Genomic DNA, 72,089 nt, shown 5'->3' with positions numbered 1-72,089 from the left:
TTGCCACAAGCAAGTATTTTCTCTGCCCAGTTGCCTGGGGAAGTTGCCCAACAAGATCCATGCCCCATTGGGCAAACGGCCAAGGGCTGGATACTGGGTTCAGGTCAACAGCTGGCTGATGTATCAAAGGTGCAAACCTTTGGCATTGTTCACACTTCTTTACGTAGGCTTCAGCATCCTTTTGCATGTAGGGCCACCAATACCCCTGGGTAATGGCCCTGTGGGCTAATGATCTGCCCCCAGCATGGCTTCCACAAATTCCTTCATGAATTTCATATAGGAAATCTTCAACCTGCAAAGGGTGTATGCACCTTAAAAGGGGTCCAGTGAAGGACCTTCTGTAAAGACGTTCATCTTCTGTCAGACTGAATCTTGCAGATTTCAATCTAATTTTGTGTGCCTCCTTACGATCTTCTGGCAGCTTTCCTTCTTTCAGGAATGCAACAATTACATCCATCCAGCTTGGCCCCATGTCCACACACATTGCTTGCTGCTCTGTGGTCTCTGGTTCTATGCTCGGGCCCGACATATAGTCGATCATAATTGTTCTTGTTTTTCCAATCTGCATTGAACTTGCCAAGTTAGCCAACGCGTCGGCGTGGGTGTTGTCATCTCGGCTGACTTGCAGTAGTCGGCAGTTCTGAAATAGGGCTGCCAATCTGATGACCTCTTTTGCATATGCCGACATCCGTTCGTCCCTGGCTGCAAATTCACCAGTTGACTGGTTAACAATAAGTTGAGAATCACAAAAAACTATTACCTCATCTGCTTCTGCTGCTGCTGCCAATTTTAGCCCTACAATTAATGCTTCGTATTCCGCTTCATTGTTTGAGGCCTTGAACCCCAAACGGATGGACTGCTCTATTATTTCTCCATCTAGAGATATCAGCAGTACTCCTGCCCCCACTCCTTGTCGGTTCGAACTTCCATCGACGAACAGTTTGAATGAATCGCCGATGTAGATGCTGCAGGGTTTGAGTTTTTCCTTCATTTGTTCTTTTGCCTTTGGCTGGGATTCTCCTTGCTTGCTGGGACAATGCTCATCCTGGCTCAACGGAGCTTGATGTTCGATGGTTTCGGGCGTGAATTCTGCCACGAAGTCGGCCAAAACTTGGCCTTTAATTGTTGTTCTCGGCCTGAACTCCAGGTCATACTGGCCCAGGGTTACTGCCCATCTTGCTATCCTTCTTGTTAAGTCTCCTTGTTGCAATAAGGACTTCAGTGGGTGCTCTGTTAGGACCACAATCTTGTGTGCCTGAAAGTAATGGTTCAACTTCTTTGAAGCCATTACTAAGGCTAGCATTAATTTCTCCAGTGGTAGATACTTTGTTTCTGCATCGGCCAAGGTTTTGCTTATATAATAAACAGCCTTTTGCTTCCCTTTTTCTTCTCGGATTAGTACTGCACTGACTGCGTATTCTGAAACTGCCAAGTACAAAAACAGTTCTTCCCCTGGTTCTGGATTGGAAAGAACCGGAGTTGTGGTCAAGTACTTCTTTAGGTCGGTTAATGTGGCTTCGCATTCTTCTGTCCACAGAAAATCTGTGGCTTTTTTCACCAAGTTGAAGAAGGGTCTGCATTTATCTGAGCTTCTGCTGATGAATCTGTTTAGGGCTGCGGCCCTTCCAGTAAGCATCTGAACCTGTTTTGCCGACGTTGGGCTTTTCAGCTCTAGGATGGCCTTGATTTGGTCTGGGCTGGCCTCAATGCCCTTTCTTGTTACCAGATACCCTAAAAACTTACCTGATCCAACTCCAAACGTGCACTTTGATGCGTTGAGTCGGAACCGGTATGTTTTAAGTATATCAAAGACTTTTTTTAGGTCGGAAAGATGGCCCTTAGATTCCTTGGTCTTCACGACCATGTCATCGATGTAGACTTCTACCGTTTTGCCAATCAGGTACTTGAACATCTTTGTTACTAACCTTTGGTAAGTTGCTCCTGTGTTTTTCAACCCAAAAGGCATTACCTTGTAACAGTACAAGCCTTTAGGGGTGATGAACGCGGTCTTCTCCTCGTCTGGTGGGTACATGGCAATCTGGTGGTACCCCCTGTATGCATCCAAAAAACTCATCCTTTCGTGCCCTAAAGTTACATCTACTAGCTGATCAATCTTGGGCAGAGGAAAGCTGTCTTTGGGGCAGACTTTGTTGAGGCTGGTAAAGTCTACACAGACCCTCCATTTGCCGTTCTTCTTTTTCACTACTACTGTGTTGGACAGCCATGTCGGGTAGTGAACTTCTCGGATGGCCTTGGCCACCAGAAGTTTGTCTACTTCTTCTTCTACTGCTTCGACGTGCATCAATGTCGGTCTTCTGGCTCGTTGAATCACAGGTTTTGCCGACTTGTCGACATTTAGTCTGTGGCAAGTGACCTCGGGGTCAATGCCAGGCATTTCGTAAGGTGTCTAGGCGAACACCTCAATGTTGGCTCTCAAAAAATCTTCCAGTTCTCTTTCCTCTTCTTCGGCTAAGCCTGAACCGAGAAGAAAGAAGCGTTCTTCGTCGCCCTCTTGGACAAGGATTTTCTTTAGTGTCTCTTCACTCTTTTCGGTTGGCTCCTTGCCGACATCATCTAGGACCTTCATGTCCTCGTCTTCAATCTCTGCCTTTTTTGGTTCTCGAATGCTGCAAGTAGACTTCGTTGCTGCCATGGAGCAACTTTTTGCCTGCAGTTGATCTCCTCTGACCTCTTCAATCCCATGCTCTGTGGGGAACCGTAGTAGTTGATGCAATGTTGATGGAACTGCCCCCATTACATGCAACCATGGTCTTCCCAAGATGATGTTATATGGTGAGGGTGTGTCAATCACCATAAATTCTGTCTTGATCTTCTTAGTACCAGCTTGTACTTCCATGCTTGCTGCGCCCAGCGGCCATGTCGGCATTCCATTGAAGCCGACCATAGGGTTGCTGGATTGTTCCAGGTCGTCAGGATGAAGGCCCAGCTCCTTGTAACATCTGACGTACATGATGTCACAAGAGTTGCCTTGATCTATTAGGATGCGTTTTACTTGGCATTTCCCAACCTGGAGGGATACTACCAAGGCATCATTATGCGGATGCTGGACCATCTCTAGGTCGGCTTCAGTGAAGGTTATCATTGGTCCTTGGCTTTCTTCAGGCTGAGGTCTTTTGTGTCCGACCTGGTTCACGTGCTGTAGGTGTTTTACTCTTTGGGTTTCTCCCCGAATGTCGCTTTTGTTCACCTTTGAGTGAATTACATTAACCACCCGTGGTCCTCCTGCCTGTGGTTGTTGTGTTGGGGGAGGCGGAGCTGCAGGTGCTTGAGGCAATCTTGCCTGTTCTTCTCTTGTCTTGGCCTCATCAATAAGGTCCCTCAGATGGCCTTGCCTTACCAAGTCTTCTAAGTGTGCTTTTAGGGCTCTACAACCCTGAGTTGGGTGCCCTTCTTCATTGTGGTAAGCACAACGCCTACCAACGTTTCTTCCCATGAATTTCCCTGGTGCTCTTGCTGGAGTTCTGAAATAGGGTTGGTTTCGTATTTGATCCAAGACTTTATGGATAGGGATTCGGAACACCGTGGTCACTGCTTGTTTACCCTTCAATTCTGTTTCTTGTTTGGTCGGTCCGTTGTTACCTCGGCCTCGTTTCGGTGAGCCGTTTCCTTTCTCCTGCTTTATCTCTTTGTTTCCCGATGTATCTTCCTCGGCTCTGGCGTACTTCTCGATTCTTGCCATGAGTTTTTCCATCCTTTTTGGCAGTGTTTTTGCCAAAGACTTCCGTAGTGGGCAGTCGTCTTTCAGGCCGTTCTTGAAAGACACGACCGCCACTTATTGGTTACATTCGGGTATTCGATTGAACACCTCGTAGTACCTCTTCGCGTAGGCCCTAAGGCCTTCTTCCTTGGTGATTCTTAAAGCCATCAATGCGTCGACCCTCAAGGGCTGTAGTTTGTTCGTCACAAACCTGGCCACAAACATCTCGGCCAGGCCTTCCCACGTCTTTACGCTTCCCTTTGGTAGCTTATGGAACCAATTGGATGCAATTTCCCCAAAGGATGAGGGGAATACTTTGCAGAGCAACGGCTCGTTCCCACTGTATAGTGCCATTAAGTTCAAGTATAGTCCAACATGAAAGTTGGGGTCTGACTTACCATCATAAATTTGGAATCTCGGCATACTGAATCTCTTTGGTGCTTCAAATTTGTCCAGTTCCACCGAGAATGGTGTTCTCGGCTTAACTGGGGAAGTTACCTCGGCTTCAACACTCCTTTTGAAGTAATCTCTCAAGTCTTCCTTACTCCTACCCGGAGCTCGGCTATCTCTGGACTTCAATCTTTTTGGCACACTACTTTCGACCTTGTGATGGGCCCGTTTCGATCTTTCTTCATGGGTTGTGTCAAAGCAGAGTGCTTGCCCTTGAACATGCCGATGATCTTTGGGCCCTGTATCCTTCATGCGATGTGTCCTTTGGGACTCTTCTTGCCTTGGCTCCTCTCGTCCGACTTCCCTGGAAGGTTGGTGAGAGTGGCTTCCATTCCTGGTGTACTGAGGGGCTTCGGGGATTGCTTTTCTTCCTCCCTTTTGGGTATTAATTGCTGGCCTTGGCGTATCTTGCAGCGGGTATGGTGGCTGCATAACATTGTTTTGCATCATGAAGTTGACCACTGACTGTAGGTCTGCCAGCTTGTTTGCCAAGTCTTTTACTTCCTCATCCCTTCGTAGGCACCTATCCCTCCAAACCTGAAGGTTATCTTCGTTATAGTACTTGCTTTGGTTTGTCCTCTTTGAAGCGTCGCCCTCCTGGCCGACGTCTTTTTCTCCGTGGCCCTGGTCATGATTTTTTGTACTGTGGTTGTCTCCTTCAACGTCAAGGTCAATTGGTCTGCCACTCCCAGCAGGAGTGTCGCCCCCAATGTTTTCCCTCTATCCATCACTGGCCATCTATTCTTCTAAGCTTCCCACAGACGGCGCCAAATTGTGTGGGTGATTTTCTGACCACACTGCCCGCCTAGTAATCAGCTGGAGAGCACCGGCAGAATAGATGGCTTCAGCAAACCTGCAACAGAAAGAAAAGGCTCCGGCGGTGGCTCTTCCACCCGGGGGCACTCCGACGATCAAGTCAATATATCTCTCAAAGATAATCAAGTGCTAAACTCACAAGCTTGAGTATAAAACTGCGTACCTTAGACCCACGGGGGTGCCTCACTTTTATAGTTTACTCAATCCAAGTCCTACTAGAAGCCTAACTTCTATGGACTCCAATTTAGTACTTACTTTGGATTCCTCAAGAGATAAAGATAAACTCCCTAAGAGCTTTATCCTTATCTTAGCAAAGTCTTCTCGTTTCTCTAGGACTCTTGTCCCTTATCCGTTTATCTCGGATTCCGATATCTTCGGAGATAACCTCGGCCTAGCCAAGATAACCTCGACACAACTACCACGACACGTGGCACGTCGGCTGACACGTCAGCGTCATCATGCCACGTGTTGGTACTCAGAAAATATATCCCCAGAATAAGTTTTTTTTTAAGACTAGAACTTTAATAGTATACTTACTAGTGGCCTTTGCCATTTTACCTTTTGGATATAAATAACCATTAAATCATGGTTGCTGACTTCCACAATTGTGTTGTACTTGTTAGAATCAAGGTTACTTTTGGCAAATGATCACTTTGAACTCCAGCAGCTAGCTAAAGAAATTGAGATTCATTTCTTTCAGTGATCATTAGAGAGGGTTCTAATGTATTATATACATGTGATACAATGCTTTAACCATAACCACTAACTTCCTAACCTAACCACAGCTACTTATAGTTAACTATAGTTCTAATAGACTAACAACTTGATCTGAGGAGGCTTCATACTGCCCTTAGTTTTCAATAAGGTGAACTCAGTTATTAAGAGATCATTTCAATTTATTTTATTTTATTTTAAATTTGTATCTTCGATGCTTTTGATTGTGATTGTTATTAGGAATTAAAATGTTACAAGTCATGTGTGTGGCAGTGGCCACTAGTGAGAGTGCCCCAATGTCTGTCACTCTGCCTAGAGACAATTGAATTTAGCAGATTTACAGGGTGTAAGGTGGAAATGAAGTTGGTAAGGTATCTCTTGGGGAATGCCATGGTTTTGAAGAAGCTGAAAATTATGTCTTGGACTAGGAATAAAACAATAAAGACAAATGTTCTGAAGTTTCCAAAAGGCTCAAGCACATGTTAAATTGAATTGTGCTTCAGCGCCTCTTTCTTGCACCACTTAGTGGAGTGGCTTTGATATTTGGCAGGATACAACATGTACTGATCACTCTTTCGAGATAGCATTTTGGTCTTAGAATTGGTTGTCACCAAGATGGTAGAATGAACAATCTGAGCCTGTTTGGACAGTGTCATAACAATAGATTGGATTAGAACCAAAGAGAGTTCAATCTCTTTCCTCTAGAATGTAGATTAACTTCCTCAAGTCTTTAACTCATCATATTACTAATAGCGACTTAAAAGTGTGTTGTATGACTTAGAAAGGAAGTGATTGCAGTCCTTTTTTGTTCCTCTGAACTTTATTTGCTAGTCATAATTCATATGGTTTCTTATCTTTTGTTTGCTTTTATCTCAATTTATGTTTCTAATCTTGCTTATCTATACCGTATGTTCTATGACATTCTAAAATATTAACTTATCTAGGTGATTAGTGGCCATTTGGGATGGGTAAGATCTATTGCATTTGATCCAAGTAATACATGGTTCTGTACTAGCTCTACAGATCGCACAATCAAGGTATCTTCTCATTTGAATTTCCTTTCTGCAAGTGACCATTGGGTTGTTTTACTTTGCTGCTGCTGTTTTGGGCTTGATTCAGTGCCTATTTAAACTCTATTTTGGGCTCAAAAGAAACATCGAAGTAGAATAAATTGTTATAAATAATTTATAAGATAATGATCAATTTTATTCTTCCAAATGATCCAAATCATAATCAATTTTATTCTAAAACTATTCATTTCATGTGTTCAAAGGAACTGTACGTGTAGAGAAAATACTAGTATAACGCCAACCATCACAAATCAGATTAACATATTTAGTATGACAAGTGGTAACCAAAGTTCAAAGAACCAAACAGCTGAACGAAGGGCACCAACGAGTCAAATAAGATACATTTTTCATTATCACTTGGCCACCTGCTATATGTGAAAAGTATATATTGTAGAAGTGATAGAGAAATAAAGATGTTCTCTTCTCTGCAAGTTCCTCATAGACAAGCCAATGATCCCTAGCATACACTGTAAACAATTTGCAAGTGCACTGCATTCCTTCTCAGGGCTGATAAACCAGCATACAAGCATCTTTCAAATAAGGAGGTTACAGAATCATGATCTCTAGGACTACCAAAAACCACAAACGTCAGCTCAAACAACTTAGTCCTACCAATACAGCATTGAGAAGCATACATAAACATTGAGACTAACCTCTCCAAAATTATAAGAGTAGTTTATGCTGCTACAATTACCCTTTAAAATGATAGTTTTTCCAGCCCAACCGAAAAAATTCAGGCCACTTAAGGTAGCAAAAAGAACCTTATTCTTTTGCAGGCCTGGCAGCTATGCTACTGAGTGGAAGGCTTGTATCACCTAACATTACACTCAATGTGCTGCCAGCAGTAGCAAGCAGTCAGCAGTATGCATCAGCAAGTATGCAGTAGCAGCAAGTAGCCTGCTAACCTTCAAGTATCCTACAAACAGTATGCATCAACAAGCATGGTGCAGAGTTGTTTTGCTGCTGTTGCTGCAGAGTTGTTTTTGCTACTGCTGCAAGTTGCTTCCTATTTGAGAGGAAAACCACCTAAGTGAGTTGGGCTACACCTTATCATTCCACTCCCAAATTGACACAGTTATGTAGTTAGGATTAATTACAGTTAGGTTGAGTTGGTTATAGAGTAGTTAGAATTGTAGTTCAGTTAGATGGTTATGCAATATATGTATGTATGTATGTTCATGTACTCTGTATAGAACTCATTCAAGAGATATACTTCTTCATTCCATGAATTGCTTTATGGTTTCAAAGCAATTCTTCTTCTTCGAATTGGCACTACAGATTGGGGCATCTCCCATCTCAGAAGCAACATCACCTTGCTAAGAATGAAGAAACTTTCTTTTAATAAACATTGTAAAAGTATGTGTACTCACTGCTGTGTGTTTAAGAGTGAGTCACAGACTCTCTTTAGCTTGTCTAATTCTACTTACAATAAATCTCTTTCCCTCATTGACACAAATGTTTAGGGTCCTTTATCACCTTTTATGACAGGTTACAAGTACCATGTCATTTTATTGATGAAATTAGTAAGTTCACTTTGTTGTTTCCTCTTCACTACAAGAGTGAAGTGTTTACTAAATTTCTTGAATTCAAAGTATTTGTTGAGAACCAATTTTCTACTAATCTTGAAATTCTTAGAAGTGACAATAGGGGTGAACAGGGGACACAACCTACCAATAGACCCAAGACATCAGGATGTAACCCCAAAACTGCATCAGTTTAACACACCTAATTAAAAAAATAGCCCAAAATACAGTAATTCTATAATAGTCCAACATTTAACAAATAGTCCAAATACCATGTAGATGTTTATATTAAATTCAAACATAAATGGATAATAATGCACTTCAAATAAGGACTTGTTTCGGTTTGTTAATGCTTTTGCTGCTGCTGCTGCTGCACTTAGTTGTTGTTACTGCTGCACTTAGTTGTTGCTCCTTTTGGATGTGAAACATTCAACATAAATGCAACTAAGCACTTAGTTGCTGCTCCTCTTGGATGTGAAACAATCAACATAAATGATAGTATTGAATAATTAATGCCTAGATTGTTTAGACTTTGTGGAATTATTATTTTTTTCCTTTTTTTGAATTTGCAATTATTCATAGATCAGATAAATTATTTGTTATAAGATCCCTTTTTATTATTATTATTATTTATTTTTGTTGCTAGTTTGCTTGAGGCATTTAATATTCTATCAAAGAAATTGTGCCTTCTCAATGACATTTCTTTGAGGTTATCAACTGTGTAGCCTCTAGTTTATTGTTTTATATTCTAATTTCTTTGTTGATATAAGTATTCAAAAATACATTTAAAATAGAAAAATCTTGGATGTTTAAGGATAGAAGATCAAAAGACTATGAGAATGGAGTTGAACAATTTCTTAATTTTGCTATGATTCATACAATTGATCTTTAATCCATTCGTTGTCCTTGTAGAGTTTGTGGAAACTCGAGAAGCTAACCTATTCGAGTGATTAGAAATCATTTCTTTTTCAATGGTATTGACCAAAGTTATACCACATGGATATGGCATGGAGAAACAGTCACCAATGGGGCATTACCATGTTTAAATAAACAAGATATTTCCCAACAACAATTTGACACGTCTCCTATAGACAATGTAGCTGAAACAATAGAAATGGTTCAAGATGCATATGATCATTGCACGGATGATCCTGAAGTGTTTAAGAAATTACTTGAAGATGTAGAAAATCCATTGTATCCGGGTTGCACAAAGTTTACCAAGTTATTTACTTTGGTTAAACTGTATAACTTCAAAACTACAAATGGCCTATCTCACACTGGTTTTCAGATCTATTGACGTTGTTGGGTGATATGCTGCCAATGAACAATGAAATACCATCATCCATGTATGAGGCTGGGAAGGCGTTTGCTGCATTGGGAATGGGATATGAGAAAATACATGCATGTCCATATGATTGCATACTCTATAGAAAGGAGTACAAAGATGCAACTTCATGTCCTACATGTGGTACATCGAGATAGAAATTGAAGAAGAATTCCACTAAAATAAGAAAGGATGTGCTTGCAAAAGTTTTATGGTATTTTCTACCTATCCCAAGGTTTCAAAGGATGTTCCAATCAACAAAAGTAGCGAAGGATTTGACATGGCATGCTCACGAAAGAGATTCTGATGCAACAATGTGTCACTCTGCGGATTCTCCATCATGGAAGTTAGTAGACCACAAGTGGCCAGATTTCGCTGTAGAGCCAAGAAACCTTCGATTAGCTATTTCTGCAGATAGAATAAATCCACACTATTCCCTTAGCAGTAGGTATAGTTGTTGGCCAGTTATAATGATTACCTATAATCTTCCACCATGGTTATGTATGAAGAGGAAATTTATGATGTTGTCATTGTTAATATCAAGTCCACAACAACCTGATAATGACATTGATGTTTACTTGGCACCACTAATTGATGATTTGAAAATGTTGCGGGAGGTAGGTGTTGAAGCTTATAACGCTTATAAAGAAGAACACTTCAGGCTAAAGGCTATATTGTTGTAGACAATTAATGACTTTCCAGCATTAGGTATTTGAGCGGTTGTACTGTAAAGGGATATTATGTATGTCCAATTTGTAGTGAAGGAATATGTTCTCACAGATTAAAATATGGTAAGAAGAACACATATGTTGGCCACATAAAATTTCTTCCACAGTACCATCCATATCGGAGGCAAAAAAAGGCTTTTAATGGTGAGTAAGAGTTTGAATTAGCTCCAATACCATTAAGTGGGGAGGAGATATCAAATAAGGTTGAAGGGCTTGTAACCAAATAGGGAAAGAGAAATTAAAAAGTATTAGATGTTGGTGGTACAAAATGTTGGAAGAAAAAATCATTATTCTTTGATCTTGAATATTGGAAGTACTTACATGTTCGACATAATTTGGATGTTATGCATATTGAGAAGAACGTGTGTGAAAGCCTCATTGGTACGTTACTTAATATTCTTAAGAAAGACCTCATTTTAGATCAAAGCATCCTAAGAAAACAAAATATGAGATAAATTCTAACTTTTATTACTATATATTATATTCATGATACTTGTACATCTTTTTCATTATCTAATTGTTTCTAAATAACCTCTTGCAATTTAATGGAAAAAAAGACTTACACGGAAACAGAACTTGATGAAGTGCGAGTTGAATGGATTAATTTCGTCCTAAAGAATATGAGTTGAAATACAACATGTAAGTATGATACAACTTCCGTTCTTTAAATTGCTAATAAACAATTTCTTTAGTTGGTGAGGAATGCATAATCACTTCAAGATTTTATTTTGGATTTGTTGATTCTATGTATATTTGGTTTTATGACTTTAAAATATCTGGCCATGTATTTAAGATTTTCATTTTGGATTTATTGATTCTATATATATGTCATATCTATATGGTAATCCAAACATTTATACTAGTAACAATCAAAGTCATTATTCCTTTTCTATTGATGTAGGAGATTAATAGTCAATATGATGAGAAAAGGTCCGACTTTATCTTTTGTAAGACTAGAACAATCTCTACAAATAGTTAGTTTATTCATATGCTTCTAGCGGTTTCTGAATTAATTTGTGTTTTCATTTTTCAGGTCAGAAATTTCTTGGAGAGATGCAAAATATGGTCAAAGAATTCAAGAATTTAGTTTTTCAAGTTTTTTCATTTTTTAATATATGTAAGCATAGTTAAATTTTTTTTATTTAATTCATTTGTATATACTTTTGAACATTTAACTTTCATTTATGAAATATATGACGTTATTCCATGCAATATGTGGTTGTGATTCAAAGTATAGTATATAGTGTGTATTACATTTTTCAAATCCGCGTATAAAAATAACACTGATTATTCTTCAAATATAGCGAACCTTTTTTTTATCACAAGTTTTATTAGATATTAATCACACTTAAAATATGTGATCTAAATGTTGTTAATCACACTTAAAAGGTGTGATCTAAATGTTTATTATCACTAGTTTTATTAGTTATTAATTACACTTAAAAGATATGTGTAGACACCCCATTTTTGACCGACCTTAAGACTCAGACGTCACCGATTGAGCGCTCGGTGATAGTGCATGTTGTGCTCATTTCGAGGTTTCGAAGTTCTTGGCTGAGAGCTTCGCCTTCGGACTTCGAGACCCTTTGTACTTTGACTCGGTCCGCGGACCAAGTTTTGTTTTTTCTTCCCAGAGGGAGGGAGAGGTCTTGTAGACCATCTCTCAATGGTCGTAGACTACTTTTCGTGGTCATAGGCCACTGTTCCCGTTTAGAGACTAGTTTTCGATTTTCGGAGCCGTCGGCCGTGCGCCTCAGTTCGGGACCACTTAACATTCTCCTTTTGGCACGTTTTTTGGAACACACCTTGTTTCCTCTGTCTAGAGGGACACTGCGATCCGAGAGACCACTTTTGCAGTCATACGCCACTTTTTGCGCTTAACAGCCAGTTTTCGAGGCCCCAGGCCGCGCGTCTTGTCCCCCGAACTCTCGTTTTGCATCCGTGTTGGTTCGTTCTTGGCACGAACCTTGTTTTCCTTGTTTGGAAGTGGTACAAAGGTGGGAAACCATATTTTTTCCTTGGAGACCAATTTTCTCCCGCCAGCCGATTTTCTGGTCAGGAAACTGGTTTTCTTGGTCTTTGGGCCATATTTTCTGGTTTCCCACCCCACCATTGGCATGCTTTCAGTGTGGAGACCATCATTACCCTTGGCCGACCACTTTTTATCTGGGATACAACTTGCCCTGGTCGGCCAACCACCTTTTCTGGTCGGCTGGTTTCCTCCTATTTTGTCAGATTGTGTGGATGGCAGCTGTGCCAACTGGAAGGCACAGATTGTATCCTCTATACATATGTATGGAGGATTTGCATCCAAGCTTTTAGCTTCTTGAGGAAGCTTTAGCTTCAAACCTCTATAAGAGAGGCCCTCTCTCTCCTTTGCACAGGTTCAGAAAAATTTCCTAAGGCAAGCATATATCTCCTTCTATATTTCTATATTTTGGGCCTTAAAGAGTGTTTTGCTTTACACTTGTGCACATAAATCTTAACCACAAACCCCACCATTGAACTAAGGCTCTTAGAGGACCTTCTTGGAGGTTGAAAAGTTGGTTTTTGGCTGAGAAACCTACTGGTTTTGCTGAGCTTCAAGGGTAATCTCTTTTCTTCTCTTTTAAGCTTTGTCTTGATCATTCTCTTAGCCATACTTGCATGCTTATTTGAGCTTTGTTTTCAACTAGAAAAAGCTTCATTTTTGAGCACTTAACATGTTTGTTTAAGGCCCTTTTGGTGTTGAGGGTCTTCTACCCTCTTGCATGCCTCATTTGGCCTTGTTTTGTGCTATGCCATAGGGCCTTTGAGCTAGTCCTTGCTTGGCCTTTTAGCCACAAGAATCTAGCGGATTTTCAGTGATTGGCATGTAGTTTTGAGGTCCTAAATCAGAGAGGGGTGACCCTCTCTCTTTTTGGTCATGTTTGCTTGCATTTTTGGCCTATCAAAGGAGCATACATCTTCACACTTTCAAGGCTTGGTTCAGGCACCTTTTGGTGACTTTTAGGGGCTGCCTAGACTCTGTCCATGGTTGGTTTGGTCACCCTTGGCATGCTTCTCATATGTGTAGTGTAATCCCATTTGTGGCTCATCAAAGTAGAATGTCAATCTAGCATGTATTAGCTCCATTTCAGTGGATTTTTGGTCATCATTTGGCATGTCATGATTCTATTTTTGATTGATTTGGTAGTCCTTTGCATGCTCCATGTACTTGTAGAACATACTAGTCTTGTGTGCATGATGTTTTGGCCCATCATTCTAGCATGTTTTGACTCCACTCCAGCACATTTTTGGCTTTGATTTAACATGCTTGAGGTCTCATTTAATTGGTTTTGGTCATGCATGTTTGGTTTTGCATAGCTATAGTGCATTTGGCTTTGCTAGCCTTGCACTATGGGACCCCTAGCATGTCATATTTGAGCCTCTTGCATGGCATGGCATCATTTGGTAGGTAATTTCAGACCATAAACTTCTACCATGCTCTCATGTTTATCACTCTTTCATTGTGTTTAAGAGTTATACCCTCATGTCTTGTTTGTGGGCTAATTCAGGAGTCTATCTTTCTTGCCATCTTTGTTGCGAGCCTAGCATGTTTTTGCTACCATATTGACCTGCATTAGGTCTTTTTTGAGTGCTTTAGGTCATTTGAGCATTGCTCGGTATGGTTGTAGTGTAAAGCCCTTGACTTGCTTTGTATTTCAAGTCTCTTGGCATGTTTTATTTGAGCTATTTGCATGATATGACTTCACTTTGCATGTAATTTCAGAGCATATAGACTTGCCATGCTCCCACTTTTGTCACCCCTTGAGTGCCCCTAAGGGTTGTGTTCTTGTTGCCTAGCTTGTAGACCAATATGTGTGCATGTGTGTCTTGCCTTTTGGTGCCTTAGTCCTGGTATTGGCCACTGATTTAGGTGTGGCTGAGGCCCATCCATTTCAGTTTAAGTCCATTTTGCATTGAGTATGCCATTGTAGTTCATAGCATTGAGTATGCCATGTTGTCGCATGATTGATCATTGCATTGTGCATGCCTTGTTCATCTCATTGTGTATGTTAGTTTCTATGTGCATTGTGTATGCTAAGTGTCATATGCATTGAGTATGCCATTGTTAGTTCATAGCATTGTGCATGCTAGTTGCATGTTTGCATGTTATCCCTTGCATGTTTGCATGACTTAGTTGCATTGCATTGAGATTACATGCTAGAGTCGCATTGGTGCATGCCATGTTATGTGTTGCATTGTGTTTGGAATAGGAGTTAGTCTGAACACGGGAAACGAGGGACGTTTCATACTTCAAATGATGAAACGTGCATCGATTCCCGATCGCCGACACTCTTGACTACCCATGACGGAGTTGTTGGCTTTAGGTGCTTGTATGCGCATTCATTTCATATTGAGTCGTGCAATTCAGCTCCCCGACCATCATGCATTGAAATACGTGATTGGTGGCCCGAGGGTCGAGGACTACACTCCCTTGAGCTTATGCAATGATGGGGAGAGTGGTCGTGCACACATGTGTTGCAAATACTTTGCCGTGCATCTCTCTTTCCCTTTGTTGCAGAAAACCAGAAACCAAGAGAGGAAACTGGTCGGCCGACCACTTTTTTGGTTTCCACCACAAAAGGTGGTCGGTAGTTGGTCTCCCATGCCTATAAGCTGGTCGGAAGCCTTCCCATAGATTCCCAGGGTGGAGTTTCATCTCTCTGGAGCTTTGTGCAAGTTTCTGAGATCAATTACAAACAAAGGCGAGTTGGGGCGTCACGAGGGATTTCCGAACAAGGCAATTCAAGCATGCATGCGTCCTTTGTCATTTAAAATAGAGTTAAGGCAGCCCACATTCATTTAGTTTGTATTCTCATTTAGATTGCTTACTTACTTGATGTTGTGTATAATTAGCTGTAGCTTATTATTCATTTCGTTGTGTAATAACTAGTTTAGCTTAGGTTAGCTAGTTGGTTTTGTATTATTTATTCGGACCCTCCGTCGAAAGGGTGGTGAATTTTGTAATAAGTGTGCGTGTGTGTGCCGCATGTCTTTCAACCCCACGTCTTTCTCCCTTTTATTTACCGGCTTACGATGGTTAGTTTTAGGGCATGTTTCAATTAGCATCCTTATACTTCGCATGTTTGCATTCATTCATTTGTCTTGCATGAACCGGGCTCGGCGCATCATACTAACTGCATTCTATTTCAATTCCAAGTTGAATACATGTTATCTGTAGCATCTCATATGCCATCTCAGAATACCCGAGCCTATTTTAGTTGCATTTTGCATGTGTTGCATTAGCCATCTTAACATGAACTAGGATCATGCATTGATTACTAACTAGTTTCTGTTTTGGCTTGGAGTACTCGGTAAGTGTTTACGCTTTAGCATCCTTGCATGTGTGTGAGTGACTGCCATGATAGCATGCTTGCCATGAGCCTAACTGCTTATGTGATATGCCTGCCTGAATGCCTGTGGGTGAAGGTTGGATTATTTAAATTGAAACAATTCATCGATTGCGAGTTTTAAGCCCACTTAAGAGTGGCAAATCACCATGTTTTCTAAGCCCACTTGAGGGTGGCAAAATTCGCATTTTAGCCTACTTGCGAGTAGCAAACCGCTTTCAAAAATAAACATGAGATGTTTTGTTCTAACATAGACGATCCAGTCTATACTTGTATGTTGTGCGCATCACGTAGCAATTCTAAGCTAATAAACCGGAATAAGAGCACATATGTTTTCAAAAACAAGATATCGTGTTTAGTAGTGGCCGATCTTTGATCGGGTGAGCGGGGGTGCTCATTAAATGACCTTCCCCAATCGTACCCAAGTTCCTGAGCCGAGGCAACTTTAGTGATGACGGACACGTGGCCTTAGGCACGAGTCAGGGTTTCTTAAATTCTCCAAAATAAAATATTTATGTGGTAATTTATTGTTTATTGTTCGTTTTGTTAACAACTAAATATTGTGTGTTTTTTTTTTATTGTTTTATTTTAAATCATACACTCTAAAATAATTTAATTTTTTAATTCAAATTTAGATAGTTGAACTACCACAGCCACATCATTGCAGATAGATACATGACTTGATACAATTCGTGTATCTGAAACATTATCTGATTATGTGTCTATTTAATAATATTTTTCAAGTTATATTTAAATGAATTGTCCCGAGGGAGGGGGTTATTTTGGGCTTAGCTTGACACCCATCTCGATATCGAGATGTGAACATTTGAGTAGATTAGTTATATTAAAAAAATTAAATTAATGGGATAAATAAATGTGGATCATTTTTAAATTGGTATTGGCTCATTTTTAATCGTGAATCATTTAAATTGATCGGATACATTTGAGATTAGGTATAAATATTGTGGATTATTTTTTTTAAAAGACAAATGTGATTTAACTATATAATTATAATATAATCTAATTTGTTGCATAAATAATATACTCATAAGGCTCTTAAATGTGAACAATTCAGACAGCTGAGAAAGGTTTCATGGTGCGCCCAAAACAAGCCAACAACACACTTTAGAAGACTGGATAATTACTTGCGGAGATCAAACACCCAATCTCCGTACTACAACATATAAGAGTTTTAGAGACTAAATTTTTTGTTCTTAAAAAGTGAAAATTTTGTCGCAAAAGACATTTAAGGACCAATTTCTATCGTCGTGAGGATAGTCGTTAAAAAGTCGTCCAGAAAAATAAAAAATAAGACTTTACCGACAATTTTAAAAATGTTACTAATAAATACACTTTTATGGACAAAATAATTTGGCCTCAAAATGATTTATTTTTTTAGACAAAAAATTTGGTCCGAAAAAAATAATAATTCGTCATTGATGTCTAATTTTTGTTGCTAAAAATATAATAACGACACTTTTTGCAACAAAAATATTTGGTTCCTAAAAAATAATTTTGTCTCTAAATTTTAGTTTCTAAAATCTTAATTTTTTGTAGTGCCTCTACTGAAGAATGGAGCAAAATAATTTTAAATAATTACAAATCAATCCAATCTAGATTAAATCACACCGTTTCATTAGATTTTCTTAATCTGTGGTTCAGTCTTAATTCTTAAAATAAGCGAATCACACTTTATGGTTTGGTCCGTGATGTTATAGTTAATTATGATCCATTGGGAACTGAACCGGATCCTTTAATATATATATATATATACATAATTTGTTACTTATTGTAAACACTCAAATATCTTAAACAATCATTTTAAAACAATTTTAAGTTGTGAATAATATTTTGTGACCATATTATGAATGATGACAACATTCATAAAAATTGTAGTTCCGAACCAAATTGAACAACATTTTAATAGTTCAATGTGGTTTAGTTCTTTTTTTTTTTGTGATTTAATTTAATTTTAAATTTTATAAAATCATAAATAATGATTTAATCATTAACTTATTTGTAAAGAGTAGTGCTATTTATCCTTACCTTTTTTCTTATGACCTCCCATATTTTTTATTTTTTTTTTATTCTAATTTTGTCCAAACATAAAATTCTATTTTTAGTCCCATCCCTAACTTTCTAACCCTAATTTCCCAAACCCTAACTCTAATCCCGCCAACTATCCCCATCACCCGAACACTGGCCGCCACCCCTCATTTTGGCCAGTAACCTCTACTAACATCACTAACATCACTAACATCACCTTTAGCCACTAACACCTCCACCTTTACTCACCAACCATTAGCACCACCCACACCATTTTAAGACTCTCTTTCTTTATTTCTTATTTGTTAATTTCTCGCCAGATTACAATTGCAATTACAAAAGATCAGTGATAGTGGCAAATCTACCCTCCTTGCATGGTTATCACAACTGTAGTACTACTTGCGATCTCTCCAGATTCCGTTCCGTAGTTCAGGGCCAAACCATCACCATTTGTTCAATGGTCTATAATTGAACTACCACTGTTTGTTCAGTGGTTGACATTCGAACTTCCACCATTTGTTTGGTACTAGTTTTTCAAACCAGGCAAGATGATTTAAAAAATAAAGAAAAATTGAACACGAGCTTGTAGGAGAGGGCTCTAAGTAGTTATATGGGTGGCAGTAATGGCAGATGATTGAAATTAGTGGAATGGGAGATATGGGTGAAACAAACAATATGGAAGATTGCTGATGAAAGAAGGGGAAGGAAGATGGAGATAGAAGGTAGGTCGTCGGAAAAGAAAAGTCGTCGATGAGGGAGGAGGGCTGAAAGAGGGTCTCTAATAACAGAGAAAGACCGTAGGAGGGCTGTCGGATGTGAAGAGAAGTTGCTAGTTGAAATGTGTTGGGATGAGAGTTTAAAGGGTATATTTGGGATTATGGAAGGGGCCCACGGAAAAATAAGGAACAAAGCAATTTTGGCGGTAGGGGTTCAAAGAAGTGGGGTTCCTAAGAAGAAAGATAGGGGTATTTAGCAATTTCCTTTTTAAATTGAGGGTTGGTTTGGGAATAGACTATTTTAGCCTTCGTTTAGGATAAACTTTTTTAGTTTGACTTTTTTACTATTTTAGCCTAGCTAAAAAAATTATTTTTGGGATGATGATTGGTTTTTTTTTTTTTTTTTTAGAGTTGATTTGATGGTTGTTTGAAGAAAAATGAAATGATTATAATTTAAATGTGATATTTTGTCTTATTGACTAAACTAACATATTTTGTCTTTATTGGTTAATTTAGCCCCCAACTCACATCCCAAATGAAACCAGTATGTTTTTGACTTTTTAATTAAAATATGAGATTGAGATATAAAAAATTTAGTATGCTTAGAACGATTTTTTAAATAATTTTTTATGAAAATATTTACAAAAATGGAGATTTTTTTTTAAAAAAAAAATTTTTTTGTATAATTATTTAATTTTTTTATTTTTTTAATAATTTTTTAATTCTTCCTTAACCAAGCCATGGACCGAACAGGGATGTGGTGAACCCATCATTTTTTGACGGTAAATGATGGAGCATCACATAATTAAAAGTGAGAAGCATCAATAATGAGTCAATTCATTACGTATGCTTTGCATGAGCTGTCGCAATGCCATCCACGTGGTACTCGTGCACACACACACACCCTCCTCCTCTCCTCATGGTTTGGCTTTGGAGATAATAATGTGTAACAACGAATACACCTTTCGATTCCACTTTCCTTCCTTGCTGGGCCCTGCATACCATGGCTTTCGGCTAAACACTCTCTCCCCTAAATCTTTTTATTGTCTCACAACATTCTTAATCTTTAGATCATTAAAAAGAAATTAGGATTTTTTTTTCAATTCAAATTCTAAATTAGAGGGTATTGTTTGAGTTCGCGAGACTCATCACAGATACTGTTTTAATAATTTAAATCGTTTATTTGATCGGATACCTGATGCATTTTAACTACAAAAAAAATATATTAATTTGATAATCGTAACTTATTTAATTTATCTCGTTTGTCAAAAAAAAAATAGACGAGAATTATATTTTTAAAATTAAATTGAATATGTCCCTTTTCAAGTATTTTTTGGCTAAAATATGAAAGAAAAACTAAAAGTGTTTATGAATGGTTTTTTAAAATTTTACAAGAAAATGTGTAAAAGAATAAATAAAATGTGAACGAATCTTTAACTTTTTTTTCTTTTTGGTATGAATTAAAAATATTTTAATCTTTTGACCTTTTATATAAAATCTCTCATGCCAATTAACTTTTTTTTCTTTTTGGTATGAATTAAAAATATTTTAATCTTTTGACCTTTTATATAAAATCTCTCATGCCAAACCGACCATAAATGCTCTTCGCTTGAATGCCATATATGCTTCTATATTTTTCTTTAGTGAGAGTCGTTATATGTCATATTTTTTTGTTCACCCTTTTATATATAGGACTACATTATTTGTCTTCATTATTTTCTTAATGATTATTTCCAGAAAAAGAACCTATTATGAGTAATCCATAGGTGGTGAGAAAAAAAAGTGATATATAACATTTCTTTTTTAATTAGTTTTTATTTTTAGACGTCATTGCTAATTGTATCACTAAAATAAAATGAAAGGAGTAATGATAATTAGAAAGTCATACCTCAGTAGCACAAAATAGGATAACTCTTCCTACACATCTCTTTCATAAATTTCACACAAGACAGAGAATTGTAAAAGCAACTTGCATAAATCTCTATAATGGATGGATATTAGGAATGATAATCCCAAAACTACAAACACAAATTTTTATTTTTAGGCATACAACAAATCTACAACACAATTGGGTATTCCTCAAAATGTAAAACAATAATAACTCTATACCTCTTCTCCCTTGGATTCTTTTCCTTCGTTCTTGTTACCTCCATTCCCAATCTTAGACTTCTCTTCTAGTTCCTTATTATCTCCATTCCCAATCTTAGACATCTCTTCTACTTCTTTTTTATCTCCATTCCCAATCTTAGACATCTCTTCTAGCTCCTTATTATCTCCATTCCCAATCTTAGACATCTCTTCTTCCTCCACATCTTTCCCCTCATGTCTATGTGTAAAAAACCCTTCATTCGAGCATGGTCCATAAGCCCAACTACACAACAGAAAATAAAATATATTGATCGCGCTCATTATCGCCAGAAGCCAATAATAACTCTCGTAATGGGCCTTATTAATATTATTCGAGAGCCAACTCTCCTTCCCTCCTCTTCTCGTTAGTTTATCCACCGTGTTTATTACAACACTTGCTAACAAGCTGCCCACGGCCAGCCCAAGCCCAGCCATGCATATAGCAATGCTCGACATTTTCTTTGGCAATTCAGAGTAAAAGAACTCGTTTTGGGCAACCGCATTGAACGCCTCAGCCATACCGTTCAAGAGATGTTGTGGCACGAGAAACATAGCCGACATAGGAATCACTCCTAGCGGGTTGTTCAAAAACCCGCTCTCTATTGCCTTTCTTTTTCGAAAATGCTCTACGGTTGCTGCAACCGCCATGGCTAGGAAAGAGCAAAATAGGCCTAGACCCATTCTCGTTTTTAAGCCAACGCGAGCAGGTTTACCTCTGATTTTCGATGATAAGGGAAGGATCACACGATCGTAGGTAACGATCCAAAGTACTGCGCCAGCGATTGTGAACATGCCGAACGAGCCTGCTGGGATTGAGAAGCTGGAGGTTACGTGTCGGTCCATGGATTTAGCTTGGAGTAATTGAAATGAACCTTGGCTTACGTTTATTGACATCATGATAGCTGAAGACCACAATGGCATGACTCTGACGAGTGATTTGAGTTCTTCAACTTGTTCTACAGTGCAGAGCTTCCATGGATTCGAGGCTGCTCCGTCTGGTGTTAGGTCCTCGGGGTTTCTGATGATGCAAGCTGTGTTTAAGAACCTGTAAAGGCATGAAAATGACAAGATTAGTATTGTAGTAATGGAGAAGTGTTTATTACGGCGAAAAATGTCTTATTATCTGGCATTTGGTAAGACGAAATTTGGAATAGATGCAAGGAAGATCAGAGGCTAGAGTAGGAAGCCTTCTTATCTAAGCATGTTTTTCAATTTTAAAAGATGAAAAACATTTTCAAACTAAAATCTTACTATAACTCCAACACCCTACCACCGCCTCTTTTAATCCCATTCAGCCCAGCACCACCACTGTCACCAAGGAGGATCAGAGGCTAGAGGAGGTGCTATTTCCCTCTCCGTCCAAGAAAATGTTTTTTATTTTTAAAATATTAAAAACGTTTTCTAGACTAAAGCCCACACTATCTTTCCTCCACTACCCCCACACCACTACCACTATCACCCTAGCACCTCCACCTCCACCACCCCACCACCATTATCACTGCCACTACTACTATCACTAATACAACAACTAGCATATTAGTCTCAAAGTCGTAACAAACATGGGGAAATGTTTTCTGTCGAAATAAACGGAGCATTAATTAACGACGTTAAGAGGAGGAGGACGACATACCTAAGTTTATTAGTTGGCTCTGACAGCGTTGAGTCCTTGTTATGATACCTCAAAATCGAGGTCTGAGATGGGAATGCTACCCTTCTGTTCTTGAAAGAAACCACCATCACTTGCACAAGACTAGTAAACAAGCTCGAGGTAGCTTTTTGCTTGATATAAAAAGGGGAAGCGAGGAAGAACGAGAGAGCAGACAAGAACATGAGGATTGCCGGGATTCCAAACCCTATTTTCCAACCGGTATGATCTTGAAGGTAAACAATGACGGTGAAAGCAACCAAGACTGCAACAGCAGTTGCAGCGTAGTACCAGCTAAAGAATTTCTCTAAAACCCTGTTGTTCTCGTTCTGGCGACCAGCTCTATTGTCCACTTGATCTGCTCCGAATGCTATAGAACACGGTCTAATGCCACCGGCTCCAATAGACATGAGGGCAAAAGAACCAAGAAGAATAGCATACTGGGCTGAACTCGGCGATTTGCAGCTCTCCTTGTATAGATTGCAATGGGGAGGCCTTGCTTGTGGGATCATAGCAGTCAACCAAAGGACTACAATACCCTGCAACAGCGAAAAAAATTTGTTTTGATTTGGTGGTTATGCCAGAAAATGGATTACAAATCCAAATATTTCGTTTGACAATTCAATTTATTTGATCATAAGTTCTTAAATCCATCATACAATGTGTTTGCTGAAGTCATTGAAGATGTTTCAATCATTTTGATTAATGTTTTTCATAGGAAGTTTAGATTCGTCGCATTTTCTGTCATATCTACTGTCCACAGGAAACTGTTTTGCATTTTCTCATGAAATTTTCCATGAACACAAACATGAATGTACTTAATGACAGCAAAAAAGTTGCATATTTTGGGATCCTTTAAAAGAAGAAAAAAAAAAAAAAAAATTTGCTTTAGGCTTTTTCACCTTTAAACATGTGTATGATAAAGCAGCCTCAATGTGCTTAAGAATTCAAAGTATCATTACTGCTAAAAAAAGCCATTAACACTTAAAGAATAAAGTTCTATACAAATCTTAGAAAATTGTGCAGCAGATTTCAATCTTATTACTTTGAAATTAAAAAAAATAAAAATATTGTGGCTCATAATTTTAAAAAAGGCCACTTTCACATTAGGCCAGGAAATTCTACGTGACAATATTATATGATTAGAATTTTTTATATAGGCCTGTGTAGTAGTTTCAAAAAAATGATATGGGACCATTTTTAAATTGGCATATTCATGTGTTTGATTGTGAAAATGTAATCTTTATGAATATTTCTTATAAAGCACTGTCTAGTTGTCTAAAAAAAGGTAAATGAACATTTTTAAACTGACATACTGATATCAGGATCAATTTATGTGCATCATGTTATTTATAAATCTTTACTACTCGGCCATGCCTCGGCACATTTATGTTTTTTGGCTTTGAAAAACAATCCGAAACTTTATGATCAATAACATTTGTTTATTTATTTTAAAACATAAGAATTGAGGCTTTCTAAATATCTTTTCTTTGATGCTTACACAAATTGAGTGATTCGAATAATTTACAAAAATTTTAAACTTATCCTGACACAAATTGGAATTATTTAATTTGAATAATCAAACTAGCCTAATTCAATGGTCCCTCGCTTCAACCAATATTATGGTTACACGCACTCGTCAATAAATCAAGCCCCAAAATCTGTCTCAATCTCCAATACACACTCAATCCCAAAACCCTCTCATTTATGTAGTTATAATTTTAAATAAAAAGAATCTCCAAATACAATGTAGTGCTAAATACTTTCTTATTTCTAAAATAATAATTCTTTTAAGGTATTTAATTTTTTTTATAATATAATTATTATATTTTAAAAAAAATTAATTTTTTAAAATTACTTTTTGATAGTATATTTTTTGAAAATATCAATTATTATAATTGTATTTTTTGTGTTGTTAATAAATTTAAGAGAAGAATAAAATAAAAAATTTATATTATTTTAATTTTTAATTTTTAAAAAAATATTAATATCTTTTTAAAAAAATAAAATGAAAAATTAATATTTTAAGAAAAAAAAATTATCGAGATACGATCCATGATTAATGATGGAGACAAAGACAAAAGAGCCCGAGCCACAAAACAGTGAGTTAGAGTGTGAATGAATTATTACCAGGAGACTGGCGATACAACCAAGGCCAATAGTGAGGTAGCGACCCAGATAAGAATCAGAGATGAAAGCCCCAACAAGAGGCAAGAAATTGGTAGCAGCTGACCACAGGAAGAGTATGTTTGTGGCTTGTGTTACCCCTATGTGATAGTCTCCCATCACATACAATATCATGTTTGCAGACAGTCCGTAACTTGCAACCTTCTCCAATGCTTCGTTTGCTGTAATTTTTATCATATCAAAAATTACAACTCATATATCATTTATATAAATATATATGAGCTATATATATCATTCGTTTTATGAGAATTAATTAGAAAACCTAACAAACTCAAACTCATCAATATATATAGCTCATTCATTTATATATATATGTATATATATATATATATATGTATATGCATCAAAAGCTGTACCTATGATGAATGGCATGGTTATAAGGCCACCCTTTTTTCTTCTGGGTGGAGCTTCTTCTTCTCGTTGCAGTTGTTGGTGGTCCATTATTGCCTTATCTGCACCATTCTCCATGTCCATCTTCTAAAATGGAACCTGTCTTCCCCCTCTTACCAGGAATGAAGAGAGGGGGGGGGAAGCTAGAGATAAAGATAACTCCTTTGTCTTCTATTCTTACCAGGAATGAAGAGAGAGAAAGCTAGAGAGAGAGAGAGACAGAAAGACAAATGATTTGCCTTTGATGACTACACACTGATAACACAATAACCATTTATATATATATATATAAAAGGAGAGAAATAATCAAATATTTGTGCAAGCAAGAAACCCAAAGATCACAAGGGTGTCAAATGATTAGACCTATAGTGGGGTGGGTGGGTAATGGATAGACTGTGGGAGGGTGCAGATTGCAGTGGATGGCCCACCACTTCCACTACGTCGTCTTGTTGTTAAGACGGATCATGAGAATAAAGCAAAGAGTTCTACTATGTTTGAGTGATTTGGCGAGGAAAGTAAAGAAATAGAGGGAAGTATATTTTTTTTATTTATTTAAATAATTTAAATGGAGAAAAATTGAGAAAAATAGAAAGAAATCTATTCCTCTTATAATTTTTATTTTTAATTTTTTCAAAAGTAAAGAGACTGAGAGAGAAAAGAAACCAATAAATTCTTATATTTGTATAATACCAATTTTGTCCCTATAAAAATAAAAGAAATAAAATAATTGACAAAATATAAAAAGGTTATTTTGGTAATATAACATAAAATAATTTCTTTTCTTTTCTCTTATGAAATCTAACCAAACAAGAAAGAGAAAAATCACAATTATTTTTTATTTTTTATTTATCCAGACAAGATGAAGAGAAATCATAATCATTTCTTTTTTTTTTTTTTCTTATAACTTAATTAATCATTTCTTTTCTTTTCTCTCATATGTTCCCAAACATAATAATCTATTAAAATTTTTATAAAACTTCTCATATAAACGTGAGATTCATACATATATAGATTTATATGAATCCTATACTCATATAAAAAGTTTAATAAAAATTTTAATAAATTATTTAAAATCTCTAATATTTTTCAAAAGCAAAGGTCGGCAAACGTACACTCGTCCATGCTTCAGACCTATTAGGGGTCAAACCTTTTGACTAATGCCAACCCAGTGGGCCCCATGTGAAATTCTAATGGAAAAATTACTCATAGTTAAAAATTTGTTACAGATTCATGAAATTAAAATTATAATATTTAATATTTATAAAATTTATAATTTATTTGTAATTATTTTTTAAAATTACTTCTGAAGTAAAATTTTCCCAACTCTAATTACAACACATTTTGAGGTTATTTATAAAAGAAGAAATTACAATTTAATGGTGTTTTTATAAAATAATTATAAATTTATAACAATATTTAAGATTTTAATTATTAATGATCCTAAATTTTATTATTGATTCGAAATTATTTTAAAAAATTTAAACTGAATTATAATTTTTTTTAAAAAAAGATAAATGATATGAACCCTAAAAAAAAGTTGTGAGAAATTCACCATAAATAAAGTTATCAGAATTTTTACCTAATATTTATATAAGTGTGAAATTCATATTATATGAGACTTGCATGAGTATTATAAAAAAAAAAAAAAATTATTTTTTAATCTTTAATGTTTGTTAAAAAAAAATTATCTGTTTGCATTTTAACTAGGCAAATAATGGTCGCAAACAAGTCAAGCCGAACTTTAAGATATTTTGAATTTATTTATTAAGATTTTAACAAGCTTAAATTTGAACTTGAGCTTAAACCCGAACTCAATAAAAATTTAACAATTCGAATTCGAATCAAGTTGACTAGGTTTAACTTGAATTTGAAATTGTTCACGAGCCTTAACGAGACAAAGAAATTATAAATTTATACTCATGCATTAGATTAAAGTTATAATTGAAAATTTGATTATACAATTATATATACAATATATATATATATATATATATTAAAAAAGAATAATATTTGGTAGCTTGAGAGTTTGCCCCCCCCGAATCCCCCTAATGCCCAAAACGATTTCGTTTTGGGCATTAGCCTTTTTTTTTTTCCCCTTCCATTTTCGAGTCTGCAGAGGGAGAGAAAGAGAAGAGAGGGGAAGAGGAGGAGAGAGGGAGAAAGCTCGCCGTCGATCGTCGCGTGTGCTTCCGTCGCCGCCGATCGTCGCAGCAGCAACTCGTCGCCTCCGCCGATCGTCAGCTCGTCGCCTCCGCCCCCCACCCCCCGCCTCCGCCTCCGCCTCCGCCTCCACCTCTTCCTCCTCCTCCTCCCCCGAATATTATGTCCCTTCCAGTCCCTCCTCCTCCTTCCTCCTCCTCCTCCTCCCTCCCCCTCTTCCTCCCTCCTCTTTCTTCTTCTCTAATCTTCCTTCTTCTTCTGCAAAAAAAAAAAACAAAACAAAACAAAACAAAACAAAACAAAACAAACACAAAAATGGCGTCGTTTAGGGTTTAGGAAGATTCGGGAGTAGCTTTCGAGTTACGTAGCACTGTCGATTAAAAAAAGTCAATATCTTACCAAAATAATAATATCTACCACTACTATTATATAAATGTATTATCTATAGTTAATTATTATTTAAATATAAATAAATTTAGTTATTATTGACATTTATATTATTTAAATATAAATAACATATTTATTCTGTTTTATAATTATTTTTACATTATTTAATATATAAATAATATATTTATTATAATATTTAAATAAATGTTAAACGAGTTAGCTAACGAGTTGAGTTTTAATATATTTTGACTTGTTTATTAAAATTTTAACGAGTTCGAATGCAATAAAAATTTAACAAATCGAGTTCGAACGACTCTTTATCGAGCCGAGTTCGAGTTTATTCGCAAACGACTCTATTCATTTGTAGTCTTAGACTCAGTGTAATAAGGCATGTTAAGACAATCCAAGCTGTTTATGATTATCTTGCTTGGTGCAATTTATTATAAATTAAAAGTTGGTAATCGTAAAGTAAAAATTATAAGTACCTTACCTTTTAAATAATTAATTTATTTAAACTGTTTCTGGCTTATAAGCGCAAACAACATTAAACAGTCTAACACAGGTTCTGAAATTAAAATAAACTATAAACAAGTCATTTAAGATATAACACATACTCCCATATTTTAATTTTATGGCCTTATTTGGTATAATTTATTGTAAATTAAAAGTTGATAATCAAAAAGAAGAAGTTAAAAGCACAATTTCTTCAGCTTCTAGATAATTAGCCCTTTTTTTAGCTTATTTAAATTATGTTTTTCTAATAATTTAGAAGTAAAAATTATAAAAAAAATAATTTATTATAAACTCTCACATTAAAATAAGTTATAAGCATGTTATTTAAAAAATAACAAACACTTATATATGTGTAGATTATTCATGAAATCAAAAAATAAAATTTATATAAGGCTCATAATTGCAAAATATTATTTTATTTATTTAAAAAATAAATAAACGGTATATTTGAACTAACTACATGAGGTTTGGAGAGGAGCAGACACAGGGTCCGTGCCCTTATCTCACCTTCTAATCCCTTTATAACAAACGTGCCGGAATTGCATCTTGTTTGTTATTTGTCATTAGGTCAAGTTTGGTATTTTCAAAAAAATTTAAAAAGTTAAAAAGTTATTATTCTATTTAAGTCACATCATCTTATTTAAGTCACATCATCTTTCTAACACATCACTTTAAACCCAATCCAAATCCAATCTATATTTCATAAAAAGTCAAAAAATACATTTATTTAGGAGCAAGGATCCTCTAGAGTGATTTTTTCCTAAAGTTTCCTGGAGTGCTACATTGTGTGGTTGAGATTTACTGGCAAGTTTGATGTGACTTGCCAGTAAATCTCAACCACACAATGTAGTACTCTAGGAAACTTTAGGAAAATTTCACTCTAGAGGATCCTTGGTGTTTATTTAGATCATCCCAAACAACCCCTTAGCTTCTAACTGGTAAATGTGATGATGGACATTTATTTGTTATTGGTTTCCTCTCTTTGTTATTTTATAAATTTATAATATGAGTTCAGGTTTTTTTTTTTTTTTTTAAATTTAAATTTAACTTGACCGTTTTGTTTAGAGCATCTCCAACCCACTAGGCATATAATGCTTGTTAGTTAAAATGCCTAGTATAATTCATTTTTTTCAACTCCAATGCACTAGGCATATGATTAGGCATTTTAGCTCAACTCATATTCACTAGCTACATGTAGCTAGCTTTCAAGGCAAGGCAAAATGAGTTTAATCATTAGGATCATTTCCCTCCATCTTTGTTGCTGATGTGTCATTTCCTAAAATTAATAGTATTTAGATAAATAGCTAAAATAAAGAGCATGGTTGGAGTAGAAATATGAAATAGTTGATAGGCAAAATAAAATATATACTTTATAGTAATATTTAGATAGGTAAAATGCCTATTACCGTTGGAGATGGATTCATTACAATAATATTTTGATAATTTAAATATTTTATTTTGTAAGACTATTTGTATATATCATTTATAAAAAAAAAATTAAATTAATTCGATAATTATAAATTATTTATTTTATCAATTTTATTTTTTAAAATATAGATGATAAATATGTTTTTAAACGTATATCATCAATTTTTTGAAACAAACGCAATAAAACAATAAAAAAAAAAGTTACAACTATTATATTGATTTAATTTTTTTTATGAATAATATATAATTTTTTATAAAATAAATAATTCATATCATCGAAATAAAAATTATGATCAAGTTGAGATTTAAACTTAAAAAAAGCCCAATTTTAAAATATTTAATGCATTATTTGTTAGGTCTGGGTCGCCTAACTCATATGCCCTCCCCCAACATATAAAATTGCATAAATTACAAAAAGATGATTGTACTAAAAATTAAGATTGTAAATCACGATTGTACTAAAAGTTGGATAACTCGCATGCTCTTAAATCACGATTGTAAGATTATTGTACTAAAAATTGAGATCAAGTTTGTTAAAATCAGGATCCTACGTTGGATAGTTGGAGGTGTTTATAGGATCGGATCGAGGATCGTAAGACCCTACCGAAAAAGACAAAGTACATAATAATTTAATTTAAATAAATATTTCTTATAAAATATACACAAAATGAACCTATATTCTATTAAAAAGAAGTGAATATATTGTGAAAAATATAATACTCCATGTAAAATGTACATATAATATTATGCAATAGAAAATCCGATGGTAAAAGTTCTGTATTTTATCAAAAAAGAAGGTGAAGAAGAAGAAGAATTCTATAACAAAATACTTTACAATGTACAATAATGCATAAAAAGTGAAGAAAAAATATTTAACAAAATTGAAAATGAAAATAGATTAAGAATTCAAAAGAGTAGCTTAGTCGAATGATAAGGTTTGTCGTTAGCATTCCTAGTGGAGCGGATTCGAGTCACAAAAATAATTTCTCCAGAAATTGGGATAAAGTTACAATCATCTTACCCTTCTTAGACTTCGCTAAAGCTAAGTTTGTTTTTCCGACTATTTAATTTTCTTAAATTACCGCAATATTTGAATGTTTGTTTCTTAGTTTGTTTTTCTTAGTCTATTTGATTCAATACTACTTAATTTTTATTATTTATTTTGACGACATAAATTGGTATTTAGACAACAAATATAAAATTTACAACAAAATATGTCATACAATACAAAACAAGGCTTATAAATTGGATCGGATAGGATCGGATTCGGATCGGAATTCCACGATCCTATAAGATCCCACTACTAGGATCGAAAGATCCTACCTATAAGGAGTTTTTTACATGATCCGAATCGATTGTACTCAAATAGATCGTAAGATCGTAGGATCGTAAGATCCGAATCAAAATAACCATAATTAAGATTAATGATTCATTCACTGAATTTGTTTAGTTTGATTACGTCTGAATAAAATTCTTCTCGAAAAGAGACTTGCACACAAGTGACTCTTTTCAAAAAGAGACTCATTCAAGCGGAACCAGCGGAAGATGTTTTGATTTGCATTGATGATTTTAAATGCTTGACATGTGCTCTTGACACAGTCTGACTTGTGAATAAAGAATTTTTTTTCAGGTTCAAGCCTTATAGTTATGCAATAAAAATTACTCTCTTTTTAGAGCATTTTCAACAAGGTTATCTATTTTTATTTTATTTTTTGTCAAAATTATTATGAAAAAGTAGATTTCTATATTTTAGGGGTCAATTTCCTGCTATTTTCTCCAACAATGCTATATACTCTTTTTTTTTCTTTTTAATAAATGTTACTTTTTATTCCTTATTTCAGAGAGAAAGAAAACATAATATTTTATGTTGGTAAAGGCTAACAAAATTCTTGAGGCACTCATTAAGATGTATTTAATATTATATTAATTTGTCTTTATTTTAGTAATTTTTAATTTTAACATACTCGTTACATTGGATGCATTTATTATTTTAATTGTTTCAATAAGTTGGGAATTTATACAATTATTTTGTAATTAACAATTAAAATTTGCATTCATAAAAATAATAGTAATATACAAAAAGAAAAAAAGTGTACATAATTATTATTCAAAATGATGTGCCATATTATGGTTCCTTTCATTTAAAACCATAATGTCATTATTATGATCATAATTAAGTGTGCCATATTATTTTTTTAATAAATTATGTATACAAATTTTAGCAATTTAATGTTTTTCTAAAAACAACCATTACATAAGAGAGAGGACGAAAGAAATTTGCTTGCAGAACACTTTTATATTTGGGGAGCGGAGAGAGACAAAAAAAAAAAAAAAAAAAATTCTTTAAATAAAAATTTGAAAGCATTTTTTATTTTTTATTTTTTTAAGTTCATTAAAAGCATTCTTAAATGTAGGGAAAGCAAGTAAGTTCTTCTTCAAAATGTGGGGTGAGGTTTAGAGGCTTTTTTTTTTTTTTTTTGGGGGGGGGGGGGGGTGTTGGAGAGTAATTGGAGGAGATTTTTTTTTTTTTGTTAATTAATTAAATTATAATTTGCAACAAAGAGATTCAATATTATATGTTAAAACATCTAATTCAAAATCAATTAACAATGAGTGGAGAGACTCACACATTATATTAACTAAGCTCGATAGGGCATGGAGATGATTGAGAGATTCGATTGGAATTGAGAGATGGACCATTACATGAGGTAAGAGGTTACTCAAGACTCAACTCTGATATCATGTTAAAATATTTAACTCAAAATTAATTAATAATGAGTAGAGAAACTCTTATATTATATTAATTAAGTTTAAATGGTTTAAATTGACGATGTGGATTTATCATTACATACGAAGATTTGGAGAGAAAAAAATAAAGAAAAACAAGGAAGAAGAATGCAAAATAATGACCACCAACCAAGTAGACCCAAAATGAATAAAAAAATAAAATAAAATAAAGGCGAGAGAGTGCAATCTGAGAAATTTTTTTACACATCAGTCAAAGATATGCATTTGTAAGGTATGGCTTTTAAGAAAATACACAAGAAGAAAAGTAAGCAACTTTTCTACTTTGTTGTTATTTTCATGTTGGAATCAAAAGTAGTCAAACATTACGTATTGTAAATATTTTGATAATTATATTTTAATGATAAGCAATGCATCTATCTTCTTTAATAGAACACGGATTTTTCGTGGACTACATAGTGCAGTCTAGGGTGTGTGCAGTATAATTTTGATGGTTAGAAAGTAAGATTATAAATTAAATGGTGAATTAATATATTGACAGATTGATAAATTGTGATTTGAGTGATTTTGGATGTATTGACAGATTGAAAAATATTTTAGTCAATTATTAAGTTTTTGCATAATATATATGTTGGCTACACATTTTGTACTAAGCTAGTAACAATCGAACGCGTGGCAAAGTGAGGGTAATATGGGGAGACCAGGTAGGTCTTCGATCCTGACCATACACGTGGCAATTAATATTGGTTGTTATAAGATCTGAGTAGTAGCAGATCAACAAAGAGACGTACAGTGACGTGGCTTCAACGGTTGCTCACATTTCAAATTCAAATATAAGGGGGAAGCCTAACTGCAAGTGAAGGCGTAGTGGGACTACTTATAAGGTAGCATGATCAGCAACTACGGAGGAGCAGTTCGACGGTTTGAAGTACAATTCGATGGTTATCTTCGGAGAGTATAAATAGCAGGAAGGACTTCAGAGAAGAGGACGGAGAAAAATCTAAAGAATCACTTTACATATTCCAGTGTTATTTCCTGTCCTTTATATTCCTGTATTTTTAGTTTCTGCGCTGCACTTCATTTGTAGGAGTAGTTGTCAAGTATATTGCCGCTGTAATTCTCTACGGAACTGAGATCATTGTAAGTTCTTTTTATACTAATGAAATACTCCAGTTTAGTTAACTGTTCTTATGTTCAGATTTTCTGAAGTTTAATTACCAGTAAGCCACCAGTAAAAGTCCTCTTTATTGAGGCCGAAAGAACCATAACACAATCGTCTGAATAATTGTTTGGCAATTCTGTAAGGACTGATTGATCCTTGCTGGCACGCTCATAATTACGAAAGTAACCTTCGAAAGCCAAAAAAGCCAACATATATTTTTGGCACGCCCAGTGGGACATTTAAAAAAAAAAATGGCTAGATGTAAGAGACAAGGAGAAAATGAACGTTTGGAAGAAGGCGTGGAAGGAGAAGTGGAGACATCCAATCCAGAGGATAATGTGATAACACATCCTGTGGAAACTCCTATCCTCTCGGAACCCATGGTCGAACAGACCAATACCTCAGAGCAAATACCATTTGTTCGTAATAGTGGACGAGACCAAGGAATTGGACCATCCAGTGTCCCATCTACTCAGCCAGTCAACCCGTGGGGCGGCTTGGTAGATGCCATGGGACAGCAATTAATAAACACAATGGAAAGGTGGGCAGTATCCTTTTTGGATCGAATGAATAACCACCAACCAATGAATGTAAGACACATAGAGGAGGTGAATGTCCCTCAGCAAAGATTGGCTAGAGATAAACAACCTATGCAAGCTAATGGACATTCTAATGGTCAAACTAGTAATCAGGTTCATGAAAGATTACCACCTCAGTCTTGGTACGAACCCATTTCGAGGCCTATAGCAGGCTAGAATGCCTCAATGTTCAACAGTGAAGCCATGCAGATTGGTGGATCTGGCCCGGTACAAGAAAATGGCATAAGAATGATTCCAAATCCCACATTCGAAGCCATACCTGGTACCAGGGGGTACAATAATCCTGTATTCGAATTTATACCCGGGGGGTTGGAAGATTTTTCCACAAGTGGAAGGGATACAATACCCGTTCCAGCACCTTTCGTGGGACCTTTCGCAGGACAGGCTCAACGAGGTTACCTACACCCCCAACAGCATCCTTTACCACAGGGACAGCCAGTCCCAAATGTACCACCTTATGGACCAAGAGGACCATAAGCACAAGGTTGTCCGCCAAATCTTGTGTTCGTTCCCCCAATGGTGGTTCAGCAGGCGCAAAATATGGTCCCTAGGGACCAGATCACTGAGATAGTTAGGGAGTTGTGTGGACCAATGGCTCGGGGGGTCCAGACCCCTGTGTATAGAAAACCATACCCAGAATGGGTCGATAGGGTACATGAATATCCAAGAGGTTTCAGGATACCAGATTTTGTCCTCTTTCATGGGAATGGAAACCAATCCACAGTAGAACATATTGCTAGGTTTGCCACAATGTGGTGAATTTACCAATCATGACTATATAAAGTTGAGACTATTCCCAAATTCTCTAACCGGAGGAGCATTCGTATGGTATATTAACCTTCCATCTAGCTCCATCCAGACTTGGCAGCAAATGGAAAAGGCATTTCATGCCCAGTTTTTCCAATCGGAGCCAGAAGTTTCCATGGCAGACTTGGCCAGATTAAGTCAAAGGCCTGAAGAGAAGGCCACTCAGTTTATTTCCAGATTTAAGAGGGCTCGAAATAAATGTAGAGTAATCTTGCCAGAAACTGAATTTGTAAGATTGGCCCAAAATGGCCTAGAGTTCAGGCTTCGAAAGAAGTTTGATTCAACAGAGTTCAGAGATTTAGTGGAACTGACTTATAAAGTATCTAGATATGAAGCATTACTAGAAGAGGAACAGGATCGAAATAATGCATCATATAGGACATACTACAAAGATCCTAATTATGAGATTGATGCAGTAGAGATTGTGGGAAAAGAGCCTATGATCTGTGAAGCATTAATCCATAAAGATACAACAATTGACCAGCAGTTTAAAAAGAAAGATCTCCACAGGAAATATTCTTTCGACTTAACTAAGGCAGATGACATTTTCGATCATTTGCTTGCGGCCAACTTCCTTAAGTTACCAAAGGGTGTTAAAATTCCATCTCTTGATGAACTTAAAGGAAAAATATATTGCAAATGGCATAATTCTTGGTCTCACTCGACTAAAAACTGTGTCGTTTTTCGAGACAGGATCCAAGAACAAATTCGGAAGGGGAGTTTGAAGTTCCCAGCCAAAGCTGAAAAAGCCATGGGGATCGATAGCAATCCATTTCCAGAAATTGGAGAGGTGGCAGCCAATGTCATTATGTCAGACTTTCAGAACTTGTCTCTGAAAGAATTGGAGGAAGTCAATGTACAGATGCATGTGGCCAACCAGACAGTAACCAAAAAAGACCTTAGAAGTCCACCAGCCATGGGACGAGAGTTCCCACGTCAGAAGGAAGACTCTGATGAAGAAGCACTGGATGATGATTCCCTAGAAGCAGCCGTGATGCAACGAATGTGTCCCAGGTGTAGACTGAGTTATAAGTGGTTGAAGGGCCTTCCAGTCTATGGGAAGCAGTATTACAGGGATGTGCAGAGGCGTCCCAAACCAACCAATGCTTATAACAAAAGGCCGTATCCGGCTAATGTCAGACAGCAGCCATTAGTGGTTGAACCTGCAGTTGATAGAATGTATGCTAAAGGCAAGAGGCCTTTCTGTGAGTCTAGATCTCCTAACTATTATAGGTGGGAGAGTAGTCATTCTGAAAGAAGGTTGGAGAAGAGGTCAGGTTTTGGTATCAAAGCCAGGAATTGGCCCCTTGGGCCAGCTTCACGAAGGACAGAAAATGATCACCATCACCAAGAACCTGAATCAGGCTTAAAGCTTGGAGACAGGACCAAACAATTGTCTTCACAGCCAGCTTCGAAGGTGACCTCGAAAGAAGAAAGAGGTGGTTCAACGTCTGGGTCAGTAAGTTCGTGGGTACCTGGAGTCCCAGATTGGTTTGTGATGCAAAACAAACCCAGGGAAATGCCTTCCCAAAGGAATTTTGGAAATCAAAGTAGGATGGTTAAGCCTCCTTTGGTGACTCCCAACAACTGGATATTGCTGAAACACCCAAGAACGAGGGAACCAGATATGGTCCCCGTTATTTCCAGATCACAAAGGAGAAAAATTCAGCGCAGGTACACCCAATACCAGAGAGACCTGAAAGAAAGTGGAGAGAGTTCTTCGATGATCCAGACTGGAGAAAGGAAGAATCGAAAGTCAGACCATAGTTCAAAGCCAGTTACACAAAACGAGGTGGATCGTAACAGAGAACAGTTGGTCAAGGTTCATTCTGAACTAAAGGCCAGAGAGAAGGAAAGTCTAACAGGGTTGGAGAAAGCTTTAATGGAGAGTGGTAGCGAAACGGAAGAAGATGTTGGCGTAAGCCAGAAGAAAGAAATGGTGGAAGAAGAAATGTTCGAAGCCTTCATGGTTGAGCAAACATTTCTGGTTGAAAAGCCAGCTGAGGAAAATCATTCGAAGGGACCCGTTAGCAATGGAATACCAGAATGCATCATGCAAGATGTTTCTGAGGAAGTCGACCAAAGTGACCAAGAGGGGAAACAGGTACAGCCAGCCATCCAGTTTGGCTCGTTTCCCCCAGTATCAGTGAACATGGTACACATACTACCACAGGAATTCCAAGCTAGAAATGAGAATCAAGAGGGGCAGGAAGTTGATCCAATTCAGATCTCTAGTGAAGATTCACAAGCAAGTATGGTGCAAGATAATTTTGAAATGGTTACCCCGATGGAAGCTGAATATGAGAGCGAGGAAGTGGTAAGCATTAACCTCTCGTATCCATTTGAATATCCCTCGAATTCCATGATGCAGCATGTTAAGCCTTTGTACATTAAGGCCTTCTTCGATGGAGTTCAGTTAAACCGAGTCTTGGTGGATAATGGAGCGGCGGTGAACTTATTACCGAAATCTTCTTTGAAGAAATTAGGGAAGAGGAATCCCAGGTTGATCCCAACCAGTACAACCATCGCTGGTTTTGCTGGAGACAAGCAGATGGCCCAGGGAATTCTACCCATCAATCTCAGTGTGGGAACCAAGGACTGCATGACGGCTTTTTTCGTCATCGATAGCAATGCAAAGTACAATGCCTTACTTGGTAGAGATTGGATCCACACTAATAAATGCGTGCCTTCCTCTCTGCATTAAAAAATGATAATAGCTCTAGGCAATGGGAGGACGGAGGAAATTAATGCAGATCCTCAACCTTTTGTAGCCTGTGCTGATTTCACAGAAGCCAAGTTGTATATTGACGGTGTGGCACCGCTCAGTATACTGATGGAATTCGATGGTTCAGCCGAAGAAACGGCTGATAAGGAAGTAGCACGCCTGAAGCATTTAGTCCAGGAGAGTGCTGGTGAAGAATTAGAGGTTAAAGATGACAATGATGCCTGGTTATAGGCAGCAAGATGAAGCACCAGAAGCCAGGTCTTTGGCTTTAATCAAATTTTCAATATTGGATATAAAGTCAATAGTCCAGAAAGTTCGAGAGCAGGAGAAAGAGGTCATGATGATTGGCTGCAAGCGGGAGAAGCAACAAGCCAGAGTTTTAACTCTTGATAAATACTGTGCATTGGACATAGAAACAAAGGTCCAAGAGATACAGGAAGAAGAATCCTTTTGGACAGATTTTGTCCATGAGGAGGAAAATAAAGAGGAGGAATCAAAGAGCCTGGAAGCAAAACACAGCAAGGAGATTCCTGCGAAGTCAGAGAAGATCAAAGAAGGGGTTCCAGTAGGTACTCAGATACAAGACCCCTTAGAAGAAATAAATTTGGGGGAAGATTCTGTACAACAACCCATTTATATAAGTGCTCGGTTGAGTTCTCCCGATAAGGACCAGTTGTTGGTTATTCTAAGAAGATATAAAGATTGTTTTGCATGGTCATACAATGAACTACCAGGATTGGATAGGTCATTAGTGGAACATAGGCTTCCCATGAAGCCTAACTTCAAGCCATACAAACAAAAACCAAGAAGAATGGGTTCAGAGGTGATCCAGAAAGTCAAGGAAGAAATTCTTAGACTACTCAAGGCAGGCTTTATCAGAACAGCTAGGTATGTTGAGTGGCTATCTAATATTGTACCTGTAGTCAAGAAAAATGGCAAAATAAGAGTATGCATTGATTTTAGAAACTTAAATCTGGCAACTCCAAAAGATGAATATCCTATGCCTAGAGTAGATTTGTTGGTAGATAGCTCGGCAGGACATCACATTTTATCAATGATGGATGGACACTCAGGCTATAACCAAATCTGCATTGCGGAGGAAGATGTTCACAAGACAGCATTTAGGTGCCCTGGGAATATTGGGACCTTCGAATGGGTTAAAATGCCGTTTGGCCTGAAGAATGCTGGGGCCACATATCAGAGGGCTATGAACACTATCTTTCATGACCTTATTGGTGGGTATTTGGAATGTTATATTGATGACATTGTGGTTAAATCCCAATCCATGGAGGAGCATCTGTTTCACCTAGAGGCAGCCTTTGAAAGAATGAGAAGGTTCAAATTGAAGCTTAATCCTCTTAAGTGTGCTTTTGGCGTATCATCTGGAAACTTCTTGGGCTATGTAGTACACAAGAAAGGAATACAGATCGACCAGAATAAAGCCAAAGCCATCATTGAAGCCAGACCTCCATCAAGTAAGAAAGAGTTACAAAAGTTCCTTGGTCAGGTTAATTTTCTTCGAAGATTCATTTCTAACACTGCAGGGAAAACTAAAATTTTTTCTTCTTTATTAAGGCTGAAAAATGAAGAGGAATTTGTGTGGACAACGGAGCATCAAAGTGCTTTCGATGGAATCAAAGCCTACTTGGCCAATCCTCCAGTACTAATGCCACCAAATGCCGTTAAGCCTTTAAAGCTATACATAGCCGCAGCAGAAGACTCATTGGGAGCTTTCTTGGCCCAAGACAATGAGGAAGGCAAGGAGCAAGCTGTTTATTACCTTAGTAGGTTTTTAAATTCTTGCGAATGTAAATATTCAGCTGTAGAAAAGCTTTGCCTTGCACTGTACTTTGCTGTAATGAAATTAAGATATTACCTTTTGCCTACAACTGTCTTGGTAATTGCAACCACAGATTTGGTTAAATACATGTTATCTAGACCTATGTTGAGGGGAAGAATTGGCAAATGGGTGTTAGCTCTGTCAGAATTTCACTTAGAATATGTGCCCCAAAGAGCAGTGAAAGGACAAGTGTTAGCCAATTTTTTGGCAGACCATCCATCTCAAATAGAGAATCAAGAAATAATGGAACTCAGTATAGCTAGTGTTGAGCCATGGCGAATGTGGTTTGATGGGTCGAAAGCCAATGGCCTGATTGGAATTGGTATAGTAATTAAGTCACCACAAGGAATAGAGACCACACATGGTTTCAGAATAGATGAAACTGCTTGTTCTAATAATCAAGCTGAGTATGAAGCTTTGATAGTAGGATTGGAAATTCTTATTGGATTACAAGTACATGCAGTGGATATATTTGGAGATTCCCAATTGGTTGTTAATCAAGTAAAAGGAATTTTCAAGTGTCAAAGTATAAGTATGCTGCCATATTATGTTGTCACATTACATTTGCTCTCTCGATTTGAAATAGTAAATGTAACTTATGTCCCGAGATTCTTGAATAATAGAGCTAAGGACGTGGCACAGAAAGCTTCGAATTTCAAGCGTAAAGATGGTACCCATTGGGATGTAAGCCAAACGACATACCAAAAACCTATACCACCTCTAAGTAAGAGGAACATGGTTCTAGAAATCAATTATAATGATTTGCAGGAACAGGATTGGAGACATCCAATAATACAATACTTGGCTGGCCCATCTTCGAAAGCCAGTAGAAGAATTAAATTGCAATCTATGCAATATATCATATACAACAATGACCTCTACAAAAGAGGGGGAGATGGTCTATTGTTAGAATGTTTAGGGCCAAAAGAAGCATTAATAGCTATGGCTGAAGTTCACGAAGGTATCTGTGGTGCACATCAGCCTGGTGTAAAAATGAGGTGGCTGTTTCGAAGACATTTCTATTATTGGCCGACTATCCTTAAAGATTGCATAGAATATGCAAAGGGCTGCCAGGCATGTCAAAAGCATGGTATAATAAGGCATGTGCCCATAACTGATCTATACGCAGTAGTAAAGCCTTGGCCATTTAGAGGATGGGCCATGGATATGATGGGGAAAATACACCCCCCCTCTTCGAAGCATCATTGTTTTATTTTGGTGGCAACTGATTATTTCACCAAATGGGTCGAGGCCAAACCATATAAAGCTGTAGATCAGACAGAGGTTATTGGGTTCATTAAAGATTTGATCCATAGATTTGGCATCCCACAAACGATAACGGTCGATAATGGGACTGCTTTTGATGGGAAAATGGTGAAGTCTTTTGTGGCTGAGTTCGGGATTAGCCTTGTGAATTCCACTCCATACTACGCACAAGCCAATGGTCAAGCTGAGTCATCTAACAAGTCCTTAAAAAAGGGAATACAAAAAGTTGTGGAAGATAATCCAAGAGATTGGCACAACTTATTGTTAGATGTATTGTGGGCTTATAGAACTTCCCCAAGGTCAAGCACAGGAGTCACTCCTTATGCTCTAGTTTATGGGCATGATGCAGTGTTACCAGTGGAGATTAATGTTAAATCCTTAAGGGTAAGATGCCAAGACCAGTTGGATCCTGAGCAGTACTATCAAAGTATGTGCTTGGAAATAGAAGATATAGATGAAGCTAGAATTTTGGCATTAAACAGCATTCTCTTTCAGAAGAAGAAAGCAGCCAAAAATTATAACAAGAAAGTCAAACACATTGGCTTTGATGAAGGTGATTTGGTGTGGAAGACAATACTCCCAGTAGGGATTAGAAGCCATAGATTTGGTAAATGGTCACCTAACTGGGAAGGACCATATCAAATTCATAAAGTTTTGCCTTTTGGGGCATACCATTTGAAAGATCTGAGTGGTCATGTGTATCCCAAAAAGATTAATGGTAGATATTTAAAACCCTATTTTCCAACTATTTGGGAAACACAGGGAATAAAATAAACAGTGAGTACAAGAACATAAACAAGGAAATGCTTTATAAAGAGTCAAGTACATTGTGCCACAAGTTGGCCCAAAAATCATTACAATGTTTTAGCTGTTTTTGTACAACAAATTTCCTATTAGTAAACGATGCAAACAGTTGAATAGCTGCAGTCATATCTTTCTTGTGATCAGCCAGTCCTTGATTGGTGATTTGCAGTTTGAGGTCAGTTCGGAGTAAGGCTTGATTCACTGCAGAAAGCTCTTTTTCGAGTTGAGATTTCCTCTCCAGCAGTTGAGTTCGGAAGTGAGAGGCAGAGGAGTGTTGTTCCTTAAGCGTTGATACTTCAGTATGCACTTGAGAAACAAAACTTTGCTCTCTGACCAATTTCTCATCTGCGGCCTTAGCAGCGTGACAGATGCTGATGTAAAACTCAATGGTAGCTGCTGCCTGAGATAGATGGTTAGAGACATCCATACCAGACTGCTCAGCAAGTTTGCAGCATTGAAGAAACCCATTTTTTATTATAGGCCTTTGTAGAGCTTCGAAGGGAATCCTCGAAAAAGAAATTAGCAGGTCTAGACAGGTGTCCAAGTCTATCGAAGGCACAGAAGGTTGGCTGCTGGAGGAAGAAGAGCTCTCAAAGATTTCCAGCAAAGAATCAGCTAAAACTAATGGCTCAGTCTCCTCATCGAATGACGGAGAAGTACAAGTGATGTCAAAAAGGCTAGCTAATCTTGCTTTAAAAATATCAATTTCATCAGTAGACATGAGGGGAGCAGAAAGAGTTGCCTTGAGAGACACAGAAGATTGCATAGCAACAGGAGAAATGGATGGAGCATCTTTGATGGTCTCCATGGTCCTGGTCACCAATGAATCAAGAGAAGGAGGGCTGGAGCTAGGTAAAGATGGTGAGTCACGAATTGGAGAGCTGTCAGCACTCATCAAAGACAAAGTAGCACTTGGAGCCTCCTTGGAAGGGGAGAGAGGAGCAAGACTCAATAAAGAAGTAGATTGGGGAAAGTCAAGAGTCAAGTGAGAAAGATAGGGAGCTAAACCAAGAGGAAAAGGTATAGGAATGCTTGGCCTCAGGAAAAGTGTAGAAAATCTAAACCCCGAAAATGGAAGTATGGTCTGAGTAGTCCCTACATCCTGCGTCTGATCTGCTTCGAATGAAACTGAGAGAGGTATCGGAAAGATGAGCTCAGAAGTTGCTGCTGCATGAGGAAGAAATATAAAGCAATGTCAAACCCTAATACCAAAGGCTAACAAAGGAAAAATCACAAAAAACATAAAATTACCTGCTTCAGAAGTATCGGCGATAATAGGGGAACTGTGAAGGGTGTAAGCTCTGGCAGTCTGTTGTCGTCTTATAGTTTCCCTTCGTAGTGTGTCAGCAGCAGCAGGTTCATCTCTCAGAAACTGTTGCTGCCGCCTCTTCTCAGCTCTTTCAAAGACAATCATGGCTTTAGGATGTTCTTGCTCTATTGTCTTGATGGCTGCTTTTTCGATGGTATCTTCGACTAAGATAGGAGCAGGAGCAGACACCTTTTTTCTCTTCTCTATGGCCTTGGCGATTGTCTCAGAATCAGAGTCTTCGACCATATCGGAAGGAGAAACAGTCATCTTTCTTTTCCTTTTCCTCTGTATTGGCAGGGTCTGTTTTTTCTCAATTTCTTTCTCAACTTTTCCCTCAAGTTCTTCAAGCTGCGATCTAGATTCCAGAGAAATGAATTCATCTTCTGACTCTCTGGCAGTTACCGAGTCGGATGAAAAGACGATCGCCTTCTTCTTTCTTTTTAAGAATAACTCTTCCTCTTCATCGGATTCTTCCTTTTCTTCCCTTTGAATATTGGATGTTCCCTTCTCGAGTTCAAAGAGGCTCCTTTTCTTTTGTAATTGGCCACCTCCACAAAAGAAGAATTGAAGATAAGGCAAATGCATTATGAAAGACAAAAGGAGAAGAGACAAGGGTATACCTTTCTTCGAGGCAGCTCGAGTGACTCTGGGAGGAATTGAAGCAGCAGGAGCAGCATGTGCCAATTCTGAAACAGTGGAAGAAGTGACCTCCCCAGTTTCTTTGGGCTTGGTCACATCTAACACTGTTAGTAGGCTTGAAGGTGGAATGGCCAGATAAATCTCCATGTTACTCACCCACCAGTTTTGGTACCTCTTCAACACGGTACCTTGAGGAATGAAAGGGGTGAATTCAAAGTTGGCCAAGTCATCTACAAATTTCAAAGTTGCCTCTTCTAGCCTTGATTTCCGAACTTTCAAGTCCCTTCTGGTGAGGCTGAGGTTTGTGTTGCTGCAGAGGGGTATTAGGACCCCTTGTGAAAAGCCAAATTGTCTAGCAAACTGCGCTGGACAGTAGGGTTCAGCAATACATTTATATGCCTTTGGGTTTAAAGTCCCAATAAATAGCTCTCTGGGAATCAGAATGGAAGCCCATATATCCTGGTGAGCAAGTGAAGTACAGGACTGGTCACTTAGAAAATTCCTCAACCAAGATGGACCTATGGAAGGTTCGAAGGGACGAAAACGGTAAGTAGGAAGGGAGGCTGGAAGCTGATGGAAGAAAGAGAAGTAAAAAGCAAAGGTAGAAGGGTAAAGTGAAGCATTGGCTATCCTCATGCCATGGGTAAGAGGGTTTGGCTCGGAAAATTTAAGGCATTTGGATTGTAATTCGGTAAAATAGGCGAAAAGCCAAAACTGAAGGATCCAGAATGACCCCCCTTGATTAGCATCTAAGGGTTTCTCACAAAAAAGGGAGCAGACTCTATATACATGTCCTAGAACATGTGGGGCTAAGGCCACCTTTTTCTGTAAAACAAAGGCTTTGGCAAGAGGGGCAAATTCAGGCATAATTCTCTGAGAGGAAGTGCAAAAAAGGAATTTACAAAGCCAATACAATAAGAAAGAAAAAAATTCCCTATCAGTCACAGGGCCCTGTCTTTTATTCTCAGCCCTAGCAAAATCACTATAAGATGAGTTAAGGGAGGGGAGAGAGAAAGGGACTGCTAAATCAGGATAATCTGGTCCAAAAGGAGTGCCAATAGGAGATAGTCCCAGTAAATGGCAAATATCAAGAACAGTAGGGGCCATCATCCCACATCTAAATTGGAAAAAGTTAAAGACAGGGTTCCAAAAACATAGAGCAGCGGGAACAAGGAAAGGGTCTTCTGAAATAGTTACCCTAGACAGTCTGAGAGCATCGAGAAAGTAGAGTTCTTGAAGGTCCAGGGTCCTAGCAGGAATAACCCGATCATACCACTCTTGCCACTCTGGTCTCACCGTTGGCCAGCATCGGTGGGGGCGATTCATCCTCCAGTTCCTCCAGTCGAGACCACCTTCATAAAGAAGACATTGGTTTTCCAGTCGGGGATACAGGGCTGGGAGTTCAGCGAGGACTTCTTTGAATATGGGCCCGAGCACATAGTCTGACTGCACATGACGACGAGGGACAAAGATGCGTCCATCAATAGCGCTCTTCTCCCCAGCTTTGTACTTTTCGCATTCCGCGTCAATAATTCTCTTCAGGGCCACAGATGGACTCATACGCTCTACGACTGATACTGAAGGAGAAGCCATTGACGGTATGTTTTTCTTCGGGAAAGGAAGTGGAGAGAAGTCGACGATTGGTAATAAAAGGGGTTTGTGCGATTAGAAGAGCAAGTGATTTCAGAACACAAAACAAAAGGGTTTTTAAAGCCCTCGTACTTGAAAATATATTACATGAGCTGTTAAGTATTAAAAGTACGAGTACAAAAGCTTCCTTCAACATTGATGCTTTTGGAGGGAAAAACAAAGCCCGGTTGTTAAGACTAGCTTCGAAATAAGATATTTTGCTTCGAAGCCGAGTCAAACGGCTTCGAAAACAGAGAAGCCAGCTTCGAAGTGGGTTGCCCTACCCAGGAAATAAAAATACTCGAGTATTTTAAAAAGGGCTTAAAGACCTGTTTTTGGAGTTTTTTAACAAAGATAATGTCCTTCGAAGCAAAAATTGAGTTTCTTTAACACATGTAATGTCCTTCGAAGCAAAACCTGAGTTTTTTTTACAAAGGTAATGTCCTTCGAAGCAAAACTTGAGTTTCTTTAAGGATGGGATTTGGTGTTCGAAACATCAAAAGCAACGATGACAATGACTAGATATTGGCTGTGGTCGAAACAGGTTTTGAATGTAAGATTGTTAGATTCGAAGCACTGTTTCCAATTGAAAATCAGCCAAAACTCAACTCCACAAATTGGAAAGGTTACGATTGGCTCATTTAGTGTTTTATTTAAAACAATTAAGTCCAAATTTGAAGGATGAAATTGTTCGAAGTTCAGAGTTGACTTTTAAAACACAAGTAAAAATACAAATGAAGACAGAGTCAAACAAAGACAAATTTTGTTCATATTAAGATCAGAGTGATTACATCAGCTGACCCTATCTCGGTATGAACTCGAGTTCATAAAAATAAGGAATGGAATAAATAACAAGATCATGAAATTTGGTCCAACAATGGTCAATGAACTTTTGTTCTTTCCTTATTTTATCTTCTAAATTTTCTACCATCGACTGCATGAGTTGATGTGCTCTCACTTCATAGTAGAGCTCTTCAGCCTTTATTTCGAAGGCCACTTCTCTTAACCCTTGTTCCAATTCATCAATGTCTAATTCATCCCAATAGGCAGAGTCTTTATTCTTGAAATCATTGAATTCTTCCATAAAGTTCTCTGCTTCGTATTGAGTATGAATTCGAAGGGACGAAAGCTAATCCAACGATTGTGTAGTAGCCATAGAATTACGATGCCAGTGAAGGAGTAATGGAAGTTGGTCTAGAAACATGTGAAGTTCTGCCTGAGCAAGGGGATTAAGGACATGACCCCTAGTCAGAATATCATAAGCCCATTGAAGGTTTGTGAGAGGGACTTCATCCTCGAGTACATTGAAAGGCAAGTGAGAAAAGGCTGCAAGCAGGAGTAGAGCCTGTTTCCGCTCAGCTGAGGTAGGAAGAGGTGAAGGTTTATAAGGGGGAAAGACTTTCTCCATGGATAGAGCAATCTTTAGTTTCTCTGTCCAGGAAAGAATTGGTGGGGGAGAAGGTGTACATACTTTAACTTCGGGGGACGAAGAAGAAGATGTGGACGCTTCTGTTTCCGGGGATGATACGGGGGCAGAAGGAACAAAGGCATTAATATAATCAAGCCAGTCAGAAGAACAGAGCTTCGCCTTCTGGGCTAAGAATGATGGGTTATACCCTTGTGCTTCTTCTGAGCGTGGGGTAGAGTGCACTATCTTTGTAGGCATGGAAGATGTATACCATGCTACAAGAAGATTCTCCTCCAGACTACGCCGATGGTCAATGGGCACGTAAGGATAAACAACTGAACTTCGAGCATAGGAGGGAAACTCTAAAGGGTCAGTGAACTCAACAAAATGATGGTTGATTCGCTCCGTAAAATCAGGAGTCTCAGGTACTGACCAGTTTATCCAGTCAGAACTTCCAGTAGAGCCAGAAGAGGAAGCAGCTGCAGCTTTATCCCATACAGAAATTTGTGAAGAAGAGTTGTTCAAATCCATATTTGTAATTTTACGAATCAGAGGTTTGAGAGCAGATTGTTCGAAGAGGAAGCAGCTGCAGCTTTATCCCATACAGAAATTTGCGAAGAAGAGTTGTTCAAATCCATATTTGTAATTTTACGAATCAGAGGTTTGAGAGCAGATTGTTCGAACTGTAAAGGTAGGTCAGAAGGGAAAATTCTTATGTCTTTGATTTTAGCCTTCTGAATCAAAGGATTAAGAGCAATGTGTTCGTAATCCAAAGGTCGGTAATCTGCAAAGGCGTCCATGACCTGAATATAGAAAGGTGGGTAAAGGTGGCTAATAAATGCATGCTTTCGACGAGGAATAGCATCGACATATGACTCTTCGTATGCCTCATCATTGGAAGAAAGAATTAATTTGGCCATGAAATGTATCAGTCTGTTCGAATAATAAGACAGTGAAAGTGCTTAAGGATCAAGATGAGAGTATTAATACAGATGGTGTGTGACAGTTGCATTTCTGGGAAGATGCAAAACCCATGCACGTTCTAAGACGTGGGAAAAGGGACTCTGATCCACTAATATCACCAAGTCTTGGGTATATTAGTGCGGGGGGTAATGTTGGCTACACATTTTGTACTAAGCCAGTAACAATCCAACGCGTGGCAAAGTGAGGGTAATATGGGGAGACCAGGTAGGTCTTCGATCCTGACCATACACGTGGCAATTAATATTGGTTGTTATAAGATCTGAGTAGTAGCAGATCAACAAAGAGACGTACAGTGATGTGGCTTCAACGGTTGCTCACATTTCAAATTCAAATATAAGGGGGAAGCCTAACTGCAAGTGAAGGCGTAGTGGGACTACTTATAAGGTAGCATGATCAGCAACTACGGAGGAGCAGTTCGACGGTTTGAAGTACAATTCGATGGTTATCTTCGGAGAGTATAAATAGCAGGAAGGACTTCAGAGAAGAGGACAGAGAAAAATCTAAAGAATCACTTTACATATTCCAGTGTTATTTCCTGTCCTTTATATTCCTGTATTTTTAGTTTCTGCGCTGCACTTCATTTGTAGGAGTAGTTGTCAAGTATATTGCCGCTGTAATTCTCTACGGAACTGAGATCATTGTAAGTTCTTTTTATACTAATGAAATACTCCAGTTTAGTTAACTGTTCTTATGTTCAGATTTTCTGAAGTTTAATTACCAGTAAGCCACCAGTAAAAGTCCTCTTTATTGAGGCCGAAAGAACCATAACACAATCGTCTGAATAATTGTTTGGCAATTCTGTAAGGACTGATTGATCCTTGCTGGCACGCTCATAATTACGAAAGTAACCTTCGAAAGCCAAAAAAGCCAACAATATAATTCTAATTTGTGTAATATTTTTCATATATATGACTACTAATTTATAATAAATTTCATATATTAAATCTCTCTTGCACTCATTTTTACTTTAATATTTTATTATAGGTTAAAAAATATATATGTATTAATTATGGAAAAGCGGAGCGATTTCGAAAGTGAATTATAAATTTTAAAGTTTAAGCCGCAGTTAGTAGATAGAACGGTGCGGATTGATGTAGATCGGTGCTCTTTTAGCAGATTGAGTAGTATTTTGCACAGCTGAGAGGGTAATTTATGTCTAAATCGGGCCGAGCTAAGTAGGAGACTTCTCTGGTAAATGGGCAGAGAAACGGACCGAGGTAAAAGCAGATTTACTTCGGTCTAAAAGGCTAAGCAAGTAGGGGCCGAGTTAGTTAGGCACTGTGCTTGGGAGAGCCGAGCTATCTTGGCTTTATGCGTTGGAGCGCAGAGCTAACTCTTACCTCATGCTTGGTTAGCTCGGTGTTGAGTAAACAGCCCAGTTGGAATATGTTAAACCGAGGAACACGCAGTGAAAGGAAGAACCGAGCTAGTTGGAGTTCGGTCTAGTCTGCGGCTTTAGCATGGCCATGTTAGCTCAGTCATATTGACATCCAACCGTGGTAAAACCATCTCACTAAGTTTAAGCAATGAGAGGGTGTTGAAGGATAAGCATTATCTTTCAAGAATATGATTCCTAGGAGGACTCTGCATTGAGGAATAAGAGTCCTACTAGGATTGTGCCACGCAGAACTTATAAAAGCTCATAACATCACCTACGTAGAGGTAACACAACTTTGATTCCTGAATTCACAGAGCTTTTGTGTCTATTGTCTATTGTGCTAACTTAGGCATTGGAGGGGTTTCCGGCACACACCCGCCGGTTAGCTCACGTTTGTATTCTTAAGTGGCAAAGCGACGACGTTTCAAGGAGCGCAAGCTTGATCAACAGGATCATACGAGAAGAATTATTTCGTGCCCGTACAATTGGCGCTGTCTGTGGGAAGTCCACAAATAACAAAACCTCTTAATCAAGCTTTCCTCTCGAGTTGAGATCAATGGTGCACAATGAAGACTTACCGCAGCCCGTTATCGACGAACAAATCCCAGAGGGGGGTGAGAGGCGCGAAGGTTTTCCTTCTATCCCTCCCATGGCGGATTTAGAGCCCCAGCGACCGAACCCCCGAAGGGATGCAAGGGGAAGGCGGGGTAACAGCCCCCGTCACTCTCAAAGCCTCAAAAGGCAGAGGCAGAGGCGGAGGATTGACCCTCAGGTTCTGGAGGATCGCGTGAAGGAACATGATGAGTTGATACGAAGGTTGGCGGCAGACATGGAGTTGATGAAATGCCAGATAAAAGGAAAAGGGGTGGCGACAAGAGAGGGGCGGCCACTCGGAAGGTCGTGGTAGACACACTACGCCATCACAAGCAAAGAGTAGGAGCCTTAGAACAGACGACACTCAAACAAGGACGTCCAGGACTCGTTACTCCAGGTCTGAGAGAACGAGAACTAAGAGGTCATATACTGAAAAAAGCACCTATCGGCCCTCGCGCACGCACCAGACGTCATCCAAGCAGACGGAGCTTCCTAGATCGTCTGATTTGCGAACTGTGCTTGAAGAAAGGGCACGGTGGAAGGAGGATGTCAGGGCACGAGACCCGCGCAGAGTTTCAGCCCTTCAGCGATTGGCTCCTTGGACGCACGGAAGCATCGAGGTAGGAATGCCAATACCGCGCCTTGCTTACGAACCAACGGACAAAGCATTAGCAAGGTTGCATAGCTCGCCGTTCGTTCCTGCAATTGAGAACGCGCCGTTACCTTCTGGCTTCCTCCAGCCTAAGTTTATAACTTACGAAGGGAAGACAGATCCTTACATGCACCTAAGCCACTTTCACCAGGTTATGGCAGTATACCGGCGGAACGAGGCTTTGATGTGCATTTTATTCCCATCCAGCCTTGGCGACCTTGGCTTAACCTGGTTCGAAAGGCTACCAGAAGACAGCATCGCCTCCTGGGCGCAATTGGCCGAGGCGTTCTTGACTAGGTTCAGAACGAACACCAAAACGTCAGTGGAGATCAATCAGCTACTCTCAACTGACATGGGCGACAAGGAGACTCTGAGATCCTACAACAGTCGTTACTGGGAGACCTTTAACCAGATAGGAGATTGCCCTACCAATCTTGCCATCGCGCAATACAAAAGGGGGCTACCAGTCGGAAACAAGTTGAGGGATTCGATAACTATGGCGCCACCCCTCACAATGGAGGCCTTGATGGAGCGAGTGCACCAGCATATTCGGGTGGAGGAGGATGGCGCCCATGCTAAAACAAAATCTAACACAGCAGCGATACCAGATAAAAAGACTGCGACAAAAGTCAATACGGTAGAACGCCCCAGTAGAAATGGGCGAGGCAGGCGGGCCAACAGAGAGGACTCAGACAAAAGATGGTTAAGAGTCCGCACTACCATCACAATAATGTTCAAAAAATCGATCTACCAGATTCTCAGTGAGATACGCGATGAACCTTTCGTCAGATGGCCGGCTAAGTTGGGAGAAGCACAGAAGGACTATGACGAAAGGTCACGGTGCACCTTCCATGATGAAAAGGGGCAACGCACTGAAAATTACACGCCGTTGAGACAACATTTGGAGGAGTTAGTGGCAGCTGGGCACCTGGACCAGTACATAGGAGGAAGGACACAGCTAGCCCCCCAGAACCATGACAACCCAAACGGAATGCCAATTGACACCCCACCTGAAGGCGTGATTAACGTAATACATGGGGTATTCGAACCTGAGCGAGCATGTGAGCTTAAGGGAATGATCAAGAAGGCTGAGCACTTAAGGGAGGTACTAAGCGCACAACCTACCACCAAAAAGGGGAGGACAGAGGCCACGAATGTCATATCTTTTTCAGACAGAGACTTGGCAATGATATATTGCCCTCACAACGATGTATTAGTTGTCACTCTCCGCGTTAAGGATTTCGACGTCAAACGGATTTTGATTGACCAAGGGAGCTCATGTGAGATAATGTATTACGAAACCTTCAAACAACTGAAACTAGAGGATAAAAACTTGGCGCCCGCCATATCCCCCCTGATCGGATTCAATTCAATGCAAGAGTGGCCAGTTGGCAAGATAATCCTCCCAGTCAGAGCAGGAAGCATGACGAAACATGTGGAGTTCTGGGTATTGAAAGTCCCTTCCACTTACAACATAATCTTGGGAAGGACATGGCTGCATGCCATGCGATCGGTAGCGTCAACCTACCATTAAGTAATGCGGTTCCCCAACGAAGCCGGAGTAATTGAAGAGGTCTTTGGAGACCAAATTATGTCCAAACAATACTTCGTCACAGTAAATGGCAGCCGTACTGCCAAGGGGTATGTATAGATGGCGGAAGAACCCGAGAGCAATGAGTTGTTCGCGGATGTTGGCAAAGCCGCTGAACAAAAGGCAGTGGAAGACTTGGTACAGGTAAGGATAGATGAAAAGAACCCGGAAAAGTTCTTCTTGCTTGGTTCATCTATGTCCAGCATTGAAAGAATAGAGGTCATGGAATTCTTGACCTCTAACATCGAAGTGTTCGCCTGGACGTCGTATGATATGCCAGGCATTGACCCAAACTTCATCTGTCACCAATTAAATGTCCATCCATCTGCCAGACCAGTTACACAACGCACTCGTAGATCGGTACTCCACCATGCCGAGATAGTGGCAGAGGAAGTGGGAAACCTTCTAAAGGCAGGAGCTATCAGAGAAGTACACTATCCTAATGTCACGACCCAAACCCGCCTCTATGGGTTTAGCATCGTAACCGGCCAGTAATCCGTAATTACCGAAGGCCTGCTTAATAGCAAAGACAGTAATACAGAGTACAGGGGCTGACAAAAGCCAAAACAGTAATAAAAGATGTCCAATGAGCTGTGACAGTCTGTATGCCAAAAAGACTTTTCCGAAGATATTCACATTCATAAGTAAAACATATATACATACAACATATACAGACATTCAGGTTAGGGACCAAATCCCTACCATGACAATACAGTACAAGTCTTAACATTCTATACAAAACAGAAGCAGAAAGGGGGAATCTAAAACACCCCAAAACAGCCTTAGCTTGAGCACACTTGGAACCTCGCAGTGAGGCACATTGGTTGGCTAGACTAAAAGGGAGTTTAACCCAACACTCCTAGCTCCAATACGGTGCCTGGACACCTACATATATATATAAACAGTGAGCTAAAGCCCAATGAATAATAGTTATATAAAGAGGTTAAGAATGAATGTCCTTTCAGTCAATAAGCAGTCATATCAGTCATTTAGAAACCATAGCAGTTATATGTGGTACATCCAATAGCAAAACAGTACAGTAGGTCTTAACTGACCGAACAATCAGTTGATGGCTATCATAACAGTAAACAGTAGTGGTTCCAAACATGGGAACCGACAGAGATCTTTGTGACAGTAGCAGTAACAGTACAGTAACAGTAAGTTGCTATGGATGCCACGAATACAGTTTACAAATAGGACAAACATTCGTTCATTAAACAATAACGTTTCAGTAAATAGAACAGTTGATCATTCAGAAAATATTCATAATTGAACATATCTTTACAACATTGTTACTCACAGAGCACTGGGCTAATAGCGGCTAGTGAGCGTCCTCGGATGCCAACCCTACACAGTTACAGAATGAACACACATTAAGTTACACACTTGGGAATCAATGACTTAGTCCCTATCTTGACTCGGTGTGGTTCTACATCAATATCCTCATTAAGATGCCTTAAACATAGCCTAGGAATGGCTAGGATAGAATGAGGATGCAAAGATGTACTTTAAAATACTTTTCAAAATTTTCAGAAAAACAAGAGTCTCGCTCGAGCGTGGCTTTCTACACTCGAGCGGACATGTAGACAAAGGGGCTCCGCTCGAGCGTGACCTCCTTCGCTCAAGCGGACTGTAAACTCATGAAAAGTACTAGATGCATGCAATTCACGCTCGCTGGGCGCTCGACCTCCGCTCGAGCGTGAGACACAAGCCCTCGCTCGAGCGTGTATTCTCTCGCTCGAGCGGACTGTAAACATATGAAAAGTACTGGATACACGTATTTCACGCTCAAGCGTTACTTTTCCCGCTCGAGCGGGATGCATGTACTCAGAGTGTACGCTCGAGCGTGAAGTCTTACGCTTGAGCGTGAGTCCAAAATCTGAAATTTCCAAATTGAACCTCCAAGCTCAAAACTCAACATTTAAAGCATCAAATCCGATCCTTTTGGACTAATTTTCTGGAAAACACTTTAAAACTCATAATATGACATGTTTCAAAGATCAATTAGCAAAATCAAAGCCCAAAGGTAGTTCAAATAAAACATAATTTCAACAATAACTTCAAGAACATGATGAACATATAACATGCAAGTGTTCAATTGAAATCATAGCTTCAAATACTTGATCAAATGAGTCAATTCATTCAAAAACATGATGAATTCATGGACCATAGCTAGAATATAGACATGCATGTAAGAATTTCCATGAAAATAACCTCAAAACTCACCAATGTGTACATGCATGCATGATTCAAGCTTCAATTCAACAATTTAATCCAATTCTAGACTCAACTCACTACTTTCTCATGGACCATGCAAAATACAACTTAAATATAAGTTCAAAAGGATGGTTCTCCTACCTTAGGTCCTCAATTTCAAGTCTAGAAGCCCAAATATGCAATCCTCTCTTTAATCCTTCCAAGTTCAAGCAAGAATTCCTAGTTGAAACCAATTTCTCTCCCTCTTCCTCTCATACGGTTTAGGCTCAAGAAAAGGGCTGAAGAAATGTTGTGTTTAAGTGTGTAGTTCAAGCCTCAAGATGTTAATAGAAGTGGCCCACTAGATGGCATTTTGGTAAATAATGCAACTAGTGTAATTTAACATTATTTAATCTAATTTAATCACTCCAAATCACATTTCAATTAAACATACCATAAAATCACATAAATTCCAATTAGTATAAAACACTAATCAGTTTCGAATTCGGCCGCCGATAAGGCCTTTAATTTGCAGTTTAAAACATAAAACATGAACAGATCATTTAGCAGTCAAACAGATAGACTTGCATTTAAACTAATACACTTAATCAATCAGTTCCGAATTTCAGTCAGATCAGTTACTTAACATGCTTAATCATAGATTAGCACTAAACAGTGATTACGGTTGTCACGCCTAAGTGGATATCCAATACAGTGGTGGTACCAAAAAAGAATAGAAAATGACGCGTTTGCGTGGACTACAAAACAGTCAACAAGGCATGCCCAAAAGATAGCTTTCTCTTACCCAGAATAGACCAACTGGTAGATCTTACAGCAGGACACAACCGACTTAGCTTTCTTGATGCGTATAGAGGTTACCATCACATCGTTATGTATGAGCCAGACCATAAGGTCACATCTTTTATAACTCCTAGAGGGTTATATTGTTATAAGGTCATGCCCTTTGGCCTAAAGAAAGCAGGGGCAATATTCCAACGGATGGTCACCAAGATGTTTGAACCATTGTTAGGCAGAACAATAGAGGCTTACATCAATGACATGGTGGTCAAGAGCAAGGATGAGAAGGACCATCTCAAGGACCTAGATAAGATGTTCCAGATCCTGATGAAGAACAAGTTGCGCCTTAATGCATCCAAGTGTGCCTTCGGCGTAGGATCTGGCAAATTCCTAGGCTTCTTGGTGACCAACCGAGGTATAGAAGCAGACCCTTCTCAGATCAAAGCAATTCAGGATCTAGAGAGGCCCAACTCAGTAAAAGAAGTACAGCACCTCACTGGCATGGCAGCTGTGCTCAACCGATTCATAAGTCGGTCGTTAGACAGATGTCGACCATTCTTCCAAGCACTAAAGGCCAAGTTTGAGTGGGACGAAGAATGCGACCACGCCCTAGAGAGTTTGAAAGAATACATGTCTTCTCCATCATTGCTAGTAACCCCAATACTTGGAGAAGAGCTCTTTTTGTACCTGGCAGTTTCACAGCACGCAGTTAGTGCAGTGTTGGTCCGAGCGAATGGAATCCAACACCTGCCCATCTTTTATATCAGCAAGACCTTGCTGGATGCAAAAACCAGGTACTTGCCATTAGAAAAACTGGCCTTAGCCTTGACGATGGCATCAAGGAAGTTGTCGCATTACTTCCACGCCCACACCATAATCGTCCTCACAGCTTTCCTATTAAAAGTTTTGTTTGAGAGGGCGAACTTTTCTGGGTGAATCTTGAAGTGGGCGGTGGAACTGGGACAGTACGATATCAAGTTTCAACCCAGAATCGCAATAAAAGCCCAAGCATTGGTAGACTTTGTGGCAGAATTCACCCCAGGAAGCCATCACATCTGCCCAGTTGACTTGACTGGTGCAACCGAAATGGGGATGGAAAGTGCCACAGGAAGCGCGCAACCCTTGAAACAGGATGCCCAGCCATACCCCAAAACAGATCGGAGTAATGACGAGCAGAAAGAGGCGAACCATGCTACACCAGACAAAGACTCATCAGCAAACAAAAACTTGGTACAATCAGATAGTGAGGGGCAAACAGCAGGTGTGGACTTGGAAGAAAACATCAGCAACACTCACGACCCAAAGACATCATCCGACCCCTCAACTTGTTGGAAGCTATTCGTTGGAGAGATGTGGAAGCTCTTTGTGGATAGCACATCTAATAGGCACGGTGCAGGACTCGGTATAGTCCTCATCTCACCAGATGGCCTATTAGTGGAACAGGCAGTCAACCTTGGCTTCCCAGCATCAAACAACGAAGCGGAGTATGAAGCGCTTCTGGCAGGACTAAAATCAGCACTCTACATGAAGGCCACTGAGCTAATGGTTTACAGTGACTCACAGCTGGTGACAAACCAAATTTCAGGCGACTACGAAGCAAAGGATAAAAGAATGGCTAAGTACCAAAAGTTAGTCAGAAAAGAGATCATGAAGCTCGAAGTAGTGCGGATAGAGCAAATTGGCAGAGAAGAAAACAGCAGAGCAGACAAATTAGCAGGCTTTGCTTCGATGGCAGACACATCCATCCCACATCCATTGCTGATTGACTTCCTACCAAGACCAAGCATTGAAGAACCCGAAGAAACCGAGGTATGTTGCGCCGACTTAGGCCCTTCATGGATGGATCCCATTATAATGTTCTTAAAAGATGACGTCTTACCCGAAGAAAAGAAAGAAACCAACAAGATTACAGCAAAGTCGCAGCGATTTTGGCTCTCCCCATCAATGGCCTTATACAAAAAATCCTTCATAGGACCTTACTTGAAATGCGTCCATCCCAGCAAGGTTAAGGCATTCTTGTTCGAGATACACGAAGGCGTATACGGAAGCCACCAAGGGGGGAGATCATTGGCTTACAGAGCAATTTCACAGGGATTTGGTGGCCTTACATGCAAGCAGATTCAGAGAAGTATGTCAAGAAGTGCGAGAAATGTCAGAAGTTCGCACACCAAATACATCAGCTAGCCAGAGAGCTTCTACCTTTAACTAGCCCATGGTCATTCGCAATATGGGGCTTGGACATAGTAGGACCACTTTCCACGGCACCCGGCAACAGAAAGTTCTTTCTTGCAGTAACAGACTACTTCACAAAATGGGTGGAGGCAGAAGCACTTGCATCAATAAAGGAGAAAGATGTGAAAAAATTCGTCTGGCAGAATATCATCACTCGGTTCGGCATACCAAAAGCTCTAATATTTGACAACGGCATTCAGTTCGATGGCAAAATTTTCAGAAGCTTTTGTGAAGAATACAAGATAGAATTCTACAATTCTATATCGATATACCCCCAAGCAAATGGCCAAGCGGAAGCATCAAACAAAGTCGTCTTGGATGGATTGAAGAAAAGGTTGGAGAAAGCAAAAAGAAAGTGGGCTAAGGAGCTTTCTCATGTTTTATGGGCCTATCGTACCACACCTTGACGATCAACTGCAAAAACGCCATTCTCCTTAGCCTAGGGCATGGAAGTCGTAATCCCACTGGAAATTGGCCTCCCCACCATCAGAAGCGAAAATTTTGACCCAGACTTAAATAGAGAAGCCATAGCATTAGAACTCGACCTTGTCGAAGAAAGAAGCGAAAGAGCATTGGTTCACATCGCCTTATACCAGCAAGAGTTATCTAGAAAATACAACAAGACCGTACATTCGAGGCAATTCAAGATTGGAGATTGGGTACTGCGCAAAGTGATGGGAAACATCCTGGTACCAGGGGATGGCAAGTTAGGACCTAATTGGGAATGACCTTACAAACTGGTTGGATTAGCAAGAAAAGGGGCATACCACTTGGAGGATGAAGATAGCAAAGCCATTCCCAGGCCATGGAACATTGCCAATCTCAAAGTATTTTATTTTTAGCTTTTCTTTTAAGTACATGTAATTTTCTTTTTTTCAATAAAACAAGTAGTTTCTTTTCAGCACAATTGTTGTCCGCTGTAAAAGTTGTTTTAGTGAGCTAAGGGCATTGTAAGCAGAGTTGGCCGAAATAACCAACTTTGCGCTCTCTTCAGCTAAGATAATGATCTGGGCTGAAGAAGTTGGCTGGAAAAATCAACACCTCTCCTAAGCCGAGGATAAGGATCCAGGCTGCAGGACATTTGGCTGGAAAAACCAAACCCTTCACTCTAAGTTGGTCGGAATAACCAACTTTGAGATCTCTTTAGCTAAGATTAGGATCTGGGCTGAAGAAGTTGTCTGGAAAAATCAACACCTCTTCTAAGTCGAGGATAAGGATCCAGGCTGTAGGATATTTGGCTAGAAAAACCAAACACTTCACTCTAAGTTGGCAGGAATAACCAACTTTGAGCTCTCTTCAGCTAAAATTAGGATCTGGGCTGAAGAGGTTGGTTGGAAAAACCAACACTTGTTTCTCTTCAGTCGAGATAAGGATCTAGGCTGAAGAGTGGTTGGCTGGAAAAACCAACACTTATTACTCTTCAGTCGAGATAAGGATCTAGACTGAAGAGTGGTTGTTGGAAAAACCAACACTTATTGCTCTTCAGCCAAGATAAGGATCCAGGCTGAAGAATGGTTGGCTGGAGTAAACAACTTTTGGTAATCTTCAGCCGAGATAAGGGTCTAGGCTGAAGAGGTTGGCTGGAAAAACCAACATTTATTACTCTTTAGCCGAGGTAAGGACCTAGATTGAAGTGGTTGGCTGGAAAAACCAACACTTAGTACTCTTTAGCCACGATTAGGATCTAGGCTAAAGAGTGGTTTGCTGGAATAACCAACTTTTAGTACTCTTCAGCCGAGATAAGGATCTAGGCTAAAGAGTGGTTGGCTGGAATAACCAACTCTCAGTACTCTTCAGCCGAGATAAGGATCTAGGCTGAAGAGCGGTTGGCTGGAATGACCGAGCAGATTACAAGGACAAGACCGAGATAGGTATCTCGGCTACAGAATGTTATACTTCATTCATATTATAGTTAGAAAATAAATACAAGCATGGTAGTAAACCGAAACAACAATTGAAATAAAAGAAGCCGTTCATTCAAAGTTCAAAGTTAGAGTTACAAAGGAGCAGGAATATAGCCCGGTTACAATTTCTTTCCAAAAGTAAAAAGAAGAAAAAAGATCAAGCAAAGAGGTCGTCAAGATCCGCATCTAGTTCAACTCGAAGCCCGGTTTCAGCAGGTAGCTCGATCACACTTTCAACCAAGTCTTCCACCGGTGGCTCCACCCGAGCTGATTGAATGGCGGGATCACTGGCGATAACCGGGGCATTGTTGGGCTCTAGGGCCTCTTCTTCATCAGCATCTTGAAGAAATTTTTACTGAATGGCGCGGGCGTACTCCGCCATGTAGCTCGGTACAAAATGTGGCGGAGGATTGAGGAAGACCTTGGTCTCTTGGCTAAGACCGAGCTGCGTTGCCGCCGCCTTCCATCCATATTTGAAAAATATGTCTTTGGCAGCCTCACATTGCTGGATGTAGGTGTCCTCCCCGTCTTTGTAACCTCGATTTTCTGCATCTTCCACGTTCTTCTCCAATCGAGCGATTTCATCATTCTTCTTTTTCTCGAGCTTAGCTAGCTCGCGCAGATATTTGTCTTTCAGTACGGTTGCAGCCTTCAGCTTGTCTGCTTCGGCTGAATTGACTAGGCCGGTTAGCCAGGCTACTTCGGTCTGTAGCTCGGCCATCTTTTGCCTTGATTCTTTTAGCTCTGCTGTTTTGGCATTGGCCTCTACCATGGCCTCCCTAGTGGTCTTTCGAAGTTCCAGCACGCGTTTATATGCGATTTGGTTCTTCTGTAAGGCCTGCAAGAAGGGAGAAACAATTTTTGAGATAAACCGAGCGAAAAGATGTTGAAATTTGGAGAAGGAAAATGAGAACTTACCAACACCATTGATTTTGAAGCCGAGCGAATGGCCTTCAGCTCGGTAAGATGATCATGGTGATCCATATCGGTTGGAAGGCAGACGCTCTTGGCCAGATTAAAGGCCAGCATATGGTCTTTCTCCGCACCACTGAGTCGGAGTCAGTGATAGCGTGGTTCTTGTAGGTAACCTTAGGCACCCACTTGGAAGAGCTACCTCGTTCAGAGCACTTCGGTTGTGGGCTGGGCAGTGTGGATTGCGGAAGCACGGTCTCTTCTTCATCAACGAGGCGCAGCTCGGTCGTGGAAGTTCGGGCGCACTTGTTTGGCCGAGATGAAGAAGGTTGTGCGGTTGGTAGGGCTACCACGGCCTCTTGTGATTGGCCGGTGGGCGGTGCTTCGACTTGATTTGTCTCGGTGATTAGGGCCCTAACAGCTCTCTTCTTCGCCATCTCTTGCTTCGCTGTTAATTGAATGAGGTTGATTTGTGGAAGGGAAGGGTCAGGCTTAGGTGAGGGCTCCAACAAAAAGCCTGTCACCCTGGTCTTGCGCCTGTTGCTATATCTATACGTCGGCTTAAAGTTGAGTAGCTCGGCCCAACTCCGATTGGGATATCTTAGCGCAGCGCGGAGGGTGGCAAGGTTTAGGTAACTATACTGCGACTTTAAAAAGTTTAAATCTGCATGAAGGAAAAAGACAACGGTTAGTACGGTCGAACATAAGCAAATGAAGTAAAGAAAAATGTGAAACTAAGCCGAGGTAGTTATACCGGCGACTCTTTTGTTCCAGTTTATTCGGTCGCCTGGGATCTGGGCCTCGTGGTCTTCAAAATTCCCAGAAACTCTGAAAAAATCATCGTCGTTTACATCTTTGTCTGGGGTATTCTTGATTATCTTTTCACGGTGGCGTCTTATTGTTAAAAAGTATACCCAGCCGTCTTCATTTTGGCCTAGAGAGTACTGGTGAAATAGCTTGGCCAAGCCAAGGTTGAGGCCAAGCCGGCGGTTTAGCTCGGCAATGCCATTTATTATGCGATACGAATTTGTGGAAAGCTAGGTAGGGCAGAAGTTTGTTTGTCTAAGGAATTCGCAAAGAAGAGGCTGTACAGGGAATCTAAGTCCAGTTTCTACAATGGAAAGAAGGGTAAAAGGAACAAAGCCAGGGTTTCCCCAGGGTGTGGTATCTAGCTCGGCTAAGGTAAGATGGACATCATCAGGGATATGGTAGTCCCTTCGGAACTCAACCATGGCACCTGGTGAGTTTACTAAGAACCTGTCACGACCCAAACCCGGCCCTATGGGTTTAGCACCGTAACCAGCCAGTAATCCGAGATTACCGAAGGCCTGCAGACCAGTAGTACAGTAAAACAGAGTACAGGGCCTGGCGGAAGCCATTACAGTAAATAAATAGTGTCCATTGAGCTGTGACAGTCTGTATGCCAAAAAGATCTTTCATGCATTCACATATATGAACAATACAGTCTATACAAAATTTACAGTCACACAGTACAGGGACCTAATCCCTTGATAACAGTACAGTTAGTAGCTGACAGTCTATACAGTAAACCAAACAGTACGGAGACAGATGGGGGAAAAAACAAGACACCCCAAAGCCATAGCATGGCAACTCGGAACCTCGCAGTGAGGCACAAAGGCTGGCTTGACAAAACTGGAGTCTAACCCTGACGCCTCTAGCCGCGGTCTGGTGCCTGTACACCTACATATATATATGAGCAGTGAGCTAAAGCCCAGTGAATAACATAATGCGTAAAGGGGTTATGAATGAAATGTCCTTACAGTAATGAAAACAGTCCATTAAATCAGTATTTCAGTCAGAACAGTTATTCAATCATATGTGGTACATCCATTAGCATAGCAGTAAACAGTAGGTCTTAAAGACCGAACAGTATTGATGGCCATCAGTCAGTAAACAGTAGTGGTTCCACGAGGGAACCGACAGAGATCTCTGTAACAGTAACAGTAAACAGTAACAGTAGATGCCAAGGATGCCACAGTACAGTTTAGAATATAGGACATACATTCATTCAGTAAACAATATCAGTTCAGTAAACAATTCAGTTCAGTATTCAGAAGATAATCATTTGAACATATCTTTACACAATCGTTACTCACAGAGTTTGGGCTACAGTAAGCTAGAGCGTGTCTCCCCAGTTGCCAACCCTACACAGTTAACAGATTGAACACACACTAAGCTACACAGTTGGGAGATAACATAATTTAACCCCTAATGCCTCGGTGTGTTCTACATCTATATCCTCAATAAGATGCCTTAAACTAGGTCTAAGAATGCCTAGAATGGGATGGGGATGCAAAGATGTACTTTTAAAAGCATTTTCAGATTTTTCAGAAAATAGGGTTCACGCTCGAGCGTAGATACCTCCGCTCGAGCGGATATGCAGACAAGGGTACCCGCTCGAGCGTATAATCACCCGCTCGAGCGTTCTGCAAAAACAGTCAAAAGTGCTGGATGGGTGAAATCTCCGCTCGACGGACGCTCGACGCCCGCTCGAGCTTGAGACACATGACTCCGCTCGAGCGCCCGATCCTCCGCTCGAGCGGACTGTAAAACAGTGCAGAGATACAGGATGTTCGGATTCTACGCTCGAGCGGCACTTCCCACGCTCGAGCGGAAGTGCAGAATCTGGAAATTCCAGATTGCACCTCCAAGCCAAAACCAAGTTCAAAAGCATTAAAACTGATCCTCTTGGGCCCATTTTCTGGAAAACATTTATAAACACATAGAATAACATGGTTCAAAGCTCAATTTGAGAAATCAAAGCCCAAGGGTGCTTAATTCAAACTCAATTTCAAACCATTTTTCAAGAATAATATGAACATGCAACATGCACGAATTCAAATCATTTTGAAGTTCCAATTTGATGCTCTAAGGAGCCAATTGACCCAAAAACAAGTTGAAAACGTGGACCAATACAAAATTATGAACATGCATGTACAATTTTACCATGAATTCAACTCAAAACTCACCAATTCAAACATGCATGCAAGAAATGAGCTTCAATTCACCATTAATGAACCAATTCATGACTTAGCTCTACAATTAGGCATGAACCATGCATGAATCAACTTAAAGACAAGTCAAAAGGATGAAATTCATACCTGGGTTCCTTGAATGCAAGTCTAAAGGTTCAATTTAGCAATCCATACTTCAATTAGCAAGCAATTCCCCAAGTTCCAAGCAATCCAAGATGAAAACCAATTCTCTCTCTCTCTCCCTCTCAAGGTCGGCTAAGCACAAGGAGAAATGGCTGATGAAAATGTTCTTCAAGTGTGTACATAAGGCTCAAGTGTGTTATATTGAGTGGGCCACTAAGGGTGGCAATTCGGTAATTAAGCCTAACTCTTTAATTAGCTTATTTAATCTAATTTAAGCATACCTAATCAGTTTTCAAATAAATACACCATAAAATCATATTAATTATGAGGATTATAAAACATCAATCAATTCCCGGTTCGGCCGCCGATAAGGCCTTCAATTAGCAATTTAAACATAAAACGCGAACAGATCAAATAATCACTCAAACAGATAGATGCACCATTAACAGATAGACTCAGTCAATTCAGTTCCAGTATTCAGTCAGTCAGTTCAGTACTTTAACCAGTCCAATTATCAGTCATAATCAGGTCAGTTTAACGGTAATCAATGTTTATCGGTAATCAATCAGTCATTAATCGGTAAACAGTATGAGGGTTGTTACAGTCTCCCCTCCTTATAAAGAGTTTAGTCCTCTAAACTCGAGTTACCTTCATTCTGGAAGTTCAGTGGAAATAGTTCAGGATATCTTTTAGCCATGTCATCTTCCCTTTCCCAAGTGGCATACACGCCGCCATGGTTCTGCCAGTCGACTTTTACCAGCGGGATCTCTTTGTTCCTCAGTTTCTTGATCCGTCTGTTTACAATCTGTATAGGCCGTTCCTCGTAAGTGTAGTCATCGCTCAACACTACGTGGGTAGGCTCTATTACATGGAAGGGATCCCGGAGATAATCTCTTAACATAGAAATGTGGAAAACATTATGCATGTGCTCCATTTCAGGAGGGAGCGCAACTTGATACGCCACCGGATTAATTTTCTCAATAATCTCATACGGTCCGACGTATCTCGGCGCTAACTTGCCCTTGACCCCAAAACGAGTCTGGCCCTTCATTGGTGTCACTTTCACAAAAACGTGATCACCTACTTCATACTCTCTGTCCCGTCTTCTGACATCTGCATAACTTTTCTGTCTACTCTGTGCAGTTTTCAGTCTTTGCTGTATCAGTTTCACTTTCTCGGTGGTTTCATAAACAATCTCGGGCCCAAGCAAAGGCCCATCTCCAACTTCTGCCCAGCAAATCGGAGATCTACATTTTCTGCCATACAATGCCTCGAAAGGCGCCATACCAATACTTGAATGGTAGCTGTTGTTATAGGCGAATTCAGTCAAAGGTAAATGGCTTTCCTAGTTTCCCTGAAAATGAAGGACACACATTCTCAGTAAATCCTCCAGAGTTTGGATGGTCCTTTCTGACTGTCCATCTGTCTGAGGATGATAGGCACTACTCAGCCTCAATTCAGTACCCAATGCGGTCTGTAGACTTTGCCAAAACCTCGATGTAAACTTCGAATCCCTGTCCGAAACAATAGACACAGGCACTCCATGCAGTCTCACAATTTCATCAATATAGATAACAGCCAGTTTGTCCGCATTATAGATTGTCTTGACAGGTAAGAAGTGAGCAGATTTGGTTAGTCTATCAACAATAACCCAAATTGAATCCATACCTTTCCTGGAGCGAGGTAACCCAATGATAAAATCCATCGTGATATGCTCCCATTTCCACTCTGGTATGGGTAGGGGTTGCAATAATCCGGCAGGTCGCTGATGTTCAGCTTTGACCTGTTGGCAATGAAGACATTTGGACACAAAGTCGGCAATTTCTTTCTTCATTCCCGGCCACCAGAAATTCTGTTTCAGATCTTGGTACATTTTCGTATTCCCCGGATGGATAGAAAATCTTGAGTTGTGGCCTTCTTGCAGAACTCTTCTTTTCAGTTCAGTATCATTCGGTACACACAGTATTTCTTGAAATTTCAGTACATTGTTCTCGAATTTGAATCCCGGTCTAGGCTTAGACTCTCTTTCCTCGATGATCTTCTTCAAGAAGTCATCCTGTTGCTGCTTCTCTTTAATCTCTTCAATCAGTGCCGGTTGAGCAGAAATAGCAGCTAAGGTTCCACCTTGTTCTCTCAAAACAATTTCAATTTCAGATTTTGCAAGGTCACAAAGCAACTCTTTCTGTCCTGTAAGCAAACATGCTAAGTTTCCAATCGATTTCCGGCTCAATGCATCGGCAACGGTATTGGCTTTTCCCGGATGGTACAAAATCTGTAGGTCGTAGTCTTTAATCAGTTCTAGCCATCTCTGCTGTCTCATGTTCAGTTCTTTCTGTGTGAAGAAATATTTTAAACTCTTGTGGTCGGTATATACTTCACATGTCACCCCGTACAGATAGTGATGCCAGATTTTCAGTGCAAATACTACTGCAGCAAGTTCTAGGTCATGGGTCGGGTAGTTCTTTTCATGTGGTCTCAACTGTCGGGAAGCATAAGCAATAACCTTCCCATTCTGCATTAAAACACATCCCAAACCCTTATGAGAAGCATCACTAAATACAGTATAACCATCCGTACCTGATGGTAAGGTCAAAACCGGTGCAGTCACAAGTCGAGTTTTCAACTCTTCGAATGCTGATTCCCTTTGGTCAGTCCAGTCAAATGATGTCCCCTTTTGTGTCAGTTGAGTCAACGGTAAAGCAATCTTGGAGAAATCTTTGACAAATCTTCTGTAATATCCAGCCAATCCCAAAAAGCTTCGGACTTCAGTCACATTTGTCGGTCTAGGCCAGTTCACTACAGCTTCAATTTTCTGCGGATCAACAGAAATTCCATTTTTGCTAACAACATGCCCCAAAAACATAACATGGTCAAGCCAAAATTCACATTTATACAGTTTAGCATACAGTTTCTGTTCTCTTAAGGTTTGCAGGGCAAGTCTCAGATGATGTTCATGCTGTTCTACACTTTTGGAGTAAACCAATATGTCATCGATAAATACTACAATAAAATCATCAAGGTATGGTTTAAAAATTCTGTTCATGAGGTCCATAAAAGCAGCAGGGGCATTCGTGACTCCGAATGGCATAACTAAAAATTCATAATGGCCATACCTCGTTCTAAAAGCAGTTTTATCAATGTCTCCCGGTTTAACCTTCAGTTGGTGATACCCCGATCTGAGATCAATCTTGGAAAACACCTGAGCACCCTGTAACTGGTCAAATAGGTCATCAATGCGCGGTAATGGGTATTTATTTTTCACGGTTACCTTGTTCAGTTCGCGGTAGTCTATACACAATCTCAATGAGCCGTCTTTCTTCTTTACAAACGAAACAGGAGCACCCCATGGCGAAGTGCTAGGCCTGATGAACTTCTTATCCAGCAGTTCCTGCAGTTGCACTTTCAATTCCTTCAGTTCAGTTGGGGCCATTCTGTAAGGAGCTTTCGATATCGGCTGTGTACCCGGAATCACATCAACGATAAATTCAATCTCCCTGTCAATCAAATCCCCTGGCAGATCATCTGGAAATACATCTGGGAATTCCCTGACTATAGGAATACAATTCACATCAGTTTTAACACTATCATCAGTAGACACAGTCAACACAGAACACAGATATCCTTTGCACCCCTTTCTAATTAATTTAACAGCTTTCACTGACGAAATCAAATACGGAGGAGGTACTACTCCATTCCCATTAAACACAAATTCAGGCAAACTAGGTGGACGGAAAACAACTTGCTTGGTCACACAGTCAATAGTGGCATGATATTTTTGTAACCAATCCATCCCCAATATTACATCAAAATGATCAATGTTCAATGGCAGTAAATCAATAAACAGATGCATATCCCCAACAATGATTTCACATGCGGGGTACATATAAGCACATGTCATGGATCCCCCTATGGGTGATGATACGGCTAGCAGATAGTTCATAGGTTCTAAGGGTCTATTCAATTTCCGTGAGAAAGCATGCGATACATAAGAATGTGTAGACCCCGAATCAATCAATACATATGCATTTTGCGTACAGATAGAGAGGATACCTGACACAACGGTCTCAGTATTTTGCACGTCTCCCGGTACTAGGGCGAACACTCTGCCCTGCCTCATGGGCTCTTTCCCGGTAGCCTTGGGGTTAGGCTTTGGTGCTACAGTTGATGCTGCCGCGCTTGGTGCAGCTTTACTACTGGCTTGCGGCGCAGAGGGGCAGTCTTTAACCATGTGGCCCACCTTGCCACACCTGTAGCAGGCTCCAGATATTTTGTAGCAAACCCCCTTGTGCTTCTTGCCACACTCAGGACAGGGTGGTATGAAACCACTCCCTTGGCTGGGGCTAGTTGTCGACCCCGTATTCTGTTTCTTGTTGGCCGGGTTGTGCTTGTCTTTCTTGAATTTGAAACCCTGCCTCTTACTACGCCATTCCGACGTTGGTGTTTCAGTTTTCAGTGCTTCAATGTTTGGCTCGGCCATCAATGCCCGGTCGAGAACACCCACAAAAGTCGGTAGCTTTAAAACATTTATTCGGTCAAGTATTGCAACATTAAGGCCACCCTCAAATTTTCTGGCCTTCTTGTAGTCAGTGTCCACCATGTGTGGTGCATATCTGGCAAGTTCAGTAAATTTTGTTTCATATTCCGCAACGGACATTGTACCCTGTTTCAGTTGTTCAAACTCAGTTTACTTTCCTATCCCTGACACACTGTGGGAAATACTTTTCAAAGAAGGACTCCTTGAACTGAGCCCAAGTCATAACAGTATTTGTATCGCGGATCAACATCCACCATCTTCTAGCTTCTTCTTGTAGGGTGAAGGTAGCTAACAATACTTTATTCGCTTCTGAGCACGGAAACACTTCAAATAGTTTTTCTGTTTCCAGAACCCAAGCTTCAGCCTTTAACGGTTCAAGGCCTCCCTGAAAGGATGGCGGTTTCATTTTGCTGAACTTCTGGGTCAGAGCAATAATATCCCCATCATTCACATTCACATTAGGCTCCGGCTGTACCGGAGGAGGAGGAGGTGGGGGCTGTTGGTTCTGTTGTTGTTCAAGTCTAGCAGTTATCAGTTCCATCATTCTTTCCATTCTTTCCATTCTTGCCTCGGTAGATGAGGATTCAGGTTCATTTGCATTATCCATTTTCACTATAAGCAGTTATAACAGTTTTAAACATAAGCAGTCATTTGTTTAACAGTTTAACACGTTAACATGTATTCAGTCATAACATAACCACACACTTTTCAAGTTCATGAGATGCCCTAATTACTTTCTAGGACACCCTATAGCTCATTTGGACACGTATGTGCGGTATGACTCGTGGTTAAGTATCGCTCTGATACCACTCTGTCACGACCCAAACCCGGCCCTATGGGTTTAGCACCGTAACCGGCCAGTAATCCGAGATTACCGAAGGCCTGCAGACCAGTACTACAGTAAAACAGAGTACAGGGCCTGGCAGAAGCCATTACAGTAAATAAATAGTGTCCATTGAGCTGTGACAGTCTGTATGCCAAAAAGATCTTTCATGCATTCACATATATGAACAATACAGTCTATACAAAATTTACAGTCACACAGTACAGGGACCTAATCCCTTGATAACAGTACAGTTAGTAGCTGACAGTCTATACAGTAAACCAAACAGTACGGAGACAGATGGGGGAAAAAACAAGACACCCCAAAGCCATAGCATGGCAACTCGGAACCTCGCAGTGAGGCACAAAGGCTGGCTTGACAAAACTGGAGTCTAACCCTGACGCCTCTAGCCGCGGTCTGGTGCCTGTACACCTACATATATATATGAGCAGTGAGCTAAAGCCCAGTGAATAACATAATGCGTAAAGGGGTTATGAATGAAATGTCCTTACAGTAATGAAAACAGTCCATTAAATCAGTATTTCAGTCAGAACAGTTATTCAATCATATGTGGTACATCCATTAGCATAGCAGTAAACAGTAGGTCTTAAAGACCGAACAGTATTGATGGCCATCAGTCAGTAAACAGTAGTGGTTCCACGAGGGAACCGACAGAGATCTCTGTAACAGTAACAGTAAACAGTAACAGTAGATGCCAAGGATGCCACAGTACAGTTTAGAATATAGGACATACATTCATTCAGTAAACAATATCAGTTCAGTAAACAATTCAGTTCAGTATTCAGAAGATAATCATTTGAACATATCTTTACACAATCGTTACTCACAGAGTTTGGGCTACAGTAAGCTAGAGCGTGTCTCCCCAGTTGCCAACCCTACACAGTTAACAGATTGAACACACACTAAGCTACACAGTTGGGAGATAACATAATTTAACCCCTAATGCCTCGGTGTGTTCTACATCTATATCCTCAATAAGATGCCTTAAACTAGGTCTAAGAATGCCTAGAATGGGATGAGGATGCAAAGATGTACTTTTAAAAGCATTTTCAGATTTTTCAGAAAACAGGGTTCACGCTCGAGCGTAGATACCTCCGCTCGAGCGGATATGCAGACAAGGGTACCCGCTCGAGCGTATAATCACCCGCTCGAGCGTTCTGCAAAAACAGTCAAAAGTGCTGGATGGGTGAAATCTCCGCTCGACGGACGCTCGACGCCCGCTCGAGCTTGAGACACATGACTCCGCTCGAGCGCCCGATCCTCCGCTCGAGCGGACTGTAAAACAGTGCAGAGATACAGGATGCTCGGATTCTACGCTCGAGCGGCACTTCCCACGCTCGAGCGGAAGTGCAGAATCTGGAAATTCCAGATTGCACCTCCAAGCCAAAACCAAGTTCAAAAGCATTAAAACCGATCCTCTTGGGCCCATTTTCTGGAAAACATTTATAAACACATAGAATAACATGGTTCAAAGCTCAATTTGAGAAATCAAAGCCCAAGGGTGCTTAATTCAAACTCAATTTCAAACCATTTTTCAAGAATAATATGAACATGCAACATGCACGAATTCAAATCATTTTGAAGTTCCAATTTGATGCTCTAAGGAGCCAATTGACCCAAAAACAAGTTGAAAACGTGGACCAATACAAAATTATGAACATGCATGTACAATTTTACCATGAATTCAACTCAAAACTCACCAATTCAAACATGCATGCAAGAAATGAGCTTCAATTCACCATTAATGAACCAATTCATGACTTAGCTCTACAATTAGGCATGAACCATGCATGAATCAACTTAAAGACAAGTCAAAAGGATGAAATTCATACCTGGGTTCCTTGAATGCAAGTCTAAAGGTTCAATTTAGCAATCCATACTTCAATTAGCAAGCAATTCCCCAAGTTCCAAGCAATCCAAGATGAAAACCAATTCTCTCTCTCTCTCCCTCTCAAGGTCGGCTAAGCACAAGGAGAAATGGCTGATGAAAATGTTCTTCAAGTGTGTACATAAGGCTCAAGTGTGTTATATTGAGTGGGCCACTAAGGGTGGCAATTCGGTAATTAAGCCTAACTCTTTAATTAGCTTATTTAATCTAATTTAAGCATACCTAATCAGTTTTCAAATAAATACACCATAAAATCATATTAATTATGAGGATTATAAAACATCAATCAATTCCCGGTTCGGCCGCCGATAAGGCCTTCAATTAGCAATTTAAACATAAAACGCGAACAGATCAAATAATCACTCAAACAGATAGATGCACCATTAACAGATAGACTCAGTCAATTCAGTTCCAGTATTCAGTCAGTCAGTTCAGTACTTTAACCAGTCCAATTATCAGTCATAATCAGGTCAGTTTAACGGTAATCAATGTTTATCGGTAATCAATCAGTCATTAATCGGTAAACAGTATGAGGGTTGTTACAGAATCTATATTTACCCATGTGGTCTTAAGTTATATATAAATTAGCTGGAGTATTGGCTCGGTGGAAAGCTGACGTTGAATAACTCGGTTGGGCATTTAAGGGAGTGTCTGGCCAACCTAAGTCTGCAAAGTGAAAAGGAAAGGCATTAAGCAAAGATCGTTAGACTGCGCTAAAAGACACAAAGGCAGAATAAAAGGAGACCTAGCTTGACTACGTGGGATATCTCATTTTTAGCTCGTCTTGAGCGAGGGACTTTAGCCCTGCTAAGTAGATGAGAAGTTCGTATCCCGGTTGTGGCTTATGGTGCAACATTTTTAGTTCGGTTTTGAGTAAGAAAGGGAGCTGGTTTGACCGCAAGTTATAGCTAGGTCGGTGTTTGAGGCTTCCTAGCGCGGTAATTCGCGAACCTTGTACAGTTCGCTAGCTCGGCTAAATAAAGCAGAAGGTACCTAGACCTATTGAAACTACAGGTATGGCATGGCATGAAGTTTTAATTCGGTCGTTCAGTTTGGCTAGGTTCACACCTGGTACAAACAACTTCCTAGTTTGGTTGAAGTGTGCTTTTGGATCAAACGCATTTCAGATTATTCGTAAACATAGTGGTTATATTACATGACCTTTTCCCAGAAGAAATGAAGCAAAAATGGGGTGTGTATTTCGAAAAGCATACAAATATTATGCTACATGCTCTAGAAATTACACAAACGAAAAGGAAGTAGGGATTACTTACAGTTTATAGACGAGAGGATGAAGATCGAAGCCACAAAAATAGCAGGAAGGACACGAGTTTTGCAAAGGCTGTAGCTGTGAAAATGGGAGCTCAGAAAGAAAAGAGAGAAGATGAATAGTAGCAATGAGTAGATTAAAAAAAAAAGGGTTTTTGTTTTGTGTAAAGGCATGAGTAAAAGTGGGACTATTCAAAATTATCGGAGTACGAGGGCGGCGCAACCAGTTGTACCTAACCAATGGGAGTTTGCCACGTGTCCATGGGATGGGAAGCGATTCGGTTACCGTGACTGAAGAGACGTTTTGTAACCGCACCAATCGGTAGCCCGACAGCATTTTAGCTCGATTGAAAGACGAGAGGTTTAAGTTCGGCTGGTAATGGGTAATCCCAATCATATTACGTAGATGGAATTAAGGGGCAATTGAGAGGGTAATTTATGTCTAAATTGGGCCGAGCTAAGTAGGAGACTTCTCTGGTAAATGGGCCACGAGACGAACAGAGGTAAAAGCAGATTTACTTTGGTCTAAAAGGCTAAGCAGGTATGGGCCAAGTTAGCTAGGCATTGTGCTTGGGAGAGTTGAGCTATCTTGGCCTTATGTGTTGAAATGCCGAGCTAACTCTTACCTCATGCTTGGTTAGCTCGGTGTTGAGTAAACAGCCCAGTTGGAATATGTCAAACCGAGGAACACGCAGTGAAAGGAAGAACCGAGCTAATTGGAGTTCGGTCTAATCTGCGGCTTTAGCATGGTCATGTTAGCTAGGTCATATTGACATCCAACCGTGGTAAAACCATCTCACTAGGTTTAAGTAGTGAGGGGAGTGTTGGAGGATAAACATTATCTTTCAGGAATATGGTTCCTAGGAGGACTCTGCATGGAGGAATAAGAGTCCTACTAGGATTGTGCCACGTGGAACTTATAAAAGCTCATAACATCACCTACG

General features: G+C 39.5%; 1 protein-coding gene across 1 annotated transcript; it reads right to left on the bottom strand.

Annotated features, from left to right (window-relative positions):
• Positions 1 to 20,436: 20,436 nt before the first annotated feature.
• Positions 20,437 to 25,353, bottom strand: LOC114302252 (protein NRT1/ PTR FAMILY 1.2). The gene is made up of 4 exons (XM_028247248.2): positions 24,796 to 25,353; positions 24,383 to 24,600; positions 22,238 to 22,791; positions 20,437 to 21,652 (listed from the first exon to the last, which is right to left on the bottom strand). The coding sequence occupies exons 1-4, from the start codon at positions 24,911 to 24,913 to the stop codon at positions 20,584 to 20,586; spliced, it is 1,959 nt and encodes a 652-aa protein (XP_028103049.2). The 5' UTR covers positions 24,914 to 25,353; the 3' UTR covers positions 20,437 to 20,583.
• Positions 25,354 to 72,089: the final 46,736 nt, after the last annotated feature.

The sequence above is a fragment of the Camellia sinensis genome, chromosome 15, assembly GCF_055761805.1.
Source record: "Camellia sinensis isolate YWXY chromosome 15, ASM5576180v1, whole genome shotgun sequence".
NCBI classification, from domain to species: Eukaryota; Viridiplantae; Streptophyta; class Magnoliopsida; order Ericales; family Theaceae; genus Camellia; species Camellia sinensis.
The sequence above is the reverse complement of the archived record's forward strand: the minus strand, read 5'-3'. Positions and strand labels throughout refer to the sequence as shown.

Excerpts from the sequence above, each read along its gene's own strand:
- LOC114302252 (XM_028247248.2), bottom strand. The coding sequence starts at position 24,913 with ATGGACATGGAGAATGGTGCAGATAAGGCAATAATGGACCACCAACAA. Across the intron at positions 24,601-24,795 it reads AACCATGCCATTCATCATAG|CAAACGAAGCATTGGAGAAG; the intron begins GTACAGCTTTTG and ends TAAAAATTACAG. Across the intron at positions 22,792-24,382 it reads GTTGTATCGCCAGTCTCCTG|GGTATTGTAGTCCTTTGGTT; the intron begins GTAATAATTCAT and ends TCGCTGTTGCAG.